Below are 60,948 nucleotides of genomic sequence, written 5' to 3' on the forward strand. Positions count from 1 at the left end.
AGCGACAGGAAGAGAGAGGAGAGAGACGAGAGAGAACAAAACTACGGGAGAGAGAAGAAGCCAAGTTAGTAACGAGCAATGATGGGATATGAATGCGTACTGATGGAGATGAAGAGAGGGAGAGAGGTGCTCGGTGCATCATGGGAAGTCCCCACGCAGTCTAGGCCTCTAGCAGCGAAACTAGGGAGTGGTTCAAGCCAAGCCTGAACCAGCCCTGACTCTGAGCTTTATCAAAAAGGAAGCCTTTAAGCCTACTCTTAAACGTGGAGAGGGTGTCTGCCTCCCGGGCCCAACCTGGAAGGTGGTTCCACAGTAGATGGAGCCTGATAACTGAAGGCTCCGCCTCCCGTTCTACTTTTGGAGACTCTAGGAACCACAAGCAAGCCTGAGTTCTGGGAGCCCAGTGTTCTAATGGGGTAGTAAGGTACTATGAGCTCTTACAGATGTCTGTCTGTCTGTCTGTCTGTCTGTCTGTCTGTCTGTCTATGCCAAAGTTGCAAAGTGCATAAGATACTAACACATGTACATAGTACATAGTTCTTGATGTCTTAACTCAAAGAAACATCATTTATTGAGTGGGCCGGCCCCCTGACGACCCTGAAGACTGGCTTGTGCTCTTGAACACGTGGAAGTTCATATTAAAACCATTTTTTTATTCTTAGGTAAGACAGGGACAAGGGACACTGTTCATGCATGGAAAGTAGAACTGGATGAACACTGATGGCAGCGGTGGAAGAAGTATTCAGATCCTCAGTAAAAGTACAAATACAACATTTAAAAAAAAAAAATAGCGATAGTCCCGCATTCAAACTTTTACTGAGACAAAAGCATTATGAGCAAGTGTTCGTTCTGAAGAGCACTGGCCCCCGTGACTGATATATTAACATATATCATATTATTAGACCCTGGAGCTAGTTGATCGAGTTGGGTTTAGTCCAGTGGCAGTCCAACCTAGGGGGCAGGACCCTCCAAAGGGTCACCAGATAAATCTGAGGGGTCATGATATGATTAATGGGAGAAGAAAGAAGAAAAAACGAAGCTGTGTAACATGAATCTGTTCGACCTTTTTCCTTTTTTTTTAATTTTTGCCTTTTTTTGTAAATTAGGCCTATTCCATAGTTTGAACAGTTATTAATCCAAACCGTGGGAGAAGTTGAGAGGGGAAAGGTCCTGTTGATGGAACTGCCAACAACTCATAGACGTCTGAAGGTGGACAGAGGCCCCCAACTGGACCCTGGGTTTTTTTTGTGAGGGGTCACAAGCCAAAAAACGTAGGGACCCACTGGTTTAACATGTAGCACTAAATTGTATTTTATGAGCTTATCACATGTGGTTTTATGTAAAATCATGATCTGCAAAAAACAATATAGTCTAAGTCTTCATACGTATATGTTTACAGTCTATATTTTTGTCATCCTGACTGTCCACACTGTAAATCTACTATGTGCTCCACTCTGTAAACACGACATCCATTGCATGTCTGTCTGTCCTGGAAGAGGGATCCCTCCTTTGTTGCCCTTCCTGAGGTTTCCATGTTTTTTCCCTCTGTTATGAGGTAAAGCCACAGAAAATGCAAAAACTCAGGTAAAAAACAAGTACCCCAGAAGTGTACTTAAACACAGTGCTTGAGTAAATGTACCTTCCGCAGCAGATCGATGGTGCCTGGACAGCTGAGCAGTTTCACATGAAGCTGGCAATCGAGCCAGTTGGAGCCAGCTGTGGTAGGTTAGCACCAGGAGATACGCAATGCACATATGAGGTCTGGATTTAAAGACACTCGGAGGGTACGTGAGGTCCGGCCTAGAGAAGGGGGCCTCCTGTAAACCGGCTCAGTAGGGATTATGACAACACGGCCGAGGTCACAACGTCATCGATGCTGGGCTTCCACGGGCATACGCGTGCTTTCGGTGCTATTCCCCGTGTGTATTGATAACCGTAAATGCGGGTCCACTGGTCAGGGGAACGGTGCAAATGAAGCTCCTGAAGTAATCGAACATGTGATCCTCTCTGTATGGCCAATACGAATGACAGCAGTGGATAGCTGCTCACATGGGCCAACGTGTCAGCAAAACAATGACATATGAAAAAAGACCGACCGTGTCCTCTAACCCAGCGTCAACGTGACACTAAAACGCATCAGCTGTCATAATAGTGTCACAGGTTGTGATGCTCTTATACTATTTTACCATTACCAGTGGCAATTATGACATTACATTTAGGCGATTGCCTCAGCAGTCAGAGCCGAGCGTACAGTGAAGACTATGGTTTGAAATAAGGAAGTGAATTCAGCTCGGTTCAAACCTGCAGAGGAAACTGAGACACACAGTTTGTGCGCTGACTTTTGTGGTCTAGAGAGAGAGTGAGAGAGAGAGAAAGAGACACCCGTCTCCGCCGCCACTGCATTTTCTGCTGCTCGTGTGTCGTAAGTTCGGGCTCGTCTCGCGGACCAAGAAGGCCGGGGGTTCAAATGGGCTGAAGCGAGCGCTTTGCTTCAGCTTCACAACAGATCCATGCGCCAGGATGAACAGCAACAGCAAGTCGGTGAACTCCTCTGCGATAAAAGCAGAGATCAAGAGGCACGAATCTCTCCAGAGTGCAATCAACAGACTGTCCAAACAGGTGGCAAGGGTCGAGAATCAACAGCTGCGCTCAGGCCTTAAAGTTTACCTCCACAGCATTCAAGGTAAGTTCATCCTTTTTGGCTTGATGGCTTTTTTGCGACAGGCCTTTGATTGTTGGATTTGTGGAAAAAAAACATCGTACTACCTGTCTTCATAAGTACTTATCATAATTTGGTTCATGGTCTGACTTTCACGAGGCCCACTTGAATGTGTTTCTTGATATGATGAAAAGGAAAAAACTGCAGGAAACTCCGACTGCAGATTTAGTTTCACAGTGATTTTAGTCACTCTTTTTACGAACATCAGGCATGGGGGGTGGGGGAACACGATACCATAGGTGGCTGATCTCTTCCTCTGTGCTTCCTGTGTCAGTCGGTGTGTCTTTTCAGGGAAGAGCTCCTCACTCTGTGTTCATTTTCACTCTCATTTCACTCTGGGGCGGGGGGGGGGATGGAACTCCCAGTGGCCGCCGTGTAGTGGCATTTATTTATCAGTCAGCCTCTGGACACGGGCGTCCGATGGCAACATCCCTGAGCGGCCATCGCCATGGCAGCAGGATGAAACTTTCTGGGCGGGCTACTTCCTGTCTACCAATCTGCAACTGCCCTCAAAGCCACTTCCTCTCAGACAAACGGGGCCTTTACATGTGAAGCTGATGAGGAGTTTTACATCATTTCCTCATATCTCTACTTCCCACTGTTTCTCGTGAATTTGACACAGTTTGTTACTGTTAAACTGTTCGTCTTAACTGGAACTTTTTTTGCGTCAAAGCAGCGCAGGTGAGGGTAAAAGTCACAATTCTGCATGGCGTAGAAATACTCTGGAGTTACTGTAAAAGTTCTGGCAGCAAAATCCAAATTCTCCTTGAAAAAAGGAAAAGTAAGTCAAGGTTACCTGTACCAGCAAAAGGTACTTAAAGTTTCAAAAGTAAAAGTACTCATTATGCAAAATGGGTCCTTTCAAAGTGTTAAATTATGTAGCCCCAAATGTCAGGAGAGATTATACAGTATATATATTTTTTATTTTATTCACAGAAGATAATCATTTGTTTACCAGTGGTGGGAAGTAACTAATTACATTTACCCATGTACAGTACCTAAGTACGATTCTGAGGCACTTGACACTTGTACTCCACCACATTTCAGAGAGAATTACTGTACTTTTTTGAATCCCCTACATTTATCTGACAACAGTGGCCACTACACTCTGAGGGTTAAGATTCCACATTAAAAAAACATTTGACAAGCGCTTTGACATGAGACTTGTACGGAAGGGCAGGGTGTGGCTGAGGCTCCTTGTCATGTTTCAGATGTCTCAGTTGTTTGAAGTTCCACTGAAGAAGCATGTCGCCACTAAACCAAACACACACGGCCTCATTTTTGTCAGCTTTTCCAGATATACAATATTTCACAAAAAACAGCAAAGCTCAGAGAGAGCGAGAAATTAATTTAAATTAGTGTGGCAGGACTTTCTTGTTTTGTCTTCTTTCCTCCCCCCATCGTTTATCTCACGACCGCTCAGATTTATCTGGTGACCTTTCGGAGTGTCTCGACCCCCTAGGTTGGGAACCACGTGACTAAACAGTCTAAAGTAAACAACCTAGCTCCACCTCGAGCAGCTGCAACAGTAAATGTTGCCTACACATTGATGCATCAGCATTAGGAAGCTAAATAAATGACAGTCACACGGGACATTTTACTGCAGGACAAATACTTTTGTAACTTTTCTGTATTTGTTATTTTCACTTGGTTTTGCTTTCCTGTGCTAGAATGTGACTAAGTGCGTTCATTCACGTACTGTACTTGAGTACAATTTGTTTCAATTCAATTCAAATTTTATTTCAGACTCACAAGAAGGGACCACGGCTATGAGAAGAAAAACAAGTTAAAAAGTTAAAAGCTAGATAAAAACCACTACAACTCGTCTACCAATTGAAAAACAAACAAAAAAACTCCCCAGCTCATATGTATAGTGTCTCCCCAGTTTTTTTCTGAGGATGGATGAGTATCGCCTGCAGCTGTCCCTACAGCTGGTTAAAGCCTCTGACTCATCCAAGCGACGCATGAAATTGTGCATCTGACATCTCAGAAGTGGCTCACTCGTAGGAACGCCCAGGAAGACAAACAGTTGCCTGGCACTGTGTCATTTGGGAACCCGAAACAGCAACCTCATGTATCGCTGTAAGCCACAACGAGCCTACACGTACTACCTTGCCGTGTAGCTGCAACCTAAGAAAAGCTGTGCAGAACGGGTGTGCGAAAAGCTCTGAAAAATGAACATTCAGCGGTGATAGAGCACGTACTAAACTCGCAAAGCAACACATTGGCCTGAGTTTACAGCGCTGTCGATAAATACCTCTGTCCTCAGTCAAATCATCGGTGAGAAAATGACCGGGGCATTTTGTTTCCTTGCATGTCACGAGGGGAACATCGAAAAAGTGAAACCGACCCCGACAATCGTGGCATTACTGTTTTTTTGGCATTAAATTCGATGCCATCGTCGTTGCCGCACTGTGAGCGCGCCTTCAGTAACTGCGGCCACCCAGCCCTGTGCGAACTGAAGACAAAGCAGGGCGTCAGCACACGCGAGTCGACTGACAACAGAGTTTCCGACAAGGCAGCCTGCGTCACAGCCGCCCGGTCGTTGCGCCAAGTCGTCCACGTACACCCCGAACACAACAGGAGACAGGACGCCTGCCTCGGCGTACACCGTCATTTACATGAAACGGCGCAGACGTGACCTTGTCCGATGGGCATACCGGAAGACGTGGTGGATTCTGAGTATGTACTGTGGAAGCCCTCAAGCAAACAAATTCAGGAATGATTTTTTCATAATTAATTCCCTCAACGGCCACGGATGCGTTAATAAAAGCACATGTATACGGTGGAAATTTTGGCTTCCATTTTTAGCAACTGTTTCCTTTAGAGCACGAATACACTTATCAGTGCCGTGTTTTCTTCGTACAGTCAAAACTGATCATCAGTGGCGAGAACAAACCCTTCCAACCTTGTTAGCGGGGTCCTTTCCAGCGCTTTAGAAAGAATACTAACAAGGGCGATAGGTCTATGGTTACCTATGTTTTTTGGTCTACCAGCCGTGTCCTCCGTGCCACCGGGCACTAACGTCACGGAGGGGATGGAGTCCGGCGGGACCCCGTTTGAACCAGTAAAACCCGTGGCAAGCAGAGGATAAAAGCCTGTGACTGGCTTTCTTGAGATGCTCTGCAGTGATATGATCCATACCACAAGCCTTGCTATCATCTAGCATCATAATGGCATCGTAAACACCATCTGACCGCGTTTTTCGGAAAGAACAGCATCCTCAGCTACAACTGAATCACATTTAACACGGTTGAATAAATGACAACACTACCTCAGATCTTTTGTCTGGCCCACGCGAACCCTCAATGTTATTTGTACTTTACTTGGGTATCTTCATTCGATGCTGCTAGCTACTTCTACTCCACTACGTTTATTTGACAGTTTTAGTTACTGGCCAGTTTGCAGTTTAGGATGTTACATGTCAAACCTACTGTATCCTGTAAAATGTGCTACATTTTTACGGATTTAACCACCCAACCATATAGGAAGTCTGGATGCACTGAGCCCAACGTATTGGTGGGGGATAATACGATATCAGAAATACTAAAAATCGCATCGGCCGCCGGCTACGACGGAATGAGCGTAACTTATAGCAGAGACAAGATGAAGAAACTGTATTTTATGTGGGTCAGTCACTTCTGGCCGATACCTGTTCAACGGCTCATTAATATATAGTTAAAATTATCTCCACCTGCTGCCTATACAATAATCAGTGACAAGCCAAACGTAACACAAGGACAGTTTAGGGGACACTTTTGATACTTTGGGGACATTTTGCTGTTAATACTTTTGTACGTCCACGACTTGTGCTTGTGGTGGAATATTTTTATAGTGGGGTATTGCTACTTTTACTGAAGCGAAAGATCGCAACACTTCATCCACCACTGCGCAAATCCCAGCACAGCTCAGACTTGAGTGGGTCTCATCGGGCACGAGACTTGTGTGGGAGTGCAGGACTTTTAATTTCTAATAATGCACCACATTTACTGAGTTGATCACACGTTTTGTTTGTAAAATCACCGTAACTAGTAAGTATAGAAGGCAAATTAATGTAGAGAAGTAAAAAGTGAAATATTTCCATATGAAATGTAGCGGAGTAGAAGTATAAAGTAGCATAAATAGGATATAATCTAGTAAAGCACACGTACCTCAGAAATTTACTTGAGTACAGCACCTACTTAGTTTCTTTCCCCCACCGGTGAGTTCGAACTGGTCGGAATAGAAAGCTGACAAAATTTCCACCTTAGCTTTTGATTTCATCACTTTACTCATTAGCCTGTTTGTGAATTGAAGGCCCGTCAGCTCCCTGATGGGTTTTGGTGAGCTTTGAGGTCTTTTTAGGATCCTGGCAGAACTCGACACGCTCTGAGAGGCAGTCCCCCGATGTGCGAAAGCATTCACTTGAATTTTTCTTATATAATTAGGCTGCTCAAGTGTCGACACCGTAGTGAGGATGAAAGAAAGTGCACGCTCTCTGGGGCCCCGGGTCTGCGAGCATAGAGTTCACCGCCGCTAAACAGCACGCCACCTCTCCTTTGGACTTTATAAGCGAGTGGGATGTGGTCGACTGACTGTGTGCCAAGGAAAAAGGCTGGGTGAAAAAAGAGAGAGATGGAGCGGAGGCAAAGGGTTGAGGTGGCACTGTGAGCTAAGTGATGACATTTGAATGTGGACCTGACTGGTATAGTGTGCACTGCAGCATGGCAGCAGCGTGAGAGGGGGGAAATATAGAGTGAAGGAGAAATGAGAAATCACCCAGCATGACCACTGCCCTTGGCCACTGTCCATCTGACAGCGCTCGACCATGGGCGTCAGTGTGTGTGTGTGTGTGTGTGTGTGTGTGTTGGGGGCAGCTTTGCCTGTATGCATGCAGGCGAGAGACGGAGTGTATTTTCTAAAAAGTGTCTGCCCGAGGACAACCTGATTTTCTGCATTATGTATGCAGGTGTCTGTTTCACAATAATTACATTCATCGGGCAGCAAACCGCGGCAACCTTACATGCACTTGAACCCACACGGGCATGTCCTCTCTGCACTTGTTAAAAATGGATTTTACATACGCATAGCGTCACCCCCTTTTCCCCCCTTCCCCTGAAAGTGTGCCTGGATTTTTAAAAAAGCATCTCTTCCTGTCCGAGGCTTTATTCATGACTCTTCCTCTGTGGCTGCGGTCGTCATTCCTCTCAGGCCATGCTTTTTCCCCCTTCAGCCAAAGGCGGTTGTCGGAGGTCTTTTGTATTCAGCGTGAGTAGTTATTGCCCTCTCACTGACTGTGGGAGGGAGGGGGAAGCGGGCTGAGCAGGTGGACAGTCAGATTGTGTGTTATGGGATGATGGTGGGAGGCTGAGAGTGATGCACGGTGGGGAGAGGCATCCTCGGATTTCACGTCGAGGTTTTTTTTTTTAATTAGAGAGTAATTAACATGAAATTGCACCCGGTAAGGATTCAACTGATGGCGGTGTAATCGTGTTTGCTGCAGTCTTTCTGCTGTTGCACACGACATAACTGCAGCCGTCCCTCTCGTACTGTTGCTTATATTATAATCTTTGCTAAGAACTTAATCAACTCGCCAGTCAACAGAAAATGAATTGGCAACTATGCTGATAATCCATTAGTCATTTATGTAAATTTTCTGGAAAAAAAAATTCCAAACATTTCATGGTTCCAGCTTCTCCAATGTGGGAATTTGCTGCTATGTCCTTGTCTGACATGAGGGTATATTACACCTTTTGGGGGTTGAACTGTTATTCAGACTTAATATGTGCTTTGATGACGTTATACTGGGCTCTGGGAAATTTTGATGGATATCTTTCGCTATTATCTGACGTTTTGTAATTACTCGATTAATCGAGAAAACAATCTGCGTATTAACTGATAACGAAAGTAGCTGTTAGCTCCACTTGTATCAGGAATATACTGCATTTTGCGCAATTCCTGGTGCAAACCGGTCTAACGTAACAGATGAGATACTGCATCCTAGACAAGTACGAAAGCACAGAAATAAAACATTTTTCCACATTCTTCATGACATAGAAAAAAATTGCAATGCTACATTAAAAAAGGTTTGTCGTATTTATAAAGAAATACCAACATATGTGTTTAATTTCCTTTGCCTTCTGTGGCTCAGCTATTGATGTCCAATATGCTCTGCTCCTCTCACGCTATTGCTCGGTTCATGCTGTGAGCCCAGAGCTTACCCACTTCTGCTAATGAACACATGCCGTAGTAGGCGATAGACTGCAGATCAATACACTCACAGGAAACCTCTTTCACATGTATGACACACAAAGACACACAGTGACACACACACACAGAAACACAATTTTGATATGGAGATCCTGGGAACGATTGCATTACAGTATGTACCAAAGGAGGAGGAGGACGAGGAGCAGGAGGAGGAGGAGGAGAAAGGACATGGAGGAGATGATTGTGCCACCAGAGCCAGGAAGATTGTAACACCTTAGCAACAAACAAGCCAAGCCTCCTACTGAGGAGGAGCTACACACACACACACACACACACACGCGCGGGCATGCATACACACACACACACACATACACACACACACACACACACAGCTGAAGACAGGTGGATGATCTTGATGAAACTAGCAGCTGTACAAATGAGAGAGAGTACAGACATTTGGAAAACACACCCTGCCTGAACATCTTTTTCCCTCTACAAACGTGCATCCATCTTTTTATTTTTTACTGCGTCTCATTCCCGACTAACCCTGCCTGCTTTCCCTCTCCCCTTCTTCTTTCCTCTCCCTGCCGCTGATCTCTTCTCCTGCGGTCGCCCGTCATTTAGCGGGTCCAGCTTGTGTGTGCGCTGCTGCCTCGCCACCAGCCGTTACTCATTGCCTCCCCCCTCCTCTCCCGGGCGCGCGGCTAGAAAGATGGAGGGGAGGGGATGGGGATGGGGTTCTGAGGGATGAGCAATAAAGAGCAGGGACCCGGCACAGTCTGAGAGGAGCAGGAGAAGAAGCAGAGAGAGAGGGAGGAAATAAAAGAGGGAAGGGGAAAGAAGAGAAGCGGGACCCTAATGCATTGTATGGATTGCCTGTTGGAACAAGGAGGGGCATGTAGAGGGAGGGACATTGGAGATTCCTATCAGTGTGTTTGTGAAAGCAGGAGAGAGAGACGCAGAGTGTGAAGAGAGAAGAGCCGTGCACGTATGTGTGCGGGCTTGTGTGCGTGCGCGTGCCGGCGAGTGTGTGAGATGCTCCGGACTCGTTGAACCTGTGCGACGGCGTCTCAATCGGAAAGCCTCAGAGGCGGTCGGGGAGCTGTCTGTGGAGCGACTCGCCTCGGAGCCTCCTCTGTGCTGTCATGCTCGACGCCTGATGCGCTCAGAGGACACGGGCGGCCCAGGAGACAGCGAGAGGGGCGTGATGGCCGGACGCGCCCTGACTCGGTCATGCATCTCCAGATATTTGCCCGGGCTTCTGTTGGCTTCTCCTCCTGATCCCCTTCAGCCCTCATCAGTGTCCTTCATGAGCGTCTCAGTGAGGCTGCCTGCTTTCCTGCCGCCGTGCTCTCTGAACGGATGCTGCTGTCAACACACATGTGCGGTTTGCCATGAGAGCCCATGATCTGGACTGGACTGCATACAGCTCTGGGTGCACTGTGCCATGCTGCTTTAGGTTGACGCGGAGGAATTTTTAAAGACCTCACCTTGTCACTTTACAGCCGCTGTTCATCACATTCTTGATGACGTATGATGCGGGACAGTTTTTGTTCTGAATCGAATCAAGATTTTTGCTCTGAGTGAAGAGGGTGGACTTAGCAACATATAAGATGGGGGTGCTACGCACAGAAATAAGGTCAACTAAATAATTACCATCAGGAATGAGGCATCGGACGACATAATGAAGATTTATTTGTCTCAGCGGCCGCATACATATGCAGCGGATAGATTTTAATTGGGTGTTTTCTGGGAACAAAAGAGCTGCTTGGACTGCGTGATTTCTTTTCTGTATGCCAGAGAAATTAACAGCACAGCCCTCGAAGAAATCTGCGACTGACATTAAAATCCGAAACAAAGAAGTAGGGATCTGGGGGGGATGGATGAAACCAACAGCCCCTCTGCTGTTGTATCTTCCGAGGAGAAACTTAATCTCCCTCCATGTAAGTTTTTTGTCTCTGCCGTGCCGTCAGATTCTCTCACATCCCAACGCACCGGCGAACCGTCAATAGTTCATGTCACTCGGTCTGGTTTCATTCATCTGCCGTGTGTCCACTGAAGCCTGACCACATGAGCGGAGGCGGCGCCCTGCAGCAACGCACGACCTACCTCATCTCCCTCACCCTGGTCAAGGTAGAGGCTGTGGAGGAGAATGGAGGGGAGGCCAAGAACAGCACCCAGGGGAAGGAGCTGGAGGCCGGGTCAGGAGGAAGGGCAAGGGAGGAGGCCGGGGCGAGAGTGGAGGCCGAAGGTGGAGCTCCTGCACAGGCTGAGAATGGAGCTGGAGTGGTTTTAGGACAACCACAAAGAGCTGAGGACGCTGCCGCTGTGAAGGGCGGGAAGGTAACTGATGAACTCAAACCCCACAGCCCTTTGAAAGATAAGCTACCCTCCACTGCTGAAGCCCCGAGTGAAGGGAGTGAAAAGCCGCCGTGCAACCTCTCAATCCCCTTGCCTGCTGAGAGAAAAACAATTCAGAAGACAAAGTCTGTGGAGACGGACTTAACAAGAGTCGAGAAGATGCTTCCAACACCAGCGGCAAAGCAATGCAGGTCCCCATCTCTCACCACGACACCAACAACGGAGGGGTACGTCGAGCCCAGCTGCACCCCAACCAGGACCAGCCTCCCTATCCGTCCGGCGGGGCAACGGCCTGTGAGTCTGCTGAAGTCCCACAGCAGCGTGGCCACCCGTGGCCGCGACTCCAGGGACGGCAGAGAGCGCAGCCCTACCTCAGCCCAGAGCCTCGACCGCAAGGACTGCCGTATGCCGACGCGCTCCCCGGGCCCCTGCAGGGCCTCCTGGGCCGAGGTGAGCAGGCCCGAAGGATGGAGGGACCTGCGTGATGAAGCTCAAGCTGGAATACCTCTAGAGATTGGAGGTGGCATGGCTGCAGTGATGAGAGACATCCCCAGGAAGGACAGGCTGAAGACAGGCTCGACCTCCCTACCTGCACCTGCTACGCAGGCCCCCAAACCTACGCGCAAAGGTAAAAGTCGCACGCTGGATAACAGTGACCTGAACAGCCTCTCTGAAGACCTGGGCCTGGCCAGGGAAGCCCAGCAGACACAGCAGGGCCAGCGAGGCTCCGCTAAAGACAGGAAGATGCTCAAGTTCATCAGCGGCATTTTCACAAAGAGCAGCGCGGGGGCAGCGGGGTCGTCCTCCACAGCACCTCCTGTCTATATACAGAGAGACTCCAGTGAGGAGGAAGGTAGGAGGTCAAAAACACACACACACACACACACACACATAGAGCATCACTGTCACATCTTGGACTCTGAATCCAGCTTTCACGTTGACCTCAGCCAAGACAACAGACTGTCAGAGTCAGGCCCGTCTTCACTTCCTTGCCAAAACAATTATCAGAGAGCAGCCACCTCATCTGTGCGCAGGCATCCATTTGAAATGAGTCGGGGTGGGGTTGGGTGGGGTTGATCTCTTTAAAGGACCTCACACAGGATATATTTACAGGCTATAACACTGTCACGTGCCGGGAGACATTTTCCCGACGCCATGTGCGACTGCAAATTGATGACAGATGAAGTTCTTTGATCTGAGAACTGACAAAAGAATCATCGTGGACAGTCTTAATCTAATTCCCCCTCAGAGCGAAGGCCGATTTCACAGCGCTGGAGGGGTAATCTCCACACTCACACGCACCCCCCCCACACACACACACACACACACACGTAAGCAGCGTTCCCAGCATGGGTCTAAATCTCGTAATGAAGCCTAAGGGGAGAGGAGCTGGTGGCACGAGCACAGATGGATTGCACCGCTCTGGTTGATTTTTTTTGCCTGGGCTTTATTTCCATAAAGCTGAAACGGTTGGAAAAGGAGGTGGGGGGGGGGGACATGAGGCGATATTTGTTCACCCACGTCAAAAAAGAGAAGTGTGGATCAAGAACATTTCTAATCCTGTCTTTGATATTCCACCCACTGCATGTTCTGCCACTATATGGAGCCCCCCCCCCACACACACACACACAGACACACACACAAACACACACACACACAAACACACACACACACACACACACACTCTCTTATCTTTGTCTCTGTCGAGCATTTGATTTAAATTCACGTCAAAAGAATTCACGAGGCGTTTTAAGATTCTCTCCAGGACTCTCGGTTGTGAGTTGCCGCCGCTGCCGCGTGCGTCGACGGCTGCGGCGTAAAACAGTGCATCTCTTTCACAAGCATGTTTGCTCAAATAAAAAGAGCGGGTGTCATCCTGTGGGGGGTGAGCGAGTGTGTGTGTGTGTGTGTGTGTGTGTTTTATGTATTCATTCACTCACTGTGCATTCACACTGTTACACATGCACACTGTGGAGTAGTGAGACTAGCCCAGCCGACCGTACACACACACACACACACACACACACACACACACACACACACACACACACACACACGCATACTCGGGGCAGGAGGAAGTGTTGCCATGGCAACCGGCAGGACTGCTGCTTCTGCTGCTGCTACAGAGGCAGAGCCTGATGAAACAGAGGGGTGGCGGAGGTGGAGGAGGCGTGGTGTGTGTGTGTGTGTGTGTGTGTGTGTGTGTGTGTGTGTGGATGCGGGTTGACACATGGCTGAAAGGGTTTTGCAAAAATTCCCCCTCCGAACAAATTTTATTTTAATTGGAAAATTGGCAGTTTTGGACGTCAGCTCCAGGCTACATATGGGAGTTGCGTTGGATCACACGTGATTGGTTCGGAGCAGGGACTGTAGACAATTGGCTTTCCATAGAAATGTGTGTGTCGAAGCAGCAGAAGGATCACACTGTCTGAACACTTTTGGCAACAGCAGCAGCTTTAGGCCATAAAGAGAGCTTTGTCTCGCAAAGTCAGGCAAAATAGACAAAGTCCGTGTGTGTGCGCAGATCTGTTTCTATGGTGGGAGCTGCCCTCCTTCCCAGGGGGGCTGCCGGCAGCGGCAGCTCGTATGTAAGCCCCTTTCTTTTCTCATGTGAAGCACATCAGCACCGGCTGCATCTGTGCAGTGTTTGCCTGGGCGCTCCACAGACTTAGACCCGGGCCCGAGTTTAATCATCATCCGTATTCGGAGGACACATCGCACATTCACAGCGAGGATATCGGGCAGTACATCAGTCAGAGTAGTCTACTAAAACCTCCCGGTGTCCTCTGTTGTCTTTCTCTGTTTTATTCCTGTCCTCCCGTCGTGTTCTCTGATATATGGTCTCTGAATGCGTCTTTGGCCATGCTAGCGGCGTGGCTCCCAGCATGGTCGGTCCACCACTGTGCTCCAAACTGAAATATCTCAACAACTATTGGACGGACTGGCATCAGATGTTGTACAGATATTCATGGTTCCCAGATGGTGAATCCTTTTGACTTTAGTTATCCCCCTGGATCTTTCCTCTGGTGCCAGTATCAGTTTCGCATTCGTGGCTTTAGCGAAATGTCTCAAAAACTATTGGATAGATTGTCATCAAATTTGGTACAGACATTCATGTGCCCCCTCAGGATGGACCGTAACAACTTTGGTGATCCCCTGGGTTTTCATCTAGTGCCACCATGAGATCGAAATTTCAGTTAGTCCAATACTTGGATTTAGAACCAAGCGCATGCAAAACTGACGAAATATTTTCATGCCCCCCCCCCCCTCAAGATATATAAGATAAATAAGAGGAACACCTCTCTGAAACAGTTCCAACCAAAGCTGATCATTATAACCTTCCTGAAGAGAGGAGTTACTGCAGGACTGCTGTGTAAGACTGCGCTCGTTCTAGCAAGGTGTTCCCAATAAACTGGCAACTGAGTGTACGTTTTGTTTCTGTTTTTCCATCTCGTTCAGTCTCTCCTTAGGCTCTCTCTCTCTTTCTCTCTATTCTCGTCCCTCTGAAGCTGCAGCTGGGTGTCTGGGCGTGAGCGTCACGTCACACTGGGGGCGGTCTAGAGGGACGCTGGCACAGCTGTGCGCAACCCGGGCCCCCTAGGGCTTGCTGCACTGTATGTCCGTGCGTTGTCTCCAGCACACACCCACCAACATTCACATCTTTGCGTCCGGCACATCATGAAGTTTATCTCGGTTCACTTTATAGCTGAAACAGTCAGAAACATAATAGCAATTACTTTGAAAATTACTGAAAAAACTGTTTCAATTATTTTTTAAGCAACAAATACAAAACACTCCAGTTCCAGCTTCTCAAATGTGAATATTTGCTGTTTTTCTCTGTGTCACATTATTGTAAACTGCATATCTTTGGACTGTTGCTCAAACAAAACAAGGAATTTGAATTTATGCACAGGATGTTTTTTTTTCAGTTTATGGAAAAAAAAAAATTCATTTTTAGATTCAAAGATCTTTTAGATCTAAATGTTTTCACTCCGTGGGGACTGAATTTGGAACAACTTGTCAGATGATATCAGACCTTTGGAATCTGTTACAGTTTTTCAAAAACAGGCGTAAACATTTTATATTTAATGAAATGGAAAGAGGAGAGATGGGCAGATGTGTTTCCATGGTGGTCAAGGTGGCCCTCAGTACTTGCAGCTCTATTGCAGTTCAGAGGGCAGTTTCTTTCAAATCCACAGAGGAGTCAGACGTCCTTGAGTGGCAGGTGAACCGAACCGCCTGGCGAAAGCCTCACCGCACGGCTGCCCGTCACTTACCGCACGTGGGGAGCAAAGGGGCTAACGAGTGGCGTGGCTGCACCTTGTTGGATCCCCCGTCGCGATCGAAAGGTTAAATTCATTAAGACGACCTGCGAGGCCGCGCGTACGCTTATGGCGAGCGGTCACGCAGCAGCTGTGTGATTTATTGCCCTCCCACGGGCCGTTATGATGGCTGCCCTTGTTACTGTGCGGGATGGAGATGATGAATCCCTCTCTGTGTCTCTGCCTCGCTGACTGTTTTTGTCTCTGTCTGTCCCTCTCTAGTAAATATTGCTCACAGCCAGGAGTGGACCTTGAGCAGATCCATCCCAGAGCTGAGACTGGTGAGGCAAAAGTGCACCAGTTACCACTCACTGCGGCACACACCTGTACAGGAAACTGAAGAATTTACACCACTTATGCATAATTGTGGCATTTTATTAGAGATGTTGTTCAAAGAGTGAAAACTCAGACTCTCAGCAGGTTTCTAATTTGACATTACACCCATAAACTTCATTTGTTTTCACCTCCCCCTCAGATCCCCAGTGCAAATGATTTCCTTGTATAATAACAAGATCTTGTTAAGGGACAAGTCTCCATTATAGATACTTTTATTTGTCAATTTCTAAGTACATTTTTCTTACATAATATAACAGTATAATTTTAAATGCAGGATTTTTACTTGGGACAGAGTATTTTAATAGTCTGGTATTGTTAGTTTTACATAAACAAACAATCTGAAAACTTCTTCCATCACTGACTATATGTCCCAATACGGATGAAAAAGGAACACGGTTATCTAATAGCAGAAATTTAAAATCTGCTTACTGGCAGACCAAACCCCATAACGTTGATGGAGGAAGTAGGAGTTTCTGTTTAATTCAGTCTGAGAGTTATGCTCTATGCACCATACTGTGATCATGCACGCACGCTGACCCTGAATGAGCCCTGATGGTGTTGTATTTCCGTCCTTCTTCTCTCAGGGCATTTTGGGAAGTCTGAAAAGTGGAAAGTCGGCGCTGGTGAACAAATACATCACAGGCAGTTATGTCGCACTCGAGAAGCCTGATGGTAAGAAACACGGGGAAAAAAAACGTCTCGATGGGTGTGTGAAACTGTTCTGGGTTTATGAATAACAATAAATATTAAAAAACATATATCCTTGGCTTCTGGCTTCCTGCTTGCTCTCATATTTAATTATATTTCAACTGTTCAGAGGGATGTCTGAGTGTATTTAGTGTGAAATGGCTTCATCCTGCGTCTTTCACGCCGCCACCAGCTGCTAATAACTTGTCTGTCATTGTCACTGTCCTCGTCAGGTGGCAGGTATAAAAAGGAAGTGCTGGTGGACGGACAGAGTCATTTATTACTGATCCGGGAGGAAGCCGGACCACCCGATGCACAGGTGCTTCTTTGTGTGAATGTGTGTGTGAGCATCATCACCCATCAGGCCGGTGCAGTGGGAGCTAACGTCTCCCGTCCTCTTCTCCCCTTCAGTTCAGCAGCTGGGTTGACGCAGTGATCCTGGTCTTCAGCCTGGAGAACGAGGCCAGTTTCAAGGAGCTCTACCAGCTCTACAGCCAGCTCAGCGCGTTGCGCACAGACCTCCCCGTCATAGTGGTCGGCACCCAAGGTCAGCGCATGAATCACAACCACGTAGACCCACATATTCTGGGATAACAGTCAGGGGTGCAAACACACTACAAGCCTGCACTATAAAAAAGAAAAAGCTGAGAAGTCAGAATTTCAGGGCAACAAACTTTGATCAAATTTTGAGTTCAGTGATTTAGCTTAATTTCTTGAGGTTAGTGTTGAGTTTATCTAACATAAATTTCTTTTACATCTGTTAACATTTTTCAAGTTAGATTAACATTTTACTTTACTTTTTGTCTGGACCGCAGCAGCGGGATGGCCCTATAAAGGCAAATGTCTGTGACTGACTGACTGAGTGGTGAAGTTACACCATTGCTGGGCCAAGTGTTAGACTCTCCCCATTGGCCGTTGCTCTTTCAAAATTACTTGACGCAAACAGTTCCATTGCGTCATCAGGGGGTGTTTACAGGTAGTGTTGCCAACTTAGCTCCTTTGTTGCTAGATTTACCGACTTTTCAGACGCCTGTAGCGACTTTTCTTCAAAAAAAGCACCTAGTGACAAATCTAGCGACTTTTTGGGCTACTTTCCATAGAAGAGAGTCGCCAGTATTGAGCTGGAGGTCATGCTTTACCTCCGAAGGCAACACCTCTCTATGCGTCTCACTCAACTGAGCACAGGCCAGCTGACACAGACGTGAATGAGTTTCTAACTTTTTCTCTGACTGATCATTTTACGAGTAAATACGGCCGAAATCACAGCAGAGCCGTTTCCCTTTAACTCGTGATCTTGTGATCTTGTGATTTTGTCAGACGACGCTGCAGCTATAAAATCAGGATTTTAGCAGAGCAGAGCGGCAGCAACAGAAACAGAAAAACATGTAAATGAGAGCAGCTTTATTGGGAATTCAGCTGGATTAAATGACTGTTTATGTGAGCAAAGAGAGTAGGAGAGAAGCAAACAGATAAAGGGCGGTCCAGCTAGTCTAGTCTAGTCTAGTCTAGTCTTGTTAAAATCTACTCTAAGTTAAAGTAACTAAAATCTGTCCGTCATGTCCACTTTAAATCCTTGGTTTACAAATGAGCTTGGCTTTTTTTCTATCCTTTTTTTTTTTTTAATATTACCATTTAGTTGTGTCAAGCGCCATCCCTCCCTCCTGCTGGCACTCCCAGTAAGTCCAGGCACACGGTTTCTCATCATGACTTCTGGGAGTCACGCGTACAATTGCAAGTTTTAATTTTGATCGCAGAGAATAATCCTCCGAGGCACATCGTGTATAAAAAGACACAAAGCGGCCTCCATCATGAGAAAAAAAGAAGGAACTCTGTTCAGTTTTAACTTCAGGGCAGCACATGATGTAAATGTGGATAAGCTAACAATATTTCTACTTAAACGATCCATTGGACACATGACAATGTTAATTAAAGTTGAAACAAACAAAGGGATGTAATTACATGGAGTTGATAACAAAAGGAAAGTTGATTTAATATAACCTATTGTGATGTCTTATGCTACGGAGGATAAAGTAAACACTGAGTAAAAAAAATGTTTTTCCTGCACACAAGTCAACAGAATTTTCTCTCTTTGTAATGAATCACAGATTAAGTTTCATTCAGGACTCACTCCCTTTGTCTTTGAAACAAGAGGCCAGTTTCATTTGTTGGCACAACATCAGTTTTCACTTTACATGAGGATAACTGAACTTTGGCCTAACAACTGTTCTGTCGTAATTTGAAGTTTTCTAATCACAGATGTATTTTTTTTTCATTCAGATAAAATAAGTAGCACCAACCCCCGTGTGATCGAGGACCAGAGAGCCAGACAGCTGTGTATCGACGTGCGTCACTCGCTGTTTTACGAGACCTGCGCCACCTATGGGTTCAACGTTGACCGGGTGTTCTCAGAGGGTGAGTCCGCTCAGATTTTACGATCTAAACAGAGGCCGGATTCGCCACGAAGAAAAAGGTTTTGCAGACAGACTTATTGCTGACAGTTACCCGAGAGAACAGTTTAACGGCTGCTGTGTGTTCCGCAGCTGCCCAGAAGATTGTGGCTCAGAAGAAGCAGGCGGCGCTGCAGGCCTGCAAGTCTCTTCCCAACTCGCCCAGTCACTCTGGAGGCTCCACGCCTGGATCAGCATCGCTCCCTGGCCAGGTACCACACCCTAACGGCTGCAGTTAGTTTTTACATCCGTGTCATGTCAAAGAATATTGGAAACACCTCTCAAATACAGTCCCGTTTAAGACCATTATTAACCATGACCTCAAAGCTGCAACACATAACTGACATAACACCTAATGGACAGGGTCAGCAAAAAAACTGAATATCGTGGGCATCATCAAAGTCGTATTTATGGCAGAGCAGTTGCATCGGATTGTACAGGTGTACCCATTAAAATGGGCACTGAGAGGATATCAACCTTCAAAAATATAACATCTTCCGGAAACACGTACAAGAAACCAAGAGAAAAACATCACCTACAACTGGATCACTTATTTTCTGTATATGATCAGCCAACTTAGTCTTCGTGCATTATGTCTGTTTAAAAAAAGAAAAATCTGTTCTTGTTTTTATCAGATGAAACAAAGTCTTGCAAGGCTTCAAGTAAAGAGAACAATAGAAAACAAAATGAAAACCATTTTCTTTATCGTTGAGCTGGAACATGGAACAGATCCACTTTTCATTTTCAGACCGACACACATCAGATCTCAGCTGGAAACATAAACATCTTGGCTTCTTAAATTACTACCAAGCAGCATAATTTCCTGTATCACATTCATATCTCACCGTCCTAAATGTGCACGGTTTCGGTTTTTGCCGTTGGACCACTGCTCCTTACTCTCAGAAAACACAGTTTCTCTGAGCAAACAAATCGTTTCATTGATAAAAAACAGAACAAAAATACCTCACCAAGCCTGTAGCCGTAAAACAAAGCGCAAGCGTCATCCAAGATCCAATCGTTTGGTTATCACAAATAAATCCTAGTCCGCCTGCTGTCTTTCACATCAAAGCAGCTGGTTCCATAACTGAGCCACATGCGCTGTATGTTTTGGCGAAGCTCATATGGTTCCAGTGGTGGAAAATGTATTCACATCTTTTACTTAAGTAAAAGTAAAAATACCGAAATTTAAAATTACTCTGTCACAAGTAAAAGTCCAGCAGTCAAAACCTTACTTAAGTAAAAGTATGAAAGTGTAAAAGTATTATCAGCTAAATTTACTTGTGTGCTATTAGATGATTTTTATTATTATTGATTATTACATTAATACGTAGGCAGCGTTTTAATATTGTAGCCAACTGGAGTATAGCTAATTTTACTGATTTTCTATACAACAGTGCCTCGTATTTCATAGGTTCATTATAGGTCTGTAAAATTTTCATCTGCAAAGTATCTCCAGCTGCCAGATAAATGTAGTGGAGTAAAAAGTACAATAAACTCCCATGAAATGCGGTGGAGTGAAGCACAAAGTACGAGTAACTCAAAGTTGTAACTAAGTACAGTACTTGAGTAAATGTAGCCCACTACGAGGTTCCCGTCTTAAATCTGCCTCTGCAGCCAACTTGGTGCATCTTTGTGCGTCGTTTCGCACCGATTCACACTCGGAAATATTTCTAAGAACCTGAACCACCGCAAAGAGTGTTTGATTTTTTTTTTCAAGACCGAGTGCGTAGCTGTGAAATTCTTATTCGTCAAGGGCCATAAGTTTTCAGTTCAAGAAGTGCATTGAAATCAGGGTGCTGAACACTAATACAATCAGCTGGGAAACTTGTTCACTAGTTGTTACTCTGTTTGGGTAAACAGTCTAGACCGACATTACATAAGACCTGATATAAAATGGGACACAAATGAATGTGTTCTGCTGTTGCTTTGTCGGTGTTTTCTTCAAAATTAAACTACTGTTTCCTTCTGGCGGAGCATTCCTGCTCACCTCCTCAGAGCTGTGGGAGCGTATTCGATGGTCCCGATACCGTCAGCTGCTGCCAAAATAATCAGCTTTTTTTTCGGCGTACTTCAGCTCTGATGAATCAAATGAGCCAATTTGAAAATGTATTCCGCAGGAAATAATAAACGTCCGTTCGACAGAACGAGTAGGACAGGATTTTCAGCGTAAAAGTCAGAATGCGGAGCTGTCCCTGGGCCGCTTTGGTGGTTAAGCCTCCATCAGAGGAAGAGTTGCATGCATTATAGAGTTAAAGTCATTTGTCAAAGTGAAAGCTAATTTGAAACGCCATCCCCAAGACCGTTCATCACTTCTTCTACATCACTCTCATGCTCCATGAGTGTCAAATTCCCCTCGTTGACGATGATCGACGACTGAAAAATTCATACTGTCGATCATCGTCCCACTTTTTCTAAAGCTATCTCACCTGTTGGACCCGTTTCATCTTTCAAACCCATTCTCACTCTCGCCATGTCTTCCCTCATGCCTTCATCCCCCCTCCTCCCCCGACCTCCTGACCCCACCACTGTCGTCCACCTCCAAGGCCAGTAATGGCCCCAGTAGTGGCTACGCCTACTCCCTCCCCTCAACCCCTGTGGTCAGTCACAGAGAGCTGCGGGCTGCGCAGGGAGAGGGGGGAGGCAGTGTCAACTCACGGGTGCTGAAGAACATCCCCAGACGGCCCTCCCTCTTCAAGGTCAGTGGTTGCCAACTGTCGGCGTCTCACACCTATTAGTTTCCTGTCATCTCTCCCCATCATCTCACCCCATTCAGCTCCCTGTCTGACTCTCTCTGCTTCTGTAAACAAATTCTCTGGCTGTTGGATTTGTTTCAGAACCGGGACATGGATAAGAAAGCTGGCGATCCTAAAGGAGACCTGAGCAGCGTGCGGGGCGTTCCCATCAAACAGGTTTGGTTAACATTACAAACAGTGCAAAAAGAATAAACTGAATTGTTGATGAAGTGGGTATTTACATGCTGCAGTTTGCTTGCAGCACATTTATATGTCCCAATTCCCTCTTCAGCAAGAAGGTGGGAACAAAAATGCTCTTGTCTATTTATTCCTTCTTACATAAGCAGCTCAAAAAAATCTCTTATTTCATTCTTTTTCGGCCTCAAAGGTGTTCTATTAATATTGTGCAGGGGCTTTCAGCTGTTTCTCTCTCTGTCTGCGTCGACTCTAAATTTAGGCGGACTCATCGTGTCGTTTGTGGCGAGTGCACTGACCTCGGTTGTTGTTTTTTGACAGAGCATCCTGTGGAAGAGAAGTGGGAGCTCGCTGAACAAGGAGTGGAAGAAGAAATACGTCACCCTGTCCAACAACGGCACGCTGTCCTATCACTCCAGCTCCAGTGTAAGACAACACCGCAGCGCTGATCGATGCGGCCGTAAAACACAGTGAAGCGTCAGCAAACGGCCAAAAGAGATTTCACAGTGGAGAGAATGTCTGCAGCTTTTTCGATTAAACTACACTTTCAGCGTCGGTGGTTTCAGTATGGGCCCCATTTGTCTTAAACAGCCCCGTAATTGCTTCGAAACTTTTGCTTAATATTGATTTTTTTTTTTTCTCAGAAAAACCTTCAAAGTGATTAAACATCTGTACAGCCATTGAGTTTCCCGCACCACTGACTAGGAATTGCTGTGCACCTTTAATGAAAAACAAAACATGGTTCAAAAAGTGAGCCTAACTTTTGCTGAACAGCCGCAACTTTTGAGTCAATCGACCGTTAAATCCCTCCCCCAAACAACGGTGCATGGTGCTATAGCCAGGGCGATGCTGGTATATCAATGATTGGATCGTGGATTCTTTTTTTAACCCTCTCTAAAACCAAAAATACAAGAGCAAAATTTAAAGGAATTAGTGCTATTTTATCTGCTCTTTAATGGATTCAGGGAAGTTGAACTTGTTATTTCGAGATTTTGAGTGTTGTGTTATAGCGTCTTTATCTTCGATAATGTGACCTACAGTATGCAACAAAACTGAGTACCTCCCTGTGAAATATCACTAAAATGTTACATGATTCAAAATTGTACCATCTGACAATAATTGTACTATTTTTAAGTTGAAGTTTAGGGTATTTGATTGGATTTATAAATAAAAACAAACAGGTTAGATAGACTTCATTGAAAATATGGGCCCTAAAGTACAACCTCAGTGCAACAAAAGTGAGTACACCTGTGATTTCCAATTCAGGCTAATTGCATGAACAAGGTTATAAAAGAACCTTTTAACACCACAGCTTTTTCTCAGTTTTGTCCTGGGTTTTGTGTAATGCAACATGGCTCCGTGTGGTGAGGGTTTTGTCTGGGCATATGAGAAACCAGATTGTGAGACTTCATAAAGATTGGAGCAGGTACAAAAGGGTCAGTATGCTACTGAACGTAAGCCTTAAACACAGTTGATGAAGTGGTTGGGAGGTAGCAAAAGAGCCATACTACCAGTAACAGAAGGGGTCCTCAAAAGACGACACCGCACGCAATTAGCTATTTACGCAACCCTTCCATTGAGAACAGACGGGTAAGGGCTTCTTACGTGGCACAAGGATTATCTGTGGAAACTGGTGTTTCAGTGACTGATCAGACAATGTGGAGGATATTGCATGAAGTCAACCTTTATGGACGATGACCAAGAAGAAAACCACCGCTGACAAAACTGCATAGAAGTGCAAGATGAAACTTTGCCAAAGAAATGAACAGAAGCCTGATGGAGGTTGGCAGCACATTGGTCGGATGAAACCAAGATAAATTTGTTTGGATCATACGGGGTCCAGCGTGTTTTGCCGCGGACATGCCGCTGTCTGAAATCAAAGGCCCGTTGTTTTCAAAAATTACTAAGAATTTTAAGTCGCAAATCTGACACTTTTATCAATGTAAGCTACAAATGTGCCGTTCGAGAACATAAAGTTCGACATAGCAACAGCAACTGCGCAGCAATTACGGGCTAATGGTAAATGCTAAATATGTAGCCTAATTTTGGCACAAGTAGGGAATCGTGAGGCCATTGAACCGACTCAGTAACACAGCAGTATCTACCTAGAGTTTGCTAGCATTAGCTGACCCCACCACCATAAGCTGCTCTCCACAACAGACAAAGTCAGGTGTACTGACACTGGTTATGAATTCAACTTTTAATTTCTGAGAGGAAGAATGTGTCATCGTCTTTCAATTCAATGCAATTTAGTTTTATTTATGTGGCGCCAAATCATAACAGAGGTTATCTCAGGGGGCTTTTCATGTAGAGCAGGTCTAGACCGTACTCGTTATAGTTATATTTACAGAGACCCAACATTCCCATATTTTACCCTCAAGTGATGTGATGAGGGTTTTTGTTAAAAACAGTGTCTAGAGTCCTGAAGAGTGAAACTCTTTCTTTCTTCTTGGTCAACTCCTTAAACATTTCCCGACACCTCGGATTTACCCTTCAACCCCTTCGGCAGGTCCTTACATTCAGGGGGTCCTGGGAGCTACTCGTCTGTGCAGAATGCAAAAACATTTGCCCCTTGAACCCAAAAGGTCACAGTCTCGCACGGCCTAAGCGCCGTTTCAGAAAACTTTCCACCTCACACAGAGATCGTCGACATCGCTGGTGAAAATGTTCTAATATGTGATGTTTTGTGGGTTTCAGGACTACACACAGAACGTCCATGGAAAAGAAATCGACCTGCTTCGCGTGACAGTCAAAGTTCCTGGGAAACGTCCCCCGAGAGCCGTCGCTCCCGCGGGCCCCTCCCCTGTCCCCCCCGGCTCCATACCTGGAGTTAACGGGCTGAGTAAGGAGCTGACAGCCGCTGATAGCACCAGTACAGGTATGTTTACACGTGTGCATGTAAACGAGATATACACACTTGTCGCTGAGGGTCTGAGGGCAGGGACAGAGATTATAGCAAGACAAGGCTGGTGTTGTTCTTAACTTTTCAACAAATCCCATAAAAAAACTGAAAAAAACCCAATGTGTTAGTCAATTTTTTTTTAACATTTTCTGACTTCCCTGGCCTCATCTTGAAAAACAGGTCACAAAGACATGGTTTCAATTTTTTTTTTAAAATGCTCTTTAATGTCCTAAAACAGCCGGACACTGTAGTTCACAGCGAACGTGACTCAAGCTTAAATAAACATGGTGTGTGTTGGGGACTATTTTTAGCTGCGGACTAATCAACATGCGGTGCTCTGGTGTGATGAGGAATGATTGAGCGCCGGGGCCCAGAGAAATACGACGTATGAGGCAATACTTTCTCGTAAGGATCAGTTCGTAGTTGGTTTGGGCTTTTCTCATGGGATTTGTTGAGAGCAAGAATAACGTAGAATATCACCAGACTCATCCTTTAAAATTTCTCCTTTTTTTTTTTTTCTTTCAGTAAAGGTTTATCGATTTTGTTGGCCAATCATACAGCCATTCAGCAAAACTCTCCCGTTACCCAGCAGCCCTCTGTCCCCTCCTCTGATAACACTTAAAGAAAACCCGTCTTTCACATTGATGGGTCTGAAAAGCAGCCTCTCACCGCCACTGTTCTATCTTCCCGACGAACCGACAGCGGTGGGAGAGGCTGACAGAAGACAGGTTTGCGAAGATACCCACTGCTGAGCAATAAGCGTCTCGCCCAGCCCAACATATCTTTTCCGGGGGTTGCAACTCTGAAGTCGTTCAACACGTGCGAAGTCTCGTAGGTCCTGTGTGTCAAAAACGAACTTTGCGAGACCCCCGACAACATCGACCCGAACTGTTTCCTAATCTCTCTTTTAGTTCCAGACATAACTTTTTTCCCAGGCTGGAACTGGAGGTTTAGGGAATGATATAAATTCACTGTTCATAAAAGATGGGTACTGAGAGAGATGAAGTAACTAATGGGTGGTGTAAGAGATCATCTTCATGCACATCATGTAAATGTGATATACTGTATAAAAAAACAAAAGGAAAAGACCTTTATGTCCTTTCTTCTGTCAGTTCCTCAGTTGTGTCCCGCCACCCTGTCAGTGGTGGATGATCGGTCTGGTGGTTTGTCCCCTCACGGCGGAGAGAGAGGACTTCAGCGCTGCCCCTCCTCGCTGTCCACCAAAGCACAAAGTGTGGGTACGTACCGGCAGGGAAATGCCACCGGGTCAACAGAAAAAAAACGCTCTGTCTATAGCTACGCTACGACCGCAAACGATGGCGTCATGTGTGATTCCTTATCTCTGCATCAAATGTCAGATGCCCTTGAGGGGACAGCCAGTCCCTTTGCTGGAAAAGACCCCGGCCAGTCGTCTCCCATGAGCGACAGGAAGAAGAACAGGAGGAAGAAGAGCATGAATCAGAAAGGGGAGGCAGCCGTTGGACAGGCCGAAGGTAACGCCACGCGGAGAGCTTCGGTCCCGGTTTTTCATCAGGAAAGTGTTGTGTGCATGAAATACAGCTGCTACTGCCAGTAGTCCGATAAAAGTGTAAACATACAGATTACGCAGAAGCAGTGAATGTGAAAACAAAAAGGCATTAACAGGGCGACCAAAACAGAAAAAAATGATGAATAGCTAGAAAATAAATAAATATGCATAAATAAAACATTAAAGTATGTTTTTCAGGCATTTTGAAGAATAGGAGCATTTGATTCTTCAGTTAAAAAAAGATGTCTTCAAAATCACATTTACATATTCCTACACAGTCTTCTTTTTTCCGATGCCTTTATGTTCTAGGTCTTGGTTTAGTGAAGGTGTTTGTCTCTCTCTGAACATTTCTTAACATCCCTTCTCTTAACACTTGTGCTTTTCTTTCTCTGTTTCTCTTCCTTTTCCTGTGCTTGTCTCTCGCTCCGCAGCCAAACGCAAAATGTGGAAATTAAAGAGCTTTGGTAGCTTGAGAAACATTAATAAGACAGGTAACGAGTGAGGGCGATGGCGCTGAGTCAGCTCGTGCTCAGATTCACATACGGTATCTTCCCTCCGTCTGTGTTCCGCCTCAGTGTGCCCGACATATGTTTTCCTGCATCCCGAGCCTCAGCTGTTCGTTTGACTTGTTTCCATTGTAATAACAAGATTTTTCTGTTTTCACCTTCACCGTCAGTTTGCTGTTGTGTGTCATTTGCCTCTGTTTTACGTACTTCCCCTCACTCACCGTAGAGCCATGATGGCCGTTACCATAATCCACCGTAAAGCAGCCACCGTCGTGCACGTGCGGATCTCAGTGGAGTTTTTTTTTGTTGCTTTCCTTTGACTTGCAGAGGAGGAGAACGCAGACTTCATCATAGTGTCGTTTACCGGGCAGACGTGGCACTTTGAGGCTCAGAGCCTGGAGGAGAGGGACTCGTGGGTGTCGGCCATCGAGAGCCAGATTCTGGCGAGTCTGCAGTCGTGTGAGAGCGGCAGAAACAAGGTAAAAGAAAATTTAAAAAAAATCTTAAAGGTCCTGAAAACACATTTTCTCAATCGGCTTCTTACTATGAGTGAAGGGGTCCTACATGAACACTCTTCCTCCCACCACAGTTAGAACAGTTTTGGTTATTTCTGTTTTTCTGTGTTTGGAGAAAAAAAAAAGCACGCAGCGCCAAAAGACAGAAGACATCACAGTGAAAAAAAGTATAATCCGCACACTGTTCTATGCTCCCACAGTGTTTCTTCAGACGTCTGCCAGAAGATCCAACCGATCGAAACATTGCACAGCAACAGTAAATTAAAAAAAAAAAAAAAAAAGCATTGTGGGAGCAGAGAACTGGGGTATTTCCTTATTCGCGTTCGCTTTTCTCGAGGTTCAGTTGGGGAAAAAAAGCGAGGCCACGGTGAAAGTCTGTGCGTCAGTCAGAGTTCGGCGACGTCTGAACCAAAATCCAATGACAGTTGTGCGGTTGTTGCCGGCACTAACAATCACATCTCATCAAACCGCACGTACACAGTCCTCATTTACCAGATTAGCAGAGTTTTTTTTTTTCAGGGTTGAGACCAAGTCCCAGCCGCATTTAAACTCTGCCAGATCTGGGGCGGGAGCGAACGGCTCGGTACAGAGACGATAGAAAGGCTAGTGTGTTGGCGGTTAGCCTCCCAGCTAGCCCTGCGAGGCGTCACCACGTCACCAAGCTGCTGCGACCAAACATTGCGCCAAGACGCTCGGATGAATTTTTGCCATGCCGTTTTCTGCCGTTGTGTGCCATTTTGTGGTGTGACCGGGTCTTTAAACTCCTCATGATTGGTAAGTGAGGATGTTTTTAATTCTGAACTTTAGCTCTGACTGATGCTGAAGTCATGAATATTTAATGTCATGAAGAAAAACTTCAGATTTGAATGCAAGTTTTTAGGGGCTTTATAAATGTTCAGTGGATAATCTCTAAATTATGCAATGTGTCTTTGCAGGAAGCTTTTTCCCTTTTTGTAATCTTTTTTTTTCTCACAATCAACACACATGACACAGTGTGACATTTATTAATCAATACAAGTCATATCCTACATGTCCCTATTCTAGGTGCCGTGATCTAACCGTTCACACAGAGGCCGAGGCGGGTTTTAAAAAAACCCGCGAGTGTGTGGGTATGAGTAGACGATTCAACTGTTTGTGTGTCTGTGTTTGTGTGCCACTGTGCAGGCGCGTAGGAGCAGTCAGAGTGAGGCCGTAGCGCTTCAGGCCATCCGTAACGCCAAGGGCAACAGTCTGTGTGTGGACTGCGAAGCACTGAGTGAGTCCTTAAATGTCGACATCTTTGCCTCCGACTGCACATTAACTCCGGAGGACGATTCTGCTTCCACGCACCGTCCACAGCCCGTGGCGGTGTCACAGTTCACACACTGCTTGTTTCTCCTCAGCAAGTTCATTGTGTGCGCGCATCCGCTAACCAGTCTCTCTTCTCTGGGCCCTGCAGACCCCACCTGGGCCAGTCTCAATCTGGGTGCACTGATCTGCATCGAGTGCTCGGGGATCCATCGAAACCTGGGGACTCACCTTTCCCGTGTTCGCTCGCTGGACCTGGACGACTGGCCCGGGGAGCTCACGCAAGTCCTGGCTGCCATCGGAAACCACATGGCCAACAGCATCTGGGAGAGCTGCACGCGGGGCAGAACCAAACCCACGCCTACTGCAACGCGGTGGGCAAAACCTCATCCCCGCATTTATTCAACGCACCGCAGATTGTTTGATTGATGAGTAAATTATCAGACAGCATCTGGTTTCAGTTCATGAGACTTGAAACTTACTCGGTAGACAGTCAGAACATTTCATCATTCTGGCCTTCATAAGCGGTAGATAAACACTGTAATGTCACTGTAATTAGAGTTAAGGACATTTCTAAGTGTTAATCAATGTATTTGTCACCAATTGCAACTTTAACTTTTAAAAGTTAATGAGTTATTGAAACTTGAACCTGTAATATGGCTCAAGAGCTTTAATCGTATTTAATGTTATATGATTATGCGTGTGACTAAATCCTCAGATTGGGTTATAAGACATTCATTACCAGTTTACTCAAATGTGCAAGTAATTCAGAGGCGGGTTCAAAACCGTTCGTGAATGTGTTCAAACCATGTGACCGTGGAAATAAAAAAAAAGGGGCCACTTACTAGACGCTTTAACTGGTATCTCATCAATAAAAGTGTTACCAAAAAAAGAAACAAAAACAAAAAACCCTCGGTGGTTGGTGCATTCAAGTACTTATAGGAAAGTTGGCGGCTTAAAGGGAACTTTATCACTGCAAGAAAGAACCTAGAACTCGAATCTTAGACATCGGGACTTCCCGTGATCAAAAACATGAACAAAAAGACTTCTTCTTTCTAATTACATGTGTGATTTTAAATCATAATAAACAAATACGACAGTTACACTGAAATTTGCACATCTGTCGAATGCGAAGCATCTGGCAGCAGGAGGTGTGACCTTAGAAAGGTGTCTGGCTGCACACTTTGGTCACTGACACGGTGGTATTTCCATGCGTGTGTGTCTTCTCATGCATGACCGGGTCTCCCGCTTGTGTGTTTCTGTTTCACCAGTGAGGAAAGGGAGTCCTGGATCCGCGCCAAATATGAACAGCGGGCGTTTGTGGCGCCTCTTCAGCCGGCCCCGGGGACCCAGCTGCCGGAGGACAGTATGCCGGTGTCGCTGCTGTCTGCGGTGACTGAGAGAGACCTGCCCAGACTGCTGCTTCTGCTGGCCCACAGCACCAAGGAACAGATCAACGCTCAGCCGGCCGGGCCGACTTCGCCGCCTCGCACGGCCCTGCACGCTGCTTGTCAGCTGGGAGATGTAGTCATGACCCAGCTGCTCGTCTGGGTGGGTTTCTCCTTTCTGTTCGCACCTCTCTGGCTTCGACTGTCTTTCGATTCCTTGTCGTCCAGCCTAAGTTTACTGTAAGCTGCTCAGATGTGTCGAGGAAAAAAGGTTCCATGATAAAGTAGGATGCAGATTACACTCAGATGGTCTTGCCATGGCCAGATTAACCTTTTAAAATCCACCCACCCACCCGTGGGACAGTTTGGCCTCGGTGGTGCTTAAAAAGACTCCTGTGTAACTGTGGCTCAGTATCTCTTAAACTCTTTCTGACAATTTGGTTGCAACATTTAGAGAGTTACCTTTCGAATGAGACCAGGGTCACGACTGTAATCAAACGGGTTGGAGAGCACTAACCTTTTTGTTCTGGGTACATCATTTTTGGGGGTGTCTGGTAACAGGTAAACCGGTTAGGGGGCCCCAGTCTTGCCGAGGGACCTGTTGGCCACCGGTGCACGGTGAACGTGACCCTCAGGTTTCCATTAACTGCAGCGCAAAAAACGAAACCGATACGAACATTTATACCACAGGAACTTTCCCACGGGGACTGAGAACCTTTTTGAGGAACTCAAAAACTAAACCCGTGTTTCGACCAGCGGAACTAGAGACTAAATTTAGTTCTTGTAGCTTCCAGTTGTAAAAACAAGTCCCCACTGTTTGTACTTTCTGATGTTTGATTCATCAAACAAAGACTTTTGCCTGCTTCCACTGGTGTACAGCTTTATTCGCAGTATGAGGACGTACTGGGTGACTAGTACCGATATTAGGTAGGGGGATGGTTGATTAACATGAAGTATATATATATATATCATGTTGTTGGCTTTCCAACGAGTTTAAAAATAGAGGGAGATAAAAAGATAGAGGAAGTGCAAACAGAAGAATAACCATAAAAAACTCAGCAGATCATCTACTGTGGACACAGGAACTCTGGTGGCACTCAAAATAATAAAGATAAGAGATACTGAACCGAAGTTACGGAGGCACAAACATGGTAGAATTGTTCCTGCCTATTTTTATTTTGGCATTAAAAAAAAGGGAATATAAGGCCCGTAGTAGGACCTTTTGCCTAGAAAACGCTTTGGAGCCGCAAGTCTGGGCCACTTCTGTGTCGACAGCTGTTGCAGTGACACGAGGATCCTAAAATGCTCCGCGCAGATAGAACCAGGAGACGTAGAGCTTTCAAACGATGTGTAATTTGTCAGGGTTGTGTGTGGATTCGGCCCTAAAGCAGCGCCACCGGGGCCAAAGCGGTGGGATCTTAAAAGGTTGATCTGTCATCGGTCTCGTTGGGCTAATCCACAAGGATCTTCGGATTTAGTGCAAACTGAAAACATGAATTCACAAAGGGGACTTTTAGTTTCTAGTTTAGTTCACGTGGTTCCAAAGTCCCGGGAACTTTTTGGTCAGAGGGGCCTCTGTGGCAGATTCATGCGCCCAGAGACTCAGACAACGGTCTTAAAAAATGAGATTCGGACACAGGCCCCTTCCACGCTACACGACACAAAACTGGCTAAAATGTAGGACTCGCCTTGGCTCAGTTTGTACGTCCGAGGTGCAAATTTCATCCAACTGACGTGCAGCGGACCCGAGACCTTTAGGTGCCCCGGAATTACCTGCTGTTCCCGGGTAGTTCTTCGGTCTTGCGGACAAAGTCCGAATCTACTGTGTGGCGTGGACGCTGCCAGACTTAACATGCAGTTTGATTCAGTTAGAAATGCACTTAATTCTGATGGTTCTCAGTAGCACATGTAATCAATACCTGTGATCAATGCTCAATCTATAAATAAGCTTACCCTGATCAAATATGATCTCCTCTCTCCCCCCTTCCTGCAGTACGGCATCGATGTGAAAGCGAAGGATAACCAAGGCCAGACGGCCATGATGATGGCCAGAAAAAACGGGAGCAAAGGCTGCATTGACATTTTGCTCCAGCACGGCTGTCCCAGCGAGACGTCCCCCACCACTGCCACGCCTGTCCTCTCCCGCCGGTCCAGTACTGCCAGCCTGGGCCGGACCAGCTCCAGGAAACGGGTGTCGTAGCGCGGACTGCAGATGCTACCGCACTGGGGGGTGGGGGGGCTGGTGGTAGTTTAGCAACCTTTAGGATACGGGCAGAGCTGACTTTGGAGAGGGGTGTACTGTCAGAAAAATGACGGGACTATATCATAGTACTAAGGATAAAAAAAGAAAAAGAAAAAAAAAAAGCTTCTGAAGACTGAACAACATATCAAACAACTTAAAAGCAATATTCATTCGATTTGTTGATGACAGATATATTGCTGAAATACTGTGTTGTTGTCGACCTCATTTCAAAAATGACTCACGTAGAACTTTGTAGCTGTCTTCTGTGATTTTAGAGCAGACCCCCCGATCTGCCTCTGTTTCACTTCCTCCAGAAGAAGTGCAATAATCCTGCTATGGCGACGAAAAGCAACAAGTTTGGGAGCGAGCTGTGTCGGGCGACTGGTTGGTCACTGATGTGAGACAATTATAACTTCAAGAGGGCGATGCTTTTATTCAGATTTGTTGTGACTGGACCAAAACAGCTGTTTTTTTGTTTGTTTGGTTTTTTTTTTGGTTTGGTTTTTTTTCCCTTTGGCTTTACAAATAAAACATAGACCTACAATATGTCATGTTGTTAGTTACGTGTGCCTGTTGCAGCAGTATAAAGGTCAGTTTATATATATAAATATATATATATAAACAAATCAGCTGAGATAATTCTGCTTAGACTAGAAAAATGAATGGTTTGGAATATGAAATATGTCAGTGTTACTCTCACAGGTCAAAGATATGGCGTTTTAATATACTGTAAATGTACCTATACTACAAACTTAATGTTAAACTCTGTAAACGAAGACACAACTGAAAAAACCAGACTCGATTTTGTAAATGATTTCTTACTGGTAGTTTTGAAAATATGTCAAGTTTTGTTTTTCCGTTGTCTTTTTATAATTTCTTATTCTCCGACGTGTCATAAACCCAGTGAGCAGATGCTTTCACGTAGGTCGTAACATGTGGCCCAAGTCTACGTGGAAACCGGGACCTCACTCGTACTCATGTCACTGTTGTGTCGGTCTGTCCCATGAGCTCACGGGTTGTGCGAATCCCGCGTGAGCTAAAAGAAATGGCTGCCGGAATAAAATACACTCTTTCTTTCTTTCTTTTTTAATAAAATTAACATTATTATGAGAATTCATTGTGTTTCATTTTGTCTTTGTGTCGTGGGCCAGCTGCCGCATAACGCTGTCGTCAACGCCAGTCTGTCGTTGCGTCGGTCCGCCATCGTGGCTCCGATATCCCTGTTTCCCAGAGGATGAATCCTGCGGACTTCGTTAGTCCCCCTGACTTTCCCTGTAGCGTCGGGCAGCCGGCTCAGACCTTTTCACTCGTCCGGCGAAATGTCTCAACACGCGCCGGACGGACCGGCCCAGAAACCCCAGAGCAGACATTCGCGGCTCCCAGCCCTTGTTGATCTCCCGCGGTTTTCCTCTAGCATCACATGAGGTTGACATTTTTTTTTTTTTTGTGAAAGTGAAACTCCCTTGCAAGTACTGGAAGACGTGCCATGAAATTTGGTAGAGGCACGTCGCCCTCAGGATGAACTGTGTTAACTTCGGTGATCCTCCGTATTTGCTGCTAGCACGGACGTAGACCCTCCGTCTTTTTTTTTGTTTATTTGTTTTTGGTTTTGTTTTGTTTTTTAATCAGATCTAACAAACGTGGTGGCAGTTCCCACCGTTCCGTACAGCACCAGGAGTCGGTACCGTAAGGTTCAGCTGATCTTCTGCAGATGGCCTCGAGCGTTGCGGAGATCAAAGGTCACGAGCAAAGAGCAGGGAACTTAGCAGGGCGCTGCGGTGAGTGCGACGGGGGGGCGGTGGGGGGGGGCGCCGTGCAACTGGCCAGGGAGACGGGACACACGCACACAGCAGCGGTTCGGGGGAGGGGTTCTATCACTGAAGGCCCGTGGAACCGTCAGCAATCACTGCCATCCATAGTCATATAACTGCAACGGGTAACGGGTGAACAGTAAAATGTGAACAGCATGAACATTTTCCATTACACCAGTAATTAAACTTTTAATTGTTTTTACCTACCTCATTGTTTTTGTGATGCATGTGTAGTGACTGATGTAAAACTTTGGGATCTGTCTATCTGTCTGTCTATCTATCTGTCTGTCCATCTATCTATCTGTCTATCTGTCTGTCTGTCTCTCTATCTGTCTATGTCTATCTCTCTGTCTATCTGTCTCTCTCTCTCAATCTATCTGCCTTTCTATCTCTCTATCTATCTGTCTGTCTATCTATCTATCAACCTGTCTATCTGTCTGTCTATCTATCTATCAGTCCATGTCTATCTATCTGTCTGTCTCTCTCTGTCTGTCTGTCTATGTATCAACCTGTCTATCTCTCTATCTGTCTGTCTGTCTGTCTATCTATCAGTCTATGTCTATCTATCTGTCTGTCTCTCTCTCTATCTGCCTGTCTGTCTGTCTATCGACTCTTAAACTATCCAACATTATACACTGATCAAAATATGAATATCAGCTCCGCCTCTATCAGAATTAAATGCATGTAAACGAAGGCGTTCGTGCTACATAATAATATAAAATACACTCGGTTGCCAGTTTGTTAGGTACACCTGGCCTCAGCAGTCCTGCAACGAATCCTGCTCCTTTAATGTGCAGTTTTTGTTGGAAGTGCATTAGAGAGGTGCCGGTTCCGCCGCGCGATCATTGTCGTGCTGCGTTCAGCGGACCGGTCTTTCCGCTACCGTGTCCGCCCGGTTCATGCCGGCAACACGGTCCACACGCACGCAGCCTCCGAAGCGACCGTGCAGTCGGATCACCGCCCCCGTAAAACGGTTCCAACACAATCTGAACTTTCTGGCCTTCATAGAGGAGGCTTAACCGCGGGGCTGTCGGGTTAGACCGCTCTGGGTTTGGTGGTTTTATCCGGGGGCCGCCCTGCATTACGAGAGCATGGAGTTGATGCTAATGCTTTTAGCACTTTACCCTCGGCGGGATCGGAGACGCGCGACTCCGGCTCGTAACGGAGCGTTTCCGCGGTGTGGTGCGGCGACTCCCGCTGCCTCCCGCGCCTCCCGCCCGCTCGTGTTATCGCCGCAGCGACGCCCTCGGACTGCAGGGGGCGTGCGCGCCGCTCGCGCTCGCTTTGTTGACACACGTCACGAAAGCGCGACGGAGGAATGAGAAGGGTTGTAATTTGTGAGATTTACGATCCGCGGACGAGAACCGGAGCGCGTCTGAAAAACCGGGAGGGAACGGAGGGAACGCTCCCCGGCGGCGAGAAACGTCTCTCCATGGGCGAGCGGCAGGAGCCGGACGGGCGGCGCCGCGGCGGACAGATGCGTGAAACGAGTGCGATTTAGCGGTGAGTGAGCGGAGTGTCTGGGTAAAACAGGGCTGAGCGCCGTTAGCTGCCGAAATCCACAGCGTCAGACACACGCAGCGGCGAAAACACGGGTGCGTTTAAACATAACGATACAACCATAATATCCCAGGTGTGTGTGTGTGTGTGTGTGAGAGAGAGAGAGACGGACTGAAAGCAGTGAGGATTATTTCCTCGATATTTCATTTCAGTATCACTTGACCATTGTCGAGACCGGTAACGGCGCCTGAACACCAGCTTAAAACTGTGATTCGTTTTTGAGCGGAGCTGCAGCCGTTGGTCGACCGATCAGTTAGTCGATCGACTGAAAAACAAAATGTGCAAAATGGCTCGAATACAAGTCTGATTTCTGCGTCTCGGTGTTAAGATTTCCTGCCTTTTCCCTCCCTGTTTTATTTCACTTCAAAATAAATAAATGTAGGGTTTGGGACATTTGAAGACGTCACCTTGGACATTTTTCACTATTTTCTGACATTTCGTAGACTAAATAATTAATCGATGATCGAGAAAATAATGGGCAGATTAATCGACAATGAAAATAAGCGGAGTTGTCAGTAATGACTGGATTTAGAATCATCTTATGTGACCTTGTTCGTAACAAGGTAAGTTTATTTGTGCACCAGCTTTCGACATCAAAACAATTCAGAGTGCTTTACATAACATGACATAAAAAGTCATTAAGGGAAGATATAGAATAGAATAGAATATAGATATTCTATTATTATATATTATATATATATTATTATTCTATTATATAAATAGAATAAAACCGATCAAACAGGAGAATATGAAAGTCGCAGTGCAGTGGGAGAGAGTTTAACTTAACAAAGAACTTGGAGCAAACCTCAAAAGTTCTCCGGGAGTTTCTTCCAGATATGGAGCATAAAAACCGAACGCTGCCCCCCCCCGTGTTTAGCATCAGTAAGCAGACCCCGCCCCAGGCGACCTGAGAGGATCCGGGTGGTCTCTTCTGGTCTTAGCGAGGGGTCTAGCAGCGGCGATCTGGATCCACCGCCGTCTGATGCACTTTTCAGAGAGAGCTGTGGTGACGTGGAGAAGAGCACGAAGACGCTCTTCTGAGTCTTGCTGAGACACGAGTCCTTGAGGCGACAGTGGGCTGATGTCGTAATCGCCATAATGGAGACGTTAAAGTTCAGGTCCGAGTCCGCGACCACACCAGGATCTCTGGCTCGCTTTTAACACAAGACCGTGAACTGGTGTGAGCTGACTTTTGATTGTTCCAATGGGATTTTATTTTTTCACATCAGATCACCGATTTGTTCAGTGCACTCACTCAGTGATTGTAGATAACTGTAATAATTATTTCACACCATTGCAAACTGATTGTCTTCACTTTGGATTCAGGGAAATTGTGACGGGCACCATGTGACATTTTATAGACAATAAAAACTGATAATTCAATAAAGAAAATCAGTGTTAATTGTAGCCTTAGTGACAGTGAACGAAGCGCAGATCAAATAGTCTGGACATTCGAGGCTGAAGAAAGACAGGAAAGGTTGCCTGCTTGTTGCAGTGTGTCTCTCACACACTCTCCTCTTCTGTCCTGCTCCAATGACCGTCCTGTCTGTCCCTGCAGTTGGACTTTAGCGCACCAGGAGCTGCAGCAGCAGGGATGAGGATCCGGCTGCAGGGTCCCGGCCATGCTGCCAGCCTTCTCGCTGAGCTCAACCGCTGCCGCCAGTCACGGCGGTACTGCGATGTGTTCCTTCAAGTTGGAAACCGCACCTTCGCAGCGCACCGCGCGGTGCTGGCCTGCGCCGGGGCATACTTCCGCAACCTGTTCGCCCGGGCTCCGGCCTCGTCCACCACCGCCTTCTCCCTGGAGTTTATCTCCCCGGCCAACTTCGAGAAGGTGCTGACGTTCGTCTACACGGGGGAGATCCTGACCGATCTCATAGATGTCGGGGTACTGTACGAGCTGGCCGAGAGGCTGGGTGTCAGCGAACTGGTGAGGGCCTGTCACGCCATCTTCCCCGACCTGCAGGCTTCCGTGTCTGCGAACTGCAAAGCCAGCAGTCCTGGAGACCTCGCCGTGGACTCTAGCATGGTCGCTGCCGCTTCCGCGGTGGCTGCCGTTGGTGCGGCTTCTGTATCCGCCTTGTCTGTCTGTTCATCTGCCGCCTCCTGCTCGTCCCTGTCCTCGTCAGCTGGTCTGTCTGCTGCCCCGACTCCCGCTGCTGCCCCCTCCCCGCTCTTCCAGGCCAGGACTGCCAGGGCCGGCCGAGAAGCCCACGGCGGGGCTCTGTCCCTGGACCTGAAGGCAGAGGACGTCCAGTCTCATATCGGCTACGGGCGGATGACAGCCGATCATCAACTGCCAGGAGGACATCTCTTATCCAGCAGCAGCCACTCTAGCCAGAGTGACGGCGTGCTGCCCCCCGGCCCTTTGCTCCAGCTGAAGACTGAGCAGGGGCCGGAAGAGGAGGAGGCGGGCGGCAGCTGCGAGGAAGGCATCGGAGACGGACGAATGGTTTCTGAGAGCACCGCTGTCCCTCTGCCTCAGAGCAGCGACCCCGCACCGTCCGACCCCTGCTCCTTCCCCGACTCTTCGGCTCAGCTCGGGGTCGAGGCCTGCACCCCGACGTCATCCTCGGGAGAGCCTCTGGGCAGCCTGCAGGTCGAGGCGGTGGAGGGCGGCGTGGTGGACCTGCAGAGGGACGGCGGGCTGATGTTTAGAGAGGTGGAGGAGGGGGAGAACGAGGAGGAGAGGGAGGCTCTGCGAGATAACGGAGCTATGGAGGGAACAGAGGAGGAGCAGTGGAGGCAGCTGGCGGGGGAGATCATCGAGCTGAGCGACGACGAGAACTTCATGGAGGAGGGAGATGAAGAGGATGATGAAGACGACCTCGTGTGTGTGGAGAACGGAGAGGGAGGGAACTCGAGCAGCCAGGTAATGTTTGTCAGGTGCTGTAGAACTTTTTTTGTCTTCAGGCCTTGGTACAGACGACCAGCCCTGTGCAAACGGCACCATACATGTAAAAACCCTCCCAGTCAGAGAAGACCAGGAACACTCCCCATAAACTTTATTTCATACTTTATTTATACGTGTAGTCCATGCAGTGGGAATAATGTTGCTCCCCCCTCCAGGTGACAGGAGACATGCTGTCGTGCAAAGCCTGCGCAGCGCCTCTGCCGGCAGACCCGGCCGCCGTCAGACGACACGCTGACACCCACCTGACGGAGCTGGGGCTCTGCAGGGTGTGCGGGGCCTCGTTCCCGGACCGCGCCGCCGGTTTCACCCACTCCCTCTCCCACGTGGGGGTGCACCTCTTTACCTGTGACATGTGTCACCTGCAGTTCTGCAGCAAAAACAAGCTGCTGCGTCACCACCGCCAGAATTCCTCCGGTTACACCATACCGCAGGGGGCGCTGACCCACAGCAGCCACGGCCCCAGCGCCGAGCTTCAGTGCGCGGTGTGCGCCAAGACCCTCAGCAAGGACTTCCAGGTTGGTGGACATTTAATATGGATTGTGAAGTAAGTCGGATGCATTTACAGACATAGTTTCAGGCCAGTTTGATACATTAATTAATTATAAATACGTATATATTCCCTCGGCCATTATTAGGCCCATGATTTACAGATAGCATACACATCACATTGCTCTCCACCATTTCACAAAGGTTACTCTTGTTTTTTTAGACTGAAATCCTGCCTTCCCGCCATTCGTTTCAGTGTGTGTGGTAATGGTATCTAGCATTTACCGGCAAAAACCTGCCTGAGAAAGATAAGTCCCCTCTTTTTTGACGCGTATATTTTATGAGAAACCTTTTTCATGTCAACGACCGCACAAGGAAACGGCGACATTATCCCCGGCTACCGAAGGGTCTGCATCACAGACCTTGAATATTACGGACGGCAAGTCTTTTTGCATCTCTACGTAATTCGGTAAAGCAGACAATAAAAATGGAGGTGGGTGAGGAGCTCTGTGGCTGCCGGCTCTCAGGACCCGAATGCCTGCATCTCCCGCAGGAATATTTTTTTAGTATGTTGCGATGATAACGTCACTTAAAGGTGACTTTACAGTCGTCGCGCTGTAATACCTCCCTCAGGCAGATTTCAAGCCTCTGTAGGTTGATTTTTAACACTGTATTGACATCAACTAAGATGAATGGCTGCCACGGCGACAGGCGGTCGTTCGAAGACAGTGTCAATCAAGCGAGTCGGTCGTCACGAAGTTAATGGGCAACAATTTTTCAAACACAAATACCAAACGTTCCTTTGATTTTAGAGAATTTTGTGCTTTTCCTTGTCTTGGTTTGATTTGGATTGTTGGTCGGACAAAACAAGTTATTTGAAGACATTAACTTTGTGTGTGTGTGTGTGTGTGTGTGTGTGTGTGTGTATACTTTACATATAAATGTAATATATATGATTGTTTGAGCTGGGAATAAAAAAATAGGAACCAGGTACAATTAAAAAAATATGAGTTTTCTCATTTGAACACGAATGAGAGCGAATAAGGCGGGAAACGAGCTCAGAATTACAGACACAGAACGTTGAGACGTCTGTTTGCGTAACCAGGAAATGCCAGAGAGCTGATTTCACATTTAACCACCTGACAACAACATGGAGAGGAAATAAGAATATGGAATTACTCTTTGACCAGCTGCTCTGCCTTCCGCTTTCATGAGATTCTCACATTTGCTTCATGTTTCTTTCCAACCGTAGACCGTCAAAGACCACCTGCTGAACCACGTGTGTCCCCAGAGCCTGGACTGTGGACTGTGTCACCTCCCCCAGCCCTCCCTGTGCTCCCTGCTGTGGCACGCCCTCGCCCACCTCTCTTTGCCCGTCTTCACCTGCCCTCACTGCGCCCGTTGCTTCGTGGAGCGCCCCCTCCTGGACAGACATATGACCGCGCACGCCGAGGAGGCGGCAGCCAAGGAGAGGGAGCGGTCGGCGCTGAGGGCTTACAGAGTGAGGGCAGATGGAGGCGAGGTAGGAGGTATGGCGGGAGTGGAGGAGTTGCACTGCTTCCTGTGCCCGCAGACGTTCCGCTCCTCATCTGCCTTTCAGTACCACCTAAACCTGCACACCACCGAGTCCCTGGGGAGCGGAGGTGGTGCTGGAGGCCAGGGCTGGTTAGGCAAACGCAAAGCTGAGCAGTCTCTGGAGTGCCCCCCGTCTTCCTGCTCCTCCTCGTCTCCACAGGACGTCAGCGGCCTCGTTAAAGTCAGCAACCTGGGTCTGGGCCTTGGAATGGGCTTCAGCATACCAGAGAAGTTTTTCCAGGGGCCAGTACACAGCTTGTCCTCTGGGGTCCAGACCAACGGGAGCTCGGGGCAGGACGGGGGAGCCGGAGCAGCGGCGGTCCGCGGGAAATGGTACCGGTGTCGCTACTGCGGTAAACGTTTCGCCCACTCAGGGGAGTTCACCTATCACCTCCGCATCCACACCGGGGAAAAACCCTACCAGTGCAAAGTCTGTCTGCGTTTCTTCAGAGGCCGCTCCACCATGATCTGCCACCTGAAGACGCACGCCGGCGCGCTCATGTACCGCTGCACCGTCTGCGGCCTTTACTTCTCCACGCTGAAGCTGGTGTCGTCACATATGGAGCTCCACAAGGACCACCTGCCGCCGGACTTCAACATCGAGCAGACCTTCATGTACAACGATCACTCGAAAGAATCGCTGCCCACCGTGGACCCCTGAACAGCTCTGTGCCGGCCTGGTGCGTCTGTCCTCGTGCCCCCCCCCCCCCCTATGACACTAACTCTGTGTCTGGTTGTCGTGGACCATATAATAGATTAGGGCTGCAACTAACGATTACTTTCACTATTGATTAATCGTTTAGTCGGTGAAATGTCAATAACTTGTAAAAAAAAAAAAAAAGCCTGTCACAACTGCCCAACACTCAGGGTGGCATCTTCAGATGACTTGTTTTGTACAACCAACAGTCAAAAACACAAAAATACTCAGTTCATGATCATGTAAACCCGAGAAAAGCAGCTAATTTTCACATCTGACGAGCTGAAATCAGAGAATAAGGCATTCCTGCTTCACAGATTACTTCAACGACTACGTTGATTGTCAAAAATCTCATTTCAGTTCACTTTCTTGCCAATCGACCAATCGATTAATCGTTTCAGCCCTATCATAGAAGTAGACTTTTAGAATGTAGTGGGCATATTATCTGTCAGATGCTGTTTGGAGGCCCAGTCTCTTTGAACCAAGGCGAAAAGAAGCCACATGGTGGCAGTGTGTCCTGTTCTGTGTCGGTGAAAGAAGGGGGGAGTCTGTGGATTGTTGACTTTCAGGCAGTGCTCTGCTTGTACCCAAACAAGTGTGTATCTTTACAACTTAAGTATCAGGTTAGGTTTTTAATGTCAGTAACTGATAATTACACTTAATAAAATAGCGCCTCATTGTAGCATAGAAATTATTTTCCTATATTTGCAGTCACTATTTTCACACACGATTTTTTATGTCCTTTAAAGTTTTTTTTTTCACTTCGGATACAACACAACTAGCCACATAAATGAGTGTATTTCATTTGCCTGTCATTGAAACACATTTTTTTTTTTTTTTTAATGCTGAAGCAGCATCTCTATGAATGCTCTCAGAAAACGCCATTTAGTCACATGCTGTATTCACTTGAGAGCATGTGAAGCATACTGTGCTGTAGAAACGTGATATTTAAGTGCCCATCACATGATATTTGTGTCTTACCTCATATTTATGATGACAGTGCAACTATTTATTATTTTTTAAATATTGTTTTTGGAAATAATAAAATAAATCCCTCTAGGAAGACTGTTATCACCCCTGAATGATTTTTTTAATCTGTTTTGGATGAACTTTTACAATGTCCTGCACAACAAAATCCATCTATCACCAGAATGTCAGTGATGAATTAGCAGAAATCTGAGTAGCGTTGTGAAACTCCTGCTTCCGGGGGCTCGTGACCTTTGCCCTTTTAAAGCCCGGTGTCTTCCTGCTATTGTGCCGTCTGTGGACTGACAGCCCCTTTTCCTTTTTTTCCTCCTTATCATTTGAAAAGTCGAAAGTGACACATTCCAGATGGAGACAGGAGTGGAAGTAACTGTAATAAAGATCAACAGTAACTGCAAGAAGGGAGATAGCCAAGTGCAAGAACGGCAAACTCAGTGAAACAAAACCCACTAAGCTTCCAAACTTTTTCCATCGAAATTCAACTCGGGTTTTACAGCTCAGATGGATACAAACAGTGTTTGAGGGAGTTTTATTGCATTTTAACAAAACTTGCAGACGACAGCAGCATCCAGAAACGGATAAATGTGAGCTATAGCTCTAGACACTGGTCTATTCAGTTACATTTTCACACTTTCGAGATGTTAATATGGATATGAGGATGGCTCTTATCTGACACTGGCACGCAGATTTGTTTACGAACATTCTTGGTGTGGCACTGGTCTTCCCCTGTGCCATGGAATTCTGGAGGTTGCCATGAGTTCCTGTGGGAGTTGAGCAGCTTTGAGTTACAAAAAACCCCCCCCCCCAAAAAAAACCATCAAACATTTCCTGCTTTCCGCTGTTTAAAACTGTGATCAGATACATGATATCAAAACAAAACAAAACATGTCGATTATTGAGAGGAAGTTGTTAGTTAGCCCATCTGTCGCATAGCAAACAGCTCAACGAGTCCATGACCAGAGTGAGATGATACGTTGTACGATCTATGCCTCTCGTTTTCCGAAGCACCAAGACTGGATTCAGTTCTGTCAAATCTTCACTTCGAAAACGTCCTGCTCCTGAAGCTTACTCTACTCTCATCCCAGCCTCTTTCTTACGATCCAACGTCGGACTGGCTTGTGCTGGCGTTACTTAACTTGTGCTGCTTCCCCGGGTCTCCCCCGTCGCCGTTAGGAGCATTGGGCTGGTTTCCCGCTCCCACCTGGTCCACGGTCCCCCCTCTGGGTATGTAATGCACCACCGTGTTGAGCAGGTTGTTGCGGAAGCTCTTGCTAAGGAAGTTGTAGAGGATGGGGTTGGCAACACAGTGGAAAAGCGACAGGCTCTGCACCACGCTGAATGAGAAGTAGAGGACTTCTACTGTGTTGCAGCTGAAGACGTAGGGGTCAAGGTCGTCTATGATCATCAGGAACATGACCACGTGGTAGGGCAGCCAGCACATGACAAACACCAGGGAGTACACATGCACCAGCCACACATCCCGCCGGCCTTGCACGTCCTGAGCCGTTCGAACTGCCCGAGCGATCAGCACGTTACAGGTGACGATGACCGCGGCGGGGCCCAGGAACTGGAAGAGCAGGCAGAGGAAAGCCACGGAGACAAACCACTGGGTGTAGTTGTGCTCGGGCAGCATGTAGCAGCCAGGCTCGTCCCACTCCAGAAGATCCACGTGGACGTTCTCCATCAGAGCCAGGAAAAAGGAGAGCACCCACAGGCCTCCGCAGAGCACCCAGCGCCGCCGACCCACCACAGGGAACAGGGCCGGAGACGAGGGTCTGGTCAGGGACAGATAGCGCTCCAGGGTCATGAAGGCCAGGAAGAAGGAGCTGCTGTAGAAGTTGACCACGTAGATGAGGTTGGTGACCTTGCAGAGGAAGCGGCCCCACAGCCAGACCTTGTCCATGGTCACCTCCATCATGAAGAAAGGCAGGATCACAATCACCATCAGGTCCGACAGGCTTACGTTGATGACGCAGAAGAGGACCCCGTTGGCCGAGTGGCGTCGACGCCAGTTCACCCAGACGACCAGCACGTTCTCCAGCAGGCCCACCATGAAGATGAACAGGTAGAGCAGGAAGAGGGCGATGCGCCGGTAATCCGCATCCAGCTGGATGGTGCACTCATAGACAAACCACGGTGTGCCGTTGAAGAAGTCTAATGAGTGGTTGTGCTCGTGATTGCTCATGGTCCTGAGTGAAAAGCAGAGGAAAACTGTTTCATATCTGGACAGAGTTTCGATTTACTTTGGGGTTAATCTGATTATGTTTTCAGACGTTACATAACAGAAACACAGGAGGAGGAGGGTGGCAGACGTGCCGGGTTGAAATGTTACTCAAATGCCTTCAGAGGTAGATACTGAAACCACAACAGGTTATTAAGGGCAATTTCACAGCCTACAACGTGCAATTCAGAAAGTAGAAATTTTTCACTTTCAGGTACTGCGATTGCATGTTTGTATTTGTTTGTAATTAAAGACATACTTGCTGATTTATAGCATTTTTTTTTTTCCCCCATTTAAACATCAATCCACTGATTTAGCCTTGAAATCCTGTAACTGTCAGAATCGCAATAGACAAAAATTGAAAAGATGAAAATAGATGCAGCTGCCTTTTTTTTCCTGCTGCATCAGTTGTCTACGTTTTTTTTTCTTTTTTTAAGAATGGCACACATTCTTCTTCCTTGGCAAAACCTGGTGTCGACATTACCCACAATGCAACTCCACCACACAATCGACACCGACCCAAGTGGCATCACTCGAGGACATTTATCAGACGTCACATAGCTCCCTCTGGAGCCACGAAAGGCTTCGCTCAACTTTTTTTTATCCAACAGAACGCCCCAACACCTGTTAATACAACTTTCTATCCATGTTAAAAGGCAGAAACCTATTGTAACATCTGGAAAAATATAGAACTGGACTTAATCATACCTCGTGGTGGAGATGAGTGTACGGGTGATGAAGAGGGGCAGATCCCTTCTGAGGCCTCGTCGTCTTCTGGAGAGTTTTGTGTGTGAAGCCTGCAGACACAAGATGACTCCCTCCAGCTCTAATGTTGAGGGCTATCTGAGCAATCAAGCAGCCTGGAGTTTCTACCCTCCCATTTTTCTCTCTCCCTCACACACACACACACACACACACACAAACACACACACACACACACACCTAACAGGACATCCTCGTTGAGTAGAGGGGAAATCTATAGAAGTCCAGGGAGGCCAACACAGCTAAAGGAACGCAAGTTAACGGTGGTTGTAAAAACAAAGGTTTTCCACAAAATTTAGAATCAATACTTATGGGAGAACCTTGTATAAACACATTAAGACTTAAAAACAACAACCACTGTTTCCATCCTGAACGCTACGATTTTATATCTGAGGACTCCAGATCGAAAAGTGCACTTTCCCTTCTGTGGCTCTTTGCCTCAGAAATACTACTTTTAATTCAAATGTTTAACTTTAATTTTTTGAAAAACATTTTAAATTCACCAGAAAAACAGTGATGTAGAGGAAAAAACATGACGACTAGGATGGGGTCAACATTTAACACAGACCTGATGCGGTTCACTACACTGGGATAAAAGCGCCTTTGCCTAATATTGAAGATGAAAAGGAGAAATAAAACCTTTTTTTAAAACAAGACTAAGTCTTCAGCCATACTAGCAGCTCCTTGAGGCTTTACTTGTACACAGTGGTGCTTTGAGCTAAATGCTAAGATGATTGTGTCTAGCAGGTATAATTTTCACCATGTTCACTGTTACTGGACAAATTTAAATTTCAACCTAATGTTGGCGCTTGATAAAAAGTAATGGGATCCCCAAAGCGATAACAGTTTGGGGGGCATGAGTGTGTGTCACATTTCTTCGCAATTGATCCAATAATTGTTTAGACACATTCATCCCCTGGGCGACATGAATATCTGTATTAAAGTTTGTGCCTATTAAACATCACAATATATTGGCAATACTAAAAATATGTGGGATTGGTCCACCTGTACTCTTCCATAGTTCCTCTAACACGATAACTGGGTTGACTTGGATTTCTGCTTAGAGGTTGTGAAAACCCAAGATTCGATTTTTCCAGCATGAAAATTGTTCCCACAAATCGTACAGGTCACTTTTTGCGTCAGTTTTGGTTCGCATTGGCTCAGCATTAGTGAGTTTCTTCAACAAATTACTTTTCATGGTCCCGTATGTACGCAGATGGCCGGTAGGAATGGCGCAGAAACAGTAAAAACAGTCCTAAAAACAGTCATAGCAGAGAACAATGCCTGGAAGCACCCCCGCTCCCTGCACCGTGAGTGATGGGTAAAGAGGGTATAGAGGAGGTGGGAAACCTGGGGCACACTAACCTCACTGAGGAAGGGGGCTCTTTAACCTAGAAGTACACACACACACACACACACATCCCCATCATCACATTATGTCAACACTTTAGCTGAGCCTGTGCAGGTGGTGACAAAGCAGATGTGGTTTATTTAACTGGGACATGAGCAAGTGACGTGCGTTTTAACAGTACAGATGGTGGACAGGGTGAACCTAAAGGTTCATTTAAAGTTGCACTAGGAACAAGTGCAACTCTGTCATCTCCTCGGACGAAATGATGCCATTGAGCAACCTGGGGGGGGGGCTCCTTTTGAGTGATCTCACACGTGTTCTCGCTCGAGGGACCGTTGAGGTCACCACTAAGGTTAGTGTCATACGGAGCGAACGCAGGAACGTTTGTGTTGGCCACGATTCACGCTGATGAATGGGATCTGATCTCTGGCCGTGGTGTTCCTACTGCCTCTCCGGACCGTCAGCAGTTTGCAGCTTACCAACAACCCTTCAACTACTCCCTCCCCTCTGCCTCACTGCTCATCCTGTCTGAATCCTATTGTGTTAGTCCGTTCAGTTCCTAGTGAAACACGTACGAACCAGTCAGCAACTTCTGTCTCCTCTGATGAAACAGGAAGGAACCAGTCAGCAGAAACACCTCTTCTGGAGAGTGAGAGACAAAAAGCAGTCCCTGACCCTCACCATGTTGTTATCTAAGACTAGAAAACAACTATAAAAGACAAACACCTATTGATTTTCCCTAATATTCCGACCTGCAGGACAACGCTTACCTACCAAGTACTGGAAAAAATTCAGGGATCATCAAGTTGTTTTAATTCATCCAATGGGGACCATGAATGTCTGTACCAAATATCAGGGCAACTGGACCCAGTAGATCAACCTCAAGGTGGCGCTAGAGGTAAAGTCAGAGGATCAACAAGGTCAGTAGGAAACATCATCTGCAAACTGCAAATGTTTGTGCAAAATTTGGTGCGAATCCATCACGTAGACGTTGAGATGTTTCACTGTATAGGTGAAAACTTATCTGACTTGACAGGAAAGAGTCACTAGGGATCATCCTCCGGGCTTGATGGATATCTGTACCAGATTCCATGGCAATCCCTGCAACCGTTGTTGAGATATTTCAGATGAAGCAGAAAGTGATAACCGGCTGGTGGCGCAAGAGGAAAAGTCAGGGGTTCAAACAATAATGAGTCAATGAGTCAGAAATTTTTCATAAAATATATTTTGGTCCAAAAGCTGATTTGCAAAAATACAACATGTGCAATCATTGAGTAGATGAGGCATCACACAGAGTATTACTGTATCTGCGCTGCCTTGCCAGTGTTTAGGAATGCTGTGTCATCTCACTGTGTTAAGGCTAACTGCATAAGCTACTGAAATGTAGTGTTATTGTCACAATATTTAACACAGAACCCTGGTTATCACTAAATCAGTACGATACACAGACAACAGTTCCTAGTTCTACCACTATATTTTTCTAAATCTTAACCTATGACAATGATTCACACAGCGCACGTTTTCCATGTCAACTCACAAAACCCTACGCCGCGTTCAAAATTGAGCCCGTCCAGACTGACGATGGTCGGGCTCATTTTCAGGAGGCGTTTTGATGTCGAATTACACATCGACACGACGACGCATGTTGTTAAAAAGGCAGGACTGATCCCAGGATCCGGACCGGTCACTTCATTAACGCAGGTTCATCTATGTGGGTAAAGGAAATGCTCCAAGGTCAGCCAGCCCACACTCTCTTTACAGGCTGTGGTAGCCAAGAGAAGCAGGGCTGGCAAAAAGGTTTACAGGCTAAATTATTTGATATTCTTTCTATTCAAATACCACACATTTGCTGTTTCAATTGACAAGACTGTTCTGTATGAGGTTTAGTAGAGACTTTGGTGGAAAACTGTGTTTGATCCATTTCCAACTGTGGTTCATTTAACTATTCTGTCACCACAGTGTCAATTTAATTGTATGCGAAGTGCAAATCCTGCTTTGATAAAGCTCTGATCCCACACATTTGGCACTCTAAACATTCAAATGGCATGCTTCTGTAGATAAGTAATAATATACTAGAGAAGTCAACTGTCTAGACTACCATTAGATTTTTTTAAATACCCATCCCCATAAAACATTATTCTAGAAAGGAACAGTTTGACATTTTGGGACTTATTCCCTTTCTTGCTGAGTTAGAGGAGAAAATTGTTAACGGTCGGGTTACGGTGGAAAAGACCTAGCTTGTATGACATATTGTCAGAAGGCGGGGGGCGCAGTATCGTTTAAATATTGGGATAACAGCACTCCTCTGGAAGACATTCGCAGCGTTGTGCACTCGGTTGTTCAATTCAGCGTCAGTTGGGTCTGAAGACTGAGTTTGAAAGTGAAAAAGAAAATCTGGGCGTGAAGTGAGTTTACCGGGCCCCTGCAGCCCCGCTCCTCACCTCTGCCTGACGCTAGACCCAACTCTCTGACTGAACGTGAAGCGGCCGAGTGGCATCGTGGGTAACGTAGGCAGCAAGTTATGACAAGGAAGGAGGAGGTTTGGAATAAAAAAAAAAAAAAAAAAGATGATAAAAATTGATGCAGCAGACCCAGTTATCCCCCCCCACCCGTCCATCGTGAGATCAACAACGTCAGAGCAAGCCTGAATCGGTGGAGAGATCTTTTAATACTCTCATATCTCAGCAGTGAACAGCCAGCAGCTGGTTAGCTTAGCATAAAGCCTGGAAACAGGAAGATACAGTTAGTCACCTTTCACTAAGTAACATGTTATATCTTGTTCATTTAATCTGGACAAAAACTGTACTGAAAAAAAATGGCACATTGTGGTTTTACAGTGAGCTACGTCCCAGACTATTTCTTTGCCCGTTTGAGTGACTCTCCAGAAGTCACTGCTTAATTAGCGAGACTTCGAGGTGCTGGTATACAGAGCCGGTCCAACAGTTTCCAGTCTTTATGCTAAGCTAAGCTAACCATGTCCTGGCCGTAGCTTCATATTTAACAGACAGGTATGAGAGTGGTATCAATCTTCTCATCTTACTCTGACCAAGAACGTGAATAAATTTATCTCCAAATGTGTTTCATTTAACTTTAGTTCATGCCTGGGGAACCAGAGCAAAGTGAAAAAAAAAAATCAGAAATATATTGATATTTGATCCATCACTGATGCGGTCTAACACTATGAACACTGATCAACAGCACTTTGTTTCCAAGTGCCCTATTGCTCCAGAGTTATTCCGTAAAGAGTGCTTAATATCTATAAGCAATACATCTTAAATCTTTGAAATAAATATATGCATCAGAAGTAGTACATTATTTTGCTACAACGTTAAGTACGTAGTCTTGCCTCAGATCACCAAATTTAAATAATGATCTGTGTGTGCATACTACTTTGTTTTTTTGGTCAATGATAAAATTGACTTTTTGCTCTGAGTCAGATGAATTCGTGGCGGCGTTCATAGGCGAGTGTCACGCAAAAATGTTTGAGATGAAGTCGCGAAATCGTTTGGCGTACTGCTCGGGGTGGACTGTGGAGATTTCAGCACCAGCCTGCGACACACAGACAGAGAGAGAGAGAGAGAAAAAGAGAGGTCACCAACATCATCTGTAAACCTCGCACATCTCAAGACATGACGTGAGAGAAAACATGAAACGCTCGCCCTCTTTGCAGGATCAACTGAACGTTTTGAGCAGCTGACAGCAGCCCTCCATCTCCTTCCTTCCTCTCCTGTGCGACTCACCCCGTGTTTGACAGTTTTTGCTGCATGAGCGGCTTTCTTCTTAGTGTCGTACTGAGTAAGTACGTCAATCAGGCCCATGAAATAGACCTCCCTCTGAGGGGCTCCTGGGATGAAAGGCAGAGAACAATCAGGGTTATTGTATTGGGCTTGCATCGACAACAGCAGTGACAGACCTCGTAAAAAAAAAAGAAACAAAGGTATACGCTCCCTGTTAAGAGATGAATCTCAAAACCTCTAAAACTATATTATTAACATTTTCTGGATGACCTAGATGATGAGAGTGGAGGTGAAATTATAACACACACACTTCAAGGAAACATTCAAGACAAACAGATCCAGTCTTTTGGATCTGCATCATCCTCATGAAGATTACTAGGGATGAAACTAGTAATTATTTTCATTATCACTGAAGCTGCCAAATAGTTTCACGGTTATTTTTTTTGTCTATAAAATGTTAGAAAATTTTGAAAAATATCTTTCAAAGTTTTCTACAGCTTAAGGTGAAGTATTAAAACGTCACAGTCCGAAACCCAAAAATATTCAGATTACAATGATGTTACACAGAGAAAAAGCATCAAATCTTCAGTCTTCTTCAGCAATTGTTGGCGTTTCTTCTTGGAAATCAAACGATTAATTAATTTGTTTTCAGCTCTACGGTATACAATATTCTAGTGCTGACACAATCGATTAATCAATTAGTTGATGAAAAAATTAATCAACAACTAAATTTTTCATCAAATTCTAAAAATGAACTTTCAATCTCAACTTTTCAGTGCTCTGAAAAAATAAATGGGACTGAACAGGTCATTCAGTGACAACTGTGACCATCTGCAGCGGAAGATCATGTGATATAATCAGTGTTGCATGGCAGCATGCTTACATTTGCTAATTAGCATTAACCACAGAGTACATAGGCTGATTGGAATATAATAATTTTGCAGGTATTTGGTCATGAACCAGAGTGTTGGACCTGATGAGAAAAAAAAAAACAAAAACTCTGGGATCAACCAAAGTCATTAGAGTAAATCGTCAGGTAACCATGAATGTAGATGTTGAGCTATTTCACAGAATACGTGATCAATCTAATCAAAACTTGCACAAGCCTAAAAAGAGGACGTATGTTATATTTTACAGTTACAGCCAAGTTGACTTGCACAAGAATGACTCCAATGAGTTCCATGCAGGAAAGAAGCGCTACACAAACTGTAAATTTCAGAAAAAGAGAGCACCCGTATTGGAGATACTCTGAGTTTAAGGATTAGAATCGGCATCAGGAGAGAAAATGGTGGATAAGTGCATCCCTGCCTGAAAAAAAATTCCGAGACAAGTATTTTTTACATCGTAACATTTTAGTTTCAGTTTTAAATTTCCTCAATTCGTGGCTTGAATCAAAAATTCACCTGCGCAGCTCCCGACCGCGTACACGTCCACATAGGGGTCGAACTCTCCAGGCCCCAGAGGTTTGCAGGAGGACATGTAACCAGCGATTCCCTCCGGAGAGGTGCCGTAAGATCCCGCCATAGGGGCCGGAGCCAGGCCGTTCTCTGCTTCCTGTTCTTCCTCGTTGGAAACCTCCTCACCCTCCTCCTCCTCCCGTTCAGCTCGGCCCACGTCGTGGATACCGAGCAGCAGGCTGTAGTCCATGATCTTCAGCTTCACCAGAAACTGGGGAAAATGGGAGAGGGTTTTACAACTAAAGGTTATTGATTTACCCTGAGAGGCAGACAGAAGGTAAAATAGTGCTATTACATTAAATAGAGCTTAAACAGTCGATTAACTGATTGATAGAGAATTGATCAGCAACAATTTTCATCCTCATGTTTGTTTTTTTTGTTTTTAAACATAAATGACTAAAATTCTCTGCTTTCAGATTCTCAAATGTGAGGGTTTGATGCTTTTCTCTGTGTTCTATATTAGTAAACTGAAATCTCAGATTAATATTTAATGGAAAACTTCCGTCGCTTAGTTCGCAGATGGGAACATGCTGTGGCTTACGTTATCTACAGATTGTCTTCTTGATAAATCGTTTGATATATGAATTGTCGGAAAATAGCAAAAGAAGTGCCCTCCACAAGCTCCTTGAGCCCATGATAACATCTTACAATGCCTTGATTTGTCCGACCAACTGTCCAAAATCCACAGATGTTCAGTTTACTATCACAGAAGACAAAGAAAACCAGAAAATATTCATATTTGAGAAGCTAGAAAAAGTAAATTTTTGCCATTTTTGCTTACATTTTTCTTAAATGATTATTAAAATGGTTGCAGATTAATCTTCTATCAATCATCTCACTGTTTCAATTCTAGTTTATGTCATAATATCTAACCCCCCCCCAATAAATTAATTTCACATCCATCCTCCTGCTGCCAAAATGGCAACACAGAAGTGGTGCATCCCTTGTGTGCAGATGCTGCCTCTGTGTGGTAGAGGTTTGCAACAACAGGAAGGTTGTTGCAAACAGCATTTAAAGAAACAGGTCACCCACCTCCACATCTCTGTTTAGTTTCTCCATGACCTTCTCCTTCTGCTCCTCGGTTACGTAAACTTTCTGCATGTTGTTCCTGAAGTCCATGTCCTTGAAGGTAGGAAGCTCTTTCCCCTTTAGGGAAAAAAAACCACAAAGAAAAAAACCCCAAAAACAAAACATCTTTAGCAGGATATATTAGGTAAAGAGGAGAGAGCTAGACGGCTAATAATGATATAAAATGGATAGTAGGCAAGATGTTTAATTTCACCCTCTCTTTGTCACTTGCTTCTCGAGCCACCAGAGAACCCTGCAAGAACAAAATGGTTTTAAATATCATGACTCATTGAACCAGTTCTTATCTGAGGAAGACGCAAAAAGGTGTGAATTAGAGCTGCGGCAAAATATTATTTTCAACATCAGTTAATCAGGGCATCTGTTTTGGTCCATAAAAATGCCAGAAAACAGTGTGAAACGCCATCGGTTTCCTAAATCCCAAGGTGACGTCTTCAAATGTCATGTTTTATCTGCCCAACAGTCCAAAACCGAAGAGAGATATTCAGTTTGCAATGACATAAAACAGAGAACTGAGAAGCATAAATAAGGGAGAGTTTCATCATATCTGCATGAGCTCCGCATTGGTTTGTGAGGCAGTAATGAGAAGTGGGATGTGTGACTAAAAAAGGTCAGACTGTGTGTAGTGCCGTTCCTGCTCACCTTCAGGTCGTACTTCCTGTGTACCACCAGCCTGTGGCTGAACATGTTCCTCATGACGATCAGGTAGGTCTCCTCACTGTCCACGCTCACCCGGTACATACCCAGGAACTGTGGCAGCAGGGTGCTTCCATGACACTTCACTATGTGCTGCGAGGAGCCAACGACAGGGAAAATGCACGGTTGGCGCAGAAATGTGCATTACTGTCGTGGGCAGTGTCAAAGATTTGAAAATACAAATAATAAAATACAGTTAAAGAGTGTAAGACTGATTCACAGATGAAGAAAATGTAAACATTCTCAAAAGACACTCAGGCTTACATCTGATGACATCCAACGGTCACTTTGAACGGAAAAACCAATTACCGAGTCTTATCCAGGTTAGGTTTTTAGCCGTGCTCAGCAGTCACTGTGACAGTCACTTAAAATAGACTCTCACTTCAGACTGACCTCATTCAGTGTCCCCTGAAACACACTGGATGGGCAGGAGGTTAAAAAGACACTCACTCTGTGTGTCCGAACACCGTTTTGTACATCGATTTTTAAATTTCTAGCCCCTTGGCGCCGGGGACAGTGGAAAAACACTCTCAGTGCCTTAGCAAGCCGGTACTGTGTGAGCGACAGTTGTTCAGGGAACCATTCCCTTGTGTTTTGTGTTTTCAATCACTGTTAATATTAAAGATTTGTTTATCAGTTTTACAGCACTATATCTTTCACTATGGCTATTTGAAAAAGACATAAGAAGCTTTCCATAGGAAGTTTTCCATCTATAACTCGTGTATGTGAGCATTAATGATTTATGCCGTATAATGTGGAAAAACAATGCAGAATTTTCTTTTTCCAAATTTGGATTCAAAGTTTGAAAAACTGCTCTCAGAACCTCAAGGTCAAATCCCTACACCTGCCAAAACAACAAAACCTGACACTTTACATTAATTACATAATTACATTATGAAAATGCATCCAAATAAAAGCCAGAAGCGCAACCACGATAAAGCCTTCTACAGAACAGCCCTCATGCCTGGGCCAACTGTTGCAGTGCAGCATCTCAATATTCAGTCCTTTAGTAGAGACGATTCACCTGAAAAACCAAGTCTGGTCCACACAAAACGGCTTTTCAGCATGCCAGACATGTTCCACTGAAACGACACATTAACCAGAAATCTGATGCAGTAAACTGCAACCGAAAAACTGTCATGATCTATGAAAGGAACTGTGCAATGCCAAACCAGGAACTCTGATTACAATGAGTTCATTCAGGGCCAAGTGAATTAAAAAAAAAGAAAAAAATAGAAAAAAACAAAAACTCTGAAACAGAGCTGCCATTTTCCTCATCTCCCTCTCAGTTTCATGTAGGCTGCATAACCAAAAGCTACACATACCAATAAGAGTTCAAAGCAGTCAAAAGTTTACTCAGTGGTACGTTTACCCTGAACTAGTTTTTAAAGTATACAGTCTCTCAGTGATACAAGTATGGAACCTGATACCAGTCTGGGCAGCAAATGTGAAATTACACCTCACAGACACAAACAAAATAGAGGTGAAAGTACGTCACCTCGCTCTTATCGCTCCTACAGGTGTACTCAGCTATTTATATGAACACAGATGTGTAGATATGAACATTTGAATATCTGTGACAAACCAACAATCATAAAACGAAGCACTTGTTCTGTCGTCTGCACTCGGTAACGCTGTGATGTCGGCTTTTAACCTTGATGAGAAACACTCTTTTGTTTCGTCTGCAGAGGGATATTCTTCCTCTTCCCCCACAGGGAGGTCAGCGGTCAGGTCCGGCCCGAGAGAAGCACCTTACAGCCGCATTTAGCTGCTTGCTTAAGGACACTTCAGCAGGACACAGACTTGCCGTCCTCAAGTTGAACATGTAGCCGTCTTCCTACTCACTGCACCAGTCTGCCGCTCCCGGCAAGACGTTAAATCTAGAAATAGTCACATTTGGGTCGACCTCGCTCACCTGCGGCGGAAAAATTTGAGAAAATCCCCCAGCAAGCGCTCATTTTAGGAACTCTATGACAAGGGCCAACGGAGAAAAGAAAAAAAAAAAAAAAGGTCCAAACAAAGATTACATAGGAAATAAGTAGGACACACAGTGCTCTAGATGTGAGCCTTTAAGCACAGTTCAATAAAGCAGACAGGAGGCGAGTATGTGGATGTCGTCACAACTGGAGACTGACCAAAAAAATAAATAAAAAAAATACTCTTAATTAATGACTGAAGGTAGGAGCTGTGCGATACGACGTTATACATCATGTGATGATAAAAAACGTCTAGCGTTTCATGTTGCGCTCTATCTTTTATTTCGCTGTGTCGCAAATCACACTCTTTATGGAAATATTATTCGTGATTTGGACGACGCTCTGCGTTCTTCCACACGGATGCAGGCAGGAAGGAAATTTGCATGAAGGCAACACAAACAAACATGGAGAAGAGTGAACGTGACACAGGACCAGAGTAAATCTGAACCTGGTGGACTCCAACCAGCCAAGACCAAATCAACCATTTATTCACTGAATTTAAAGAAAAAGTGCCGTATCGTGATATGTATCGTTACCTGGATATGAAATGACCTTTATCGGGATATGCGAGATTTTGATCCTATCGCACAGCCTTGACTGAAGGAATGACTGAATGAACAGAGGGCAGAGGAAAAATGTTCACCGGGAGATTTATTTATAGCCCGAGTTTCACTGCAGGATCTAACAGGTATAACCGGGACTCCAAAAATTCATGTCACCTATTTATTACTACCACTCATTCTGCAGCTTTTGGCCAGATGTCGGTCCAGGTGAAAACTCCGTCAGTCGATTAACATTTTAAAATACAGTTTATGTAAATAAAATGAACTCATCTCAAATCCGGTGATATTCTAGATTTTGTTTTTGCAAAAAAAGTGTTATGAAAAAGATTAAAACCAACAATGAATTGATGCCACTTCCAACAAGTAACATCCAAAACCTGATATCTTATTCCTCTGTGTCATAGAGGCACACTGTTGTCCAAAAACTATTAAAAACCCATCAGTGAGCCACACTACTGCAGTGGGTGACGTGTTCTTTCATTATGATTATCTTGGGAACTGTAATTTATTTTGAGTCAGTCCAGCCAGAGCACCAAATGTGTATTAATCTACAGCAGAAAATAGTCCTCAGAAAATACACTTTTTGCTCCTGCTTGCTAAAAACTACAGTGCCCAGCAAAAATGTAGCTTTTTTTAAACAACTAAACCAGGGCTGAGCGATACTGCATAAATACATACATACATACAAACAAACCTTGGCGATGATTCACAAAACTAGGCTAAAATTTGACTGAAACACGTTTTCATGTGTAAAACAGTTGAAGATTAATTCCTCTGCTCCTGCTGTTTGCGTTTCTTGACATCAGCCTGATATCAGTAGACACCTGGAAAGCTAGGGTTATCTACCCAGCAGGTAGGGACAGACTGACCAAAGTAGAATCTGCGGAACTGTTCCGGGGACTACGCCTCTCGTAAACCAGATAATCAACTCACACTAACCAAGAGCACGGATCAGTGTGCAGAGTCCTTTTTCCAATCAATCCCTCTCGTGGATCCGAGTGTTAAAGCCACTACGATAAAACCAGAGCCAGCTAGCCACCTGGTATCACGATGCTACGCAGGCGTGCAAATAACGCAACTGCTTTATCGAAATTACATAATTAACGAAATTAACTGTGTATCTGTTGCTTGTTTTTAAGATTTACATCTTTAGCAGGAGCCAATGAGTTTGAGAGCCACAGACAGGGTAGGGTAAATCAGAAAGTATAAAGAGATGAACTAACACATTGTTAATTTTTGTCTTTTCATGGCATTTTTTGACAATAAGAAAAACATAAAACATCACCAGACTTCTCTCCTTTAACCATCAAGACCTCACCTGGTGATACTCAGACAGAATGCTATGCATGTCTGCAACATCCTCGCTGGAGATTTGCTTGATGACCAGCGTTCGGTCATAAGAGTTGAGGAGCAGACCCTCTCCCTGGTCGTCTACACTCCTCAGTGGGGGGCTGCGAGTCAACGTAACCTGGGGATTGTAACACCAAGGGCAGGCAGATTAGCATAGGATCACAATCAACATTAACATAATCAGATTTATTTAAAAACAAAAACCTGTTACAGATAAAACACTAATGGAAAGAGGGTCAACAAATAAAGAGATATTAAATGCACCGGGAATGTCTGCACACTGGATAGTACATTGGTGCATCACATACCTGATAGTCCAGATCCTCAATACCAAACCGTTCCCTTAGATTTCGGAAGACCTGAGGGCAGTACTCTTTGAACTTGAAATGTCCTGGAAGGTTTTCTCTGCAAAGGAAGAGGAGGTGGGAAAGTCAGAAGGAGCCAACACACAAACAAACTTAAAAGTCTTAAAAATCCCAAATATCTGTCCGGCTCAGTGGTCCAACACAGACTGCGGGACTTGGTCATCTATTTATGTTCTTCTGTAAATTAGGCAGAACAAGAGCTAACAGCCAATTGACTTTATCTATCAGCAACAAGCTTCTCAAAAGCATCACAGGCCACCAAGACGTTGTCTGTTGCATTTTCACAGGTCATTTTTTATTTAGATTTCAACGAGTGCTGCTTCTATATGTACTTATTTCTGCGTCTTACTTGTTGAAGAGGTGGTTGTTGACTTTGATCTTAGTGTTGGCCTTGAAGTCATCAGGCAGCAGCATGACAGGAACAGGCACCTGGTTGAGATCATTGATCTGCAGAAAGAAGGTGATTACTTAAATACAATCATATAAACAGCCCACATTATTGTCTAAAATAGAGCTGCAAGTAATGGTTATTGTCAATATCAATTATAGATCTGCATAGATAGGTGAGATGCATAGAGAGGTGTTGCCTGCAGAGTGAAAGCACGACCTCGTGCTCGCGGGTCAATACTGGTGAGTCTTTTCTACGGAAAGTAGCTAAGGTTGGTCCAAGAAGTCACTAAATTTGTCACTAGGTGCTTTTGTGAAGAAAAGTCGCTAAAGGGGCCTGAAAAGTCGGTAAATCTAGCAACAAAGGCGCTAAGTTGGCAACACTGTCTGCAAACACCCCCCTATAGAAACTGTTTGCGCCAATCTATTATAAAAGAGCAACGGCCAATAGTCAGCATTTAGTTGACCAATAGTGAAACTATCACTCACTCAGTCAAGGACATTTGTGTTTATCGGGCTGGCCCCGCTGTTGCGGTCCAGGCAAAAAATGTCCTCCACATTTTCCTAGTGCCCAAGGTGATGTAGTCAAAAGTCTAGTTTTGTCCAACCAACTGTCCAAAACCCAAAAGGTATTTAGTTTTCTACAATGTAAGAAGAGGAAAATGAGCAAATCCTTACAACTGAGAAGCTGCAACCATCAATTTTTCTTTTTTGCTTGAAAAACAGCTTGAATTAAAATTAATTGAGCTTCGAAATTATTGCTGCCTAATTTTCTGTCAATCGACTACACGATTAACTAACTAATCATTTCAGTTCCAGTCTTTTAAACATTTTTTTTTGCATTTGTGTTGAAAAAAGCATTATAGCAAGAGCAGCACTACCTACCTATTCTCTTCACTGACACTGACTGAGCTACTTTTAGTCCAAAGCGATGCCATTCATACACCTAATGTTATGACTTTACACTTAATACATATTTAACTGCATTCTTTCACCCATCAGTGAAGTGATAAGAAATTTCAGCAGTAGCTGTCAAAAAAAAAAAAAAAAAAAAAAAAAAAAAAAAATAAATGACAATGATGATGAGTTGATCGATTGGCTGACGGAAAAAAAACAAATTTTGCAACAATTCTGATGGTTGATTAATTGTTAAAGTCTTTTTTGTTTTTGTTTCCCAGTTTTCTATGATGGTAAAATCAACATCTTTGGGTTTTTTACTGTTGGTCAGAAAAAAGCAATTTGAATACGTTAACTTGGGTTTCAGAGAATAATGTGGTTTCCTCTGTGTTAACTGGACTGAACACAGAAGAAATTAACGTAATTTGATTAGGGCTGTAACTGACGACTATCAACTAATGAACTGATCATTTCCTTGATTAATTAATTAGTCAATTAGTCTATAAAGCTTTTTTCTTTTTTAAATGGTGAAAAAAATGGCATTTATAATTAATCTAAGGCCACGGTCTTGTCTGAAGTTTGCTTGTTGAAAAGCTGAAACCTGAGAATATTTGTAGTTTTCGCTTAAAAACTGACTGAAACAATTAATCAAAATAGTTGGCGATTACTTTCCTTTCGATTGACTAATCAATTAATTGACTAACATCTGCAGCTCCATAATGAAATGACATAAACAGAAACGCACTAGAGTGAACCGGGGGCTTTTGAGGGCCTCTGAGGGTCTGGAGCCCCTGGGCAGTTGCCAACTTTGCCCGGGCGGTGGGCTGATCCAGGCCTGAGTGTGGCACAATCCGAGAGGTCACAGATTTCGGTGTAACACCTCCACCTCCCTCCTGCCCTGCTCGCTGGAGGTCAGCGTTAGCTGCTAACGCTGCTGCTAGCTGAGCTAGCTGATTAACACGACACACTGCGGTTAACGTTAGCACCGACTGAAACGTTAGCTCACCGACTCACCGAGTGGTTGACGCCCCACATGAAGACACTCAGAACCGGGTCGCTGGCCCGAAACACTTTCACCTTCTGCTGCACGAAATGTTTCTTTTTCGTTTTGGTCTTGGGCGCCAGGATCACCATAGGACTGGAGGTGGCACCCGAGTTCCCGAGGGCAGCCATGACCGTAGACAGGCTATCCTCGACCGTGCTGAGAGCGCTGGTGCAGGCGGTATCACTTCCTCCTGAGGGCTGCCGTCACTAAACTGAACTAGCTTCTCTCACCGCTACTCTACCGGGTCTCTCACACCGACACGGCGCCGACAACCAGAGGTCACCCTTCAAACTCCGACTGTGTTCTACTGACTTTCAATTAACGTTTAAACTACGGAGATAAATCATTACTTTGGCCACGCCATATTTCTACTGACAGTCCACCACCGCCCCCTCGAGCCCATCCGTGTTTTTATAACCACGTGGTGAGTTCATGATTGACAGCTCAAAGGGACCAATCAAAACGATACTACCGCGTCAGGTGACCTCAGGTGGGTGGTAAATCGCCGGTTCATGGTGCGTTCACGCTAAGACCCACGGTCTGAAATAGCAACTCTCTATTTTCGGTGGCATATACAAACCTCAGGGCGCTGGTTCCCAAACTTTTAGGCTTGTGACGCCTGAAAACAAAGATTTGTCTTCCTGGTAGCCCTCGTCAGTTTGCATATTTTTC

At 45.5% G+C, this 60,948-nt stretch overlaps 4 protein-coding genes across 5 annotated transcripts; 2 read left to right on the plus strand and 2 right to left on the minus strand.

Annotated features, from left to right (window-relative positions):
* The first annotated feature begins 2,387 nt into the window (after nucleotides 1–2,387).
* agap2 (ArfGAP with GTPase domain, ankyrin repeat and PH domain 2) lies at nucleotides 2,388–33,418 on the plus strand. 2 transcript variants are annotated; one of them, XM_040153879.1, is made up of 18 exons: nucleotides 2,388–2,683; nucleotides 15,814–15,872; nucleotides 16,512–16,599; nucleotides 16,848–16,933; nucleotides 17,026–17,161; nucleotides 18,892–19,026; nucleotides 19,155–19,273; nucleotides 21,605–21,757; nucleotides 21,896–21,970; nucleotides 22,310–22,414; nucleotides 24,686–24,866; nucleotides 26,003–26,128; nucleotides 26,249–26,383; nucleotides 27,252–27,403; nucleotides 28,604–28,694; nucleotides 28,878–29,100; nucleotides 29,998–30,277; nucleotides 32,108–33,418. In XM_040153879.1, exons 1-18 carry the CDS (start codon nucleotides 2,521–2,523, stop codon nucleotides 32,312–32,314), a joined length of 2,514 nt encoding a protein of 837 aa, XP_040009813.1. In that variant the 5' UTR covers nucleotides 2,388–2,520; the 3' UTR covers nucleotides 32,315–33,418. The 2 variants fall into 2 exon arrangements, with proteins under 2 accessions (XP_040009813.1, XP_040009812.1); XM_040153878.1 differs by lacking the exon at nucleotides 2,388–2,683 and adding an exon at nucleotides 11,675–12,122.
* Nucleotides 33,419–35,478: 2,060 nt separating this feature from the next.
* Nucleotides 35,479–41,543, plus strand: LOC120804283 (zinc finger and BTB domain-containing protein 39). Its single transcript, XM_040153640.1, has 4 exons — nucleotides 35,479–35,670; nucleotides 37,286–38,599; nucleotides 38,797–39,156; nucleotides 40,380–41,543. Exons 2-4 carry the CDS (start codon nucleotides 37,322–37,324, stop codon nucleotides 41,361–41,363), a joined length of 2,622 nt encoding a protein of 873 aa, XP_040009574.1. The 5' UTR covers nucleotides 35,479–35,670; nucleotides 37,286–37,321; the 3' UTR covers nucleotides 41,364–41,543.
* Nucleotides 41,544–42,534: 991 nt separating this feature from the next.
* On the minus strand, nucleotides 42,535–45,433 carry gpr182 (G protein-coupled receptor 182). Its single transcript, XM_040153642.1, has 2 exons — nucleotides 45,313–45,433; nucleotides 42,535–44,572 (listed from the first exon to the last, which is right to left on the minus strand). Exon 2 carries the CDS (start codon nucleotides 44,566–44,568, stop codon nucleotides 43,477–43,479), a length of 1,092 nt encoding a protein of 363 aa, XP_040009576.1. The 5' UTR covers nucleotides 44,569–44,572; nucleotides 45,313–45,433; the 3' UTR covers nucleotides 42,535–43,476.
* A 2,493-nt stretch (nucleotides 45,434–47,926) lies between these two features.
* pip4k2ca (phosphatidylinositol-5-phosphate 4-kinase, type II, gamma a) lies at nucleotides 47,927–60,700 on the minus strand. Its single transcript, XM_040152931.1, has 10 exons — nucleotides 60,246–60,700; nucleotides 58,297–58,394; nucleotides 57,891–57,987; nucleotides 57,551–57,700; nucleotides 53,640–53,786; nucleotides 53,194–53,232; nucleotides 52,944–53,057; nucleotides 51,858–52,122; nucleotides 50,458–50,561; nucleotides 47,927–50,266 (listed from the first exon to the last, which is right to left on the minus strand). Exons 1-10 carry the CDS (start codon nucleotides 60,402–60,404, stop codon nucleotides 50,186–50,188), a joined length of 1,254 nt encoding a protein of 417 aa, XP_040008865.1. The 5' UTR covers nucleotides 60,405–60,700; the 3' UTR covers nucleotides 47,927–50,185.
* Between the last annotated feature and the right edge of the window lie 248 nt (nucleotides 60,701–60,948).

The sequence above is a fragment of the Xiphias gladius genome, chromosome 18 (genome assembly GCF_016859285.1).
Source record: "Xiphias gladius isolate SHS-SW01 ecotype Sanya breed wild chromosome 18, ASM1685928v1, whole genome shotgun sequence".
Lineage (NCBI taxonomy): Eukaryota > Metazoa > Chordata > Actinopteri > Istiophoriformes > Xiphiidae > Xiphias > Xiphias gladius.

Excerpts from the sequence above, each read along its gene's own strand:
- pip4k2ca (XM_040152931.1), bottom strand. The coding sequence starts at position 60,404 with ATGGCTGCCCTCGGGAACTCGGGTGCCACCTCCAGTCCTATGGTGATC. Across the intron at positions 53,058-53,193 it reads AAGCAAGTGACAAAGAGAGG|GGGAAAGAGCTTCCTACCTT; the intron begins GTGAAATTAAAC and ends TTTTCCCTAAAG. Across the intron at positions 50,267-50,457 it reads CAAAAACTGTCAAACACGGG|GCTGGTGCTGAAATCTCCAC; the intron begins GTGAGTCGCACA and ends TGTGTGTCGCAG.
- LOC120804283 (XM_040153640.1), top strand. The coding sequence starts at position 37,322 with ATGAGGATCCGGCTGCAGGGTCCCGGCCATGCTGCCAGCCTTCTCGCT. Across the intron at positions 38,600-38,796 it reads GAGGGAACTCGAGCAGCCAG|GTGACAGGAGACATGCTGTC; the intron begins GTAATGTTTGTC and ends TCCCCCCTCCAG. Across the intron at positions 39,157-40,379 it reads CCCTCAGCAAGGACTTCCAG|ACCGTCAAAGACCACCTGCT; the intron begins GTTGGTGGACAT and ends TTCCAACCGTAG.
- agap2 (XM_040153878.1), top strand. The coding sequence starts at position 11,675 with ATGCCGACGCGCTCCCCGGGCCCCTGCAGGGCCTCCTGGGCCGAGGTG. Across the intron at positions 26,129-26,248 it reads CACCAAAGCACAAAGTGTGG|ATGCCCTTGAGGGGACAGCC; the intron begins GTACGTACCGGC and ends ATCAAATGTCAG. Across the intron at positions 27,404-28,603 it reads GTGAGAGCGGCAGAAACAAG|GCGCGTAGGAGCAGTCAGAG; the intron begins GTAAAAGAAAAT and ends GCCACTGTGCAG.
- gpr182 (XM_040153642.1), bottom strand. The coding sequence starts at position 44,568 with ATGAGCAATCACGAGCACAACCACTCATTAGACTTCTTCAACGGCACA.